This window comes from Urocitellus parryii, chromosome 6 (genome assembly GCF_045843805.1).
Source record: "Urocitellus parryii isolate mUroPar1 chromosome 6, mUroPar1.hap1, whole genome shotgun sequence".
In the NCBI taxonomy this organism is placed as follows: Eukaryota; Metazoa; Chordata; class Mammalia; order Rodentia; family Sciuridae; genus Urocitellus; species Urocitellus parryii.
The window spans coordinates 191,242,193-191,314,281 of NC_135536.1; positions in this window are offsets into that span (position 1 = coordinate 191,242,193).

Genomic DNA, 72,089 nt, shown 5'->3' on the forward strand with positions numbered 1-72,089 from the left:
GCCCCCCTTGCCCATGTGCAGTTTTCAGCATTCACCTGGCGTTTCCTGTAAGTCACACACAAGCAAATGCAAAATCCACGCTGTGCTCCCGCTGCTCCCTGATGTATAGGTCACAGCCCAAAGTCAGTCCCTCAGTGGTGTGTGCAATGCCCTGGGCTCCTTCCCCAGCACCACCACTCCCAGAATAAGTAAATCCCTGTGGAGTATCTACTGCCTGCCTTCAACATGCATGATAGGATTTCATCTTTCCCAAGACCTGAGAGGAGAAGCCTGAGACTCACAGAGGTTAAGGGGTTTGCCTAAAGTCACAGAGTTGTGAAGTTCCAGGGCTGAGATTCAAGCCCACATCCTCCCTGAATCAAGATCACACTCTTACTCTAGCCAGTAACCTCAGCGGCTCAGGAAGCTGAGGCAGGAAGATCACAAATTCAAGGCTGGCCTGGGAAACTCAGTGAGACTCTCTGTCTCAAAATTTTAAAAAAAAATTTAAATTTCAAAAAATTTAAAAATTTTAAATTAAAAATAAATAAATAAATAAAAAAGGGCTGGGGATGTAGCTCAGGAGTGGAGAGCCCCTAAGTTCAATACCCATGACCCCCAAAAATAATTAAATCACTCAACTAAAACATAGTGGGGGTTGGGATTGTAACATGGCACAGTTTTGAAAGCACACAAACGCTTCACCATGAGCACCAACTTCATGACTTCTGTTTGTTATGTATCCTCTCTCCCTCCAGCTCAAACGTGGAAGACATTGAAGACAGGGGATTTTGTTTTATTCACCACTGTAGCTTGGCCCATAGAACTAGGCCTGGCACGTAGTAGGTGCTCAAGGAGTATTTATTAAATTCAGTAATTGAATGAGTAACTGAATGAATGAATGAATGGCTTCTTCTTTACCCACAGGATTCTAGGCTGAACTCAAGTCAATTTTACTGTGGTAGAAAGTTCTAGTTACTTTCCAGATCCTGTCAGTCTCTTCCACCTAACAGACCACTCAGCAGGGCTCATTTACAGCCTGGAGGAAAAGCCTACCTTTCAATGTCCCCTGGGCTCAGCGAAGGTCCTGTGACTCAGTCTTGGTCACAGCGCGTCAATGGAAGTGTCTGGCATCAGGTGGGGACCCTTGGCTCCATCCTTTGTCCCTGCTTCCTTCTTGCTGCCTGGAACCTGAGCTTTGCCCTTTGGGGCCAGGGTTGGGGCCAGGGTTGGGGCGGTCTGCAAAGCAGAGGTCCAGAGGAGAAGCTGGGGTCCAAGGAGCTTCCCATCAGCCTGGACCACCTACGTAGCTTTTAATCAAAAGCAAATAAACTTTTATCTTGTTTAAGGCACTGTCTGGGGGGTTTTCGGTGTCCCCCTCAGCTGAATGTATATAATTCACTTTTCTTAGCCAGGAATAAAAATTAAGTTAAGCTTCTGTTTAACTTCAGAGTGCGGTTGGCAAGTCTTTCCCAGCCCCCACCCAGCGGCTGTGCCCTCTCCAGCTGCCTATGGCCGAGCCACCAATCTGTGTCTCCTCTCTGGAATCTGGGTAGTGTGTATTCCCTGTGCTACCGCACATGATGCGTTATTATGACTTCAGACGAGGAAATATTTTTCCCCTGGACATATTGGTTTCTAGATTGTCAGAAAGAGCCAAGAATGCCGGCTAGGATCGTGTCATCTCATCTGTCCCGGGACTGGCTTCAAATCAGATCAACTCGATGGAGACGGGATCTGCGTCTTGCTTTCATTAGTTTCTGCATTTCTTCTCAGAAGGAATCAGTTTGCAAGACGGAGGAAGGAAGTAAATACTATTTGCTTGGTTCTACTACCGAAGCGATTTACAGAGCAGCAAAATGACAACCTGGGAATCCAGGGAGCAGTTAAAAAGTTAAAGAACAAGACAAAACTTTCTTGTTAAGCAATAGCAGAAAGAGTGGGAAATGTTGGGTAAAAGCCACAGAAAATTTAAAAACTTATTAATCTCATTTGCCTGGGGCGGGAGTGGGACCTACATTCTTTGTCCCTAAAATTGAAATAGAGGAAAATTTTCACAGAGAGCAAATTCAATCCTAATAGCCTCAAAGAAGAGAAACAGATAAGGAAGGAACCCCAAAACTTATAGAAATAGGTGCAAGTAACCAACCCATCTTGGCCTAGTGATGGATGTGAGTTCTCCTAAACAAAGCAAAATGTCAATTAGGATTATCCCATTTTTTCCTTAAAAACAACCCTGTTTCTCTTCTCTTAGACACACTCAGGGAGCTTTTTCTGCTCTCCCATTTGCTCCCAGACTGTATTTCAATTTTAGGTAACAATTTTAAGTAACAAATTTTGGTTCAAAAGCAAGATTTCTCTTCATTCAATAGATAAAAACAGAAGAAGCCAGGCGCAGTGGCACTCGCCTGTAATCCCAGCCTCAGGAGGCTGAAGCAGGAGGATGGCGAGTTCAAAGCCAGCCTCAGCCATTTAGGGAGGCCCTAAGCAACTCAGCAAGACCCTGTCTCAAAATGAAATATTAAAAAAAAAAAAAAAAAGGCTGGGGATGTGGCTCAGTGGTTAAGCGCCCCTGGGTTCAATTCCCGGTACCAAAAAATAAGAAAAATAAAATAAAATAAGAATAGAAGGAATTCTCCAGTTAGGAGATCACTCAGAAAATGGGTTGAGAGCAGCAGTAACAACGTCAGATTTCCCCAAGCCAGGACCAGGTTCAGAGTGTGCCCCGAAGAGAACTTTCATTTATCAACTAGAACGCGTAGGTGGCACAGGGGCAGGGCATTCCACCATGCCCCGGAGGCTTCCCTTGCATCTTTCGATCACATTAAGGAGAAAGGCTCTGTCTGGTGACAACAGCTGGTTTGTATTGGGTACTGGAGATTGAACCCAGGGCTGCCTACCACTGAGCTACATCTCCAACCTTTTCTTTCTTTCTTCCCCCTCCCCCCAAGAACGGTTCACTAAGTTGCCCAGACTGGTCTCTAATCTGTGATCCTCCTGCCTCAGCCTCCAGCCATGGCCAAAGCACCTGCTGATACAGGTCCTTAACACTGCAACACACTTGCTAATTACCCCAGTTTGACAAAGCACTCACAGGCCTCCAGGCCTCCCTTGTAGAGCTCTGGGCAGGGTAGGATGCCTAACTAGAGGGGTTTAAAATTTTATTTAATTGGCATTAGAATTGAAATAGAGGCATAGTTGTCTTCTGTTTATAATACTGAGCTCTCAATTGGTGATAGTAATGTGTAAAATTTCCTTTTAAAAATAAATTTATGTAAGATAACGATACGTTAGGAGGTTTCAGAGATATTACATACTTAGCAAAACTTGTGCAGGTGGAGCAGGAGACCCCAGGAAACGCAAGTGGTACATCCGTCTGTGCTGTCCTCTCCATCCATCTTCAGGAGAAGATTCTAGAAGGCTGGACGGTGGACTGGGTCCCAGCACCTGCCCTGAGGACTTATGAGGTGACAATGGTGTTTACATTTTTTAAATGATGGGGGAGGGGTAGATCAAAAGTAGAATAGTATTTTGCCACATGAGAAAATATGAAATCAAGACTTCGGTGTTTCTAAAAAATAGATTCTTCTTGGCATGCGGCCACGCCCACTGTTTATGCTTTGGAGTCTCAGGATAGTGCAGGTGGAGACCCAGAGGACGGAAGTGACTGGCTGGTGGGCACGTGTCCAGTTGCTGGCAGAGCCATGGTTGGCCACACCTCTTGGGATTCACCCAGGGATTCACCACTTAGGCCTATAAATACTATTTGCACCTTTTGGGGGGAAGATGTTGAACTTGAAGAATGCTTTTCGAGTTTCTGAGCTCATGTATGCACCGCATAGACCAGGGGGGTCTCACAACCCGGCCTGCGGGAAGGGAGGATTCCGACCTGATTGACAGGAGTCACTGAATGAATCCAAGGATATGTTACTTAAGCTTATTTTAGTGTCATTTACTTTATTATAAACATAGCACAAGCCCATAGAAGAACATTAGAAAGACATTTTTAAAAAAAAGCAAAAAGGAAAAATTGCCGTAGACAGCACCACCCAGCAATAACAGATACTACATTTTACACCTGGCCTGGTGTCACACGCCAGTAATCCCATCGACTCTGGAGGCTGAGGCAGGAGGATCACAAGTTCAAGGCCAGCCTGGGCAACTTATTGTGATCATGTCTCAAAATAAAAAATAAAACCCAGGTAAAGGACCGCAGGACCAAAATAAATAAATAATAAGTTATTTTCTGGTTTAATTCAGCTGGATGCGGAAGTCCTATGTCATGTCTGATAACTCAACCAGATTTCAACTCTAATGTCACCTGGTTGGTGACCTGCATGCACGCATAGAAAGAGAATGTTATTTTGCTTGGATTAATTAGTCAGACTTTTGTATCCTGACATAATATTTAAGTTTTACTTTTATTAGCACAATTAAAAGATTACTGGGAAGCTGGAAAAACAGGTTGGATTCCATTTAGAAGTGTAGAAAATGAACACTAAGAAAACATCCTTCTCTTTCCAGTATTGGGTAATATTTGTCAAACGAGAAGCCCACGATAGCTTGATATTGCTGTTTTGTTAATATGCAGTCAGTAAATTGATCATATTTCAGTAAGAAGAAAGGCACTATTAGAAAATGTGCCAAGCCAGGTGGTGCCCACCTGAAATCCCAGTCACTCCAAAGGCAGGAGGATCACAGGTTTAAGGCCAGCATTGCCAACCTAAGGGGACCCTGTTTCAAAGTAAAAAATATAAAGGATAGCTCAATGGTGGATCACCCAGAACCACAATAAAATAATTAAGAATTTAACTAGCCAGGCACAGTGGTGGGTGCAAGCCTGTAATCCCAGCAGCTCTTCGGAGACTGAGGCAGGAAGATTGCGAGTTCAAAGAACCTCAGTAATTTAGTAAAACCCTGAGCAACTTGTCAAAACCCTGTCTCTAGATAAAATATTTTAAAAGGGCTGGCAATATAACTCAGTGGGAAAGTGCCCCTGGGTTCACTCCCACTACCTAATAATAATAATAATGGGCTGGGGTTCTGGCTCAGTGGTAGAGCGCTCTACTAGCAGGAGCCAGCCCTGGGTTCCACCCTCAGCACCACATAAAAATAAATAAATGAATTAAAGGTATTGTGTTCAACTACAACTAAAAAATTTAATAAATAATACTAATTAAATAATGTGGAGGTTGTAGAAGGTAAGCATGACTTTCAAATTTCTATTTGCTATATTGTCTTAAATAAGCTTTTCTATGTTTAAAATATATAGGCTCATCATTTTAAAAATAAACAAATCCAGGGCTGGGATTGTGGCTCAGGAGTAGAGCACTTGCCTAGCACATGTGAGGCACTGGGTTCGATCCTCAGCACCATGTAAAAATAAATAAAATAAAGGTATTGTGTTCAACTACAACTAAAAAATAAATATTTACATAAGTAAATAAGGGGCTGGGGATGTGGCTCAAGCGGTAGCGCGCTCGCCTGGCATGCGTGCGGCCCGGGTTCGATCCTCAACACCACAGACCAACAAAGATGTTGTGTCCGCCGAAAACTAAAAAAAATAAATATTTTTAAAAAAATTCTCTCTCTCTCTGTCTCTCACTCTCTCTTTATAAATAAATAAATAAATAAATAAACAAGTCAAGGATTAAGTAACAATAGAATTTTGTATTTAAACAACATGGCCTATTTGATTTCACTATATAAAAGCCAATTCTGGTTGTGTGTATTTTATTTTACATGTATGTATGTATGTATGTATGTACTTAGTGGTCCTGGGGATGGAACCCTGGGCCCCGTGCATGCTAGGAAGTGCTCAGCCACTGAGCCACATCCCCAGTGCCTACAGCCATTTCTTCTTAAATATGTTTTTCTCAACAAAGATCACAGAATTCTACAATTATTTTTCTGGCATTTTCCTTTCATGTGTCTTCCTGATATAAAAACATATTATGCTCAATACCAAAACAAAACAAAACTGAAAAATATGGAAATCTACAACAAAGAAAATTTACATTACCCCTGGGTTCAGAGATAACCTATCAATATTTTTATGGCTCATTCAGCCTATGGTTAACCCATAGTGACCATCTCTAAAACCTAGATCGAAAGTGTAATATGAATTATAATGTATTCTGCTGTCATACATGACAAATTAAATTTTAAAAATCTAAAAAATATAAATGAATAAATAAATAATAAAAACCTAGATCACATTTGTTCAATTATCATGCCATTGTGACCCCTCTTCCGACTGACCATCTCTCATTTGCAGAAACTTAAGATTTTGTTGATGTTGAGTGCACTCAAACTCACTGAATTTCTGACCCAAGGTGGACATTGCGGTTTCCATTTAAATGTCAACAGCCTTTAAAAAAATTGAAAAGACAATAGAAATGCTCATGTGTAGGGCTGGGACATAGCTTAGTTGCTAGAGTGCTTTCCTCGCATGTACAAGGCCCTGGGTTCAATCTCCAGCACCACAAAACAGAAAAGAAATGCTCTTGTATAGCAAGAGGGAAAATATAGACTTTTTTTTCAGACCTGATGGTGCAGCCCAGCACGTGCAAGCCCAGGATTCAACACCAGCCTGGGCAACATAGTGAGACCCGGTTCAAAAATAAAAATTATACAAGTACGTGTGTGTGTGGTGTGTGTGTGTGTGTAGTGTGATCTAGGTGATAAGAACTCATAGCTCAGGGAAATCAGAAATAATGGACTTTGAGGGTATATTTACTCCTTATAAATTTTTTTTTTTTTTTTTTTTTTGGTACTGGGGGATTGATCCCAGGGATACTTTACCACTGAGTCACATCCCAGCCCTTTTTATTTTTTATTTTAAGACAGGGTCTAACTAAGTTACTTGCTGAGGCTGGCCTTGAATTTGTAATCCTCCTGCCTCTGCCTCCCAAGTCACTGGGATTACAGGCATGCGCCACTTCCCCCAGCTTCCTATTAGGTTTTTATTTAATAAATGTTACCTTATATCTGTGGAGTTTTGAATCACCCAGTGCATAAAAGCTTGCTCTTGCTGATCGCTCTTGCACACGCCTGTAATCCCATAGCTCTGGACGTGGAAGCAGGAGGATGGTGAGTTCAAAACCAGCCTCAGCAATTATTGAGGCACTGAGCAACTCAGTGAGACCCTGTCTCTGAATGAAATACAAAAGAGGGCTGGGGATGTGGGTCAGTGGTCGAGGGCCCTTGAGTTCAATCCCCGGTACACCCTCCCCCCAAAATTTGCTCTTCTCCCTCCAAAGAAAAACAAATCCTTCCAAGTTTCACTGTAATTTTAAACACTAGCTTCTATTTATATCAGACATGTCAAATAATGTGGCCTTCTTTGTGTTGCTGTTTATAATAACAGTTATTGAGTACTGGTATAGAATTTATATTTGTCATCTAATCCAAGAATCAGCAAACTTGGCAAAGGGTCAAAGGGTCCACATCTTGGGTTTTGCAGGCCACGAACTCTCTGTGGGAGTCTCTCGACTGCCTTTGAGCAGGAAGCCACCAAAGGCAATTAGTTATGACTCGGTGCCAATGAGTCTTCTTGGACGCCGAAATTTGACTTTCATGAACTTTCATGTGTTACAAGATAGTCTCCCTCTTTTGATTTTTTCAAACCATTTAAAAACTTGAAACCCATTCTTGGCTCACAGACCTGCCAAAACAGATGGTAGGGCTTGTTTATCTGTTCTAATAGTCCTGCTCTGATTCGGCTTCTCTGTAAACCTGCGAAGTAGGTTTCTGTATCACTCTGTGGTTAGGAAGCTGAGCCTCCGTGAGTTTAAATAACTTGCTCACGTTCACAGGGACAGAAAGGAAAATGACAGCTGCAGAACTTGAACCCAGCTCCCTGGTGGTGCAGCCCATGCACCTTCAGCACTGTGTGGTTAGATGCAATCACATGACCTCTCTCGACCTCAGTCTTCTCGCCTGTACAATGGGTACTGTGAAAACATCTCCATCAGGCTGCTGGGAGATCTGATATCATGAACCAAGCTCTTGGCAACACTGAGAGGTCAGAACTGCCAGCATAATCCTCTTCTGTGTTTTAACTCCTCCTGGACTGAGGTGGTTGAGCGCACCAGCTAAAATCACGGACTCTGGAATTAGAAGGTTGGGGGTTAAATTCTGCTTCTACTAGGACCTGGGTGCTTGGATGGAAGACCTTGCACCTTGATCTGTGAAACAGGTGATATGGTCAGCCATCCCTCAATTAAAAGCTGAAGAGAGGGGGAGCAAAATGGTGATAACCATGGTCCTTACCTCACAGGTTGTTAAGAGAACAGATGAGTAAATACACGTAAAGTGCTAAGAGGACCTGACCCCTTATAAATTTCAACTTTGTCATTGTTTTCTTTTTTCTTTTTTTTAAAGAGAGAGAGTGGGGGGGGAGAGAGAGAGAGAGAGAATTTTTAATATTTATTTTTTAGTTTTCGGCAGACACAACATCTTTGTTGGTATGTGGTGCTGAGGATCGAACCCGGGCCGCACGCATGCCAGGCAATCGCGCTACCGCTTGAGCCACATCCCCAGCCCCTTTGTCATTGTTTTCCTGCACATAAGTGATTAGTCTGTGGTGACAGGATCTGAGTTGACAGCCCCAAACACAATATCAGACACACAACTGTGAGCTTCCTGAATAGCTGCTAGAAACATACAAACGAATGAATGAATGCACAAATATGTGCATAAACAGCAGTGGCCACCTGAGTGGGGGCGGGTGGCACACCTGTGCCTTGCCTGCAAGGGCCCCTGGGTACCATACCCAGCACAGAAGAGAAGAATGGGGTGGAGTCAACCCTTGGTGTCTGTATTACCCAGGCCATCTTACTGTCTTCCTATAATATACTCAGCGCCTCCTCCACGTAGCTAATAGTCACTGTCTGCATCCAACAAATACTTAAGAGTCCCTAGTGTCCTGAGGGTTTGATGGGGCCCGCCTGGTCCAGAAACATGCTCTCACCTTCCTGACCGTCCATTTTATTACCCGAGGATTTGCAGTTAAGTAAAACAACCACATCCCAAGGGAAACAGTGTCCCAAGATGCAAACCTAGGAGACCAACAGTTTGACTCTGTGTAGAGCCACAGACAAGATGGTCTCAGGATGAATTCCGTCCCAGAAGAACTGGCATTAGGTGTTCTGGGAGGTTCTGCCTGGGAGCAATTTACATACAAAGGATTTCATGGCCTTTTCTTTGTCAGGCTTGAGGCTCTTGGAATTTATCTGTTTTCATCTTTTGTAACCCCCAGGGGGCTGCTGGTTACCATGTACCATGCTAGTCTTGCTGTTCCACTGTCCCTGATTGGATGTTTTCACCAGGAGCGTTTTATCAGGAAGCCTCACACCTCACAGTTCAGCCACTCAGCTTTCTCAAGTCTGAAATGTGAGGGCAGCAGAGCCGGAGGCCACCCAGAGATTTCAAAGTGAACCGGAATTGCCCAGCTCCCCAGGTGGAGTGTCTGAGTTTGTAGCCTGCAGTCTTGTTCACCTATGCAATTGCCATTGCTTCTTTCTTCCTGGCGATGGAATTTTGAATTTTGGCTGGACACAATGGTGCATGCCCGTAATCCCGGTGACTTAGGAGGCTGTGACAGGAGGATCAGAAATTCAAGGGCAGCCTCTGCCACTTAATGAGATTCTGTCTCAAAATAAAAAGGGCTGGGGATGTAGGTCAGTGGTAAAGAGGGCCCCTTGGGGTTCATTTCCTAGCACCAAAAATAAATAAATAAATAAAGATGGATGCTCAAGTATAGACAACCCTTGTCCTCTCTGAATTTGCTATGGGATGATGTGATGGGGCTACAGCAGCCATCCTGGGACCATGAGGATACTCCCCTAGGAACCAAGCCAATATGACAAAGATGGGGTGGAAGGCTGCAGAGGGCTGGTTTACCAATGATACTGGCGATCCTTGAAGCCACCTTGAGCTCTGGATTTTGTTTTAATATTTATTTTTTAGTTATAGGTGGACACAATATCTTTATTTTATTTCATGTGGTGCTGAGGATCGAACCCAGTGCCTCACACATGCAAGGCAAGCGCTCTACCACTGAGCCATGACCCCAATCCCCTGACCTCTGGATTCTTGTGAAGTAAATGGTGGCCTCATGGTGCCAAATTTAGCCCATTTGTTGCTGGTACTCGCTCCCAAAAACATTCCGGTGAGAGAGATTCATGGCGTTTCCCTCCCCTGCCTCCCTGGACAGTAAGAAATGGAATCACCTTAAACTTTCAATGAGGCGTGTTACTGTGGAGCCTCCTGGGGCAGGAGCGCTTCACCTCTTCACACCTAGGCTTCTGAAGAGGATTTACTCTAAAACCATGCAACCTGTAACCTGGAGACACCTGGAGGGAGGGCTAGAACCAGGGCTTTCTTCCCTCCGGTTGTGGTCACTTCCTGTTGGGTGGCTCGGGCTGCTTAAGAGAACACCATTCTGGGCGCCTTAAACAACAGAGGTTCATTTCCCCACAGTTCCAGGTGCTGGAAGTCCAAGGTCAAGGTTGATTGCTGGAGATGTCTCCTTCTTTGGTGGACAGGTAGACGGCTCCCTGTCAGTGTCTTCACTTGCCTTTCTCTCTGCAAGGAGATGGACCTCTGGAGTCTCTTCCTGTTCTTACAAAGACTCAGTCCTGCTTGATCAGGGCCACCCTTAGGACCTCATTTAACCCTGGTACCTCCTCCAAGGCTCATCTGCAGATACAGTCACGCTAGGGGCGGGGCCTCAACCTATGAACGTGAAGACACAAATTCAGTCCATGATAGTTACCTATTTTCAAATTTCATCATTCTTTCCTTCAGATACATTGAAACGATTGCAATTGTTTCCTTCTCTTTTGTCCTGAGGGTTGAACCCAGGAGCACTTTATCACTGAACTACAGTCAGGTCCTTTTTTATTTTTTATTATTTTGAGACAGGGTCTCATTAGGAAGCTGAGGGTTTGCTGTTGCAGAGGCTGGCCTTGAACTTGGATCCTCCTGCCTTAGCCTTCAGAGCTGCTGGGAGGACAGGCGTGCACCACTGTGCCCAGTTTAAGACTTGTCTTTTTCAAAGCAAATGGGGAGATTAGATTGGATGCTTTGTGTAATGTTCCCAGAAGGGCAATATTGAAAAACTCATTTAAAAACAAACAGAAAAGATCTTTGCAGCCAACTTCACCAATTATTAGCTGTGCAACTTTGGGGAAAATTCCTTAACTTCTCCAAGCCTGTGTCTTCTCAGTCTGAGAGGTAAGAATGGTACCATACCCATCTTCATCCCACCCTAAGACATTGGGAGACATCAGGAAACTGATCTTTGTCGGGAATGCAACATAGTGATAGGCACATAGTATATTCTCTGTATGCACAAACAATTCTTTGACTTTTATTTCCTTTCCTTTAATTTTTTGGAACTAGGGATCAAACCACAGGGGACTCTACCACTTATCTACATCCCCAGTCCTTTTTATTTTAAATTTTGAGATAGAGTCTCACTAAATTGCTGAGGCTGGCCTCAAACTTGCCATCCTCCTGCCTCATCCTCCCTAGTCACTAGGAGTGTTGGTATGCATCGCCAGCCCCAGTGATTTTGGCTTTTAAACATGAATGCATCCAACTAGATGAAAATGAAGTCAATTTGTATTTTAGAAAGGAATTGCTCTGTCATAGAAAAATGAAAATAAAGAGCTTTGGAAGTAATAACTGACTCCCCATTGCCATCCCCAGTGCTGGGGATCAAACCCAGGGCCTCAGGCATGTTAGGTAAGTGGTCTACCACTGAGCTACATCTCCAGACTTGGTCTCACCAAGAGTCCAAAGCTAGCCTCAGACTAGTAATGATCCTTCTGCCTCAGCCTTCCCAGGGATTACAGGTGTGGGCCACCATGCCTGGCCTCATTATTGACTATTTAAGGTTTTTTCTTGGGAACACTAAAGGCAGATTGCTTTTATTATTCCCTTTACTACTGGTTTGAAACGAATCCAAGTTCTGAAAACATACCCTGAAATCACAACTAGCTAATTTCTGCAGAGACTGTAAACAGCTGTGTTTCCAAGGTCCCGGCAACATATTTTTCTTTTTTGGAAAACTTGAATTTAATTTATAGTTTAGCTTTGGGAGCTGTTATCTCAGAATCTCGAGGCATTATTCAAAAACCATCTTGTTTGTGCTACTGAAAAAACAAATTGTTGAGCTACTCAAGAGCTTCGGCAGCTCAATTGGGGAATCGTGGTGTCAGGGAAAACTGAGCTCCCTCTCACCTGGCCGATGTAGCCATTCAGGTTTGGTTAGCTTCAGACATTTAAAATGTCACTCATTGTCGCTTTTCCAAAGTTTGCCAAAATTCTTCCAGCTATTTGGGAAAAGTTGTATTTTTTTTTCTTACTTTTTGCTCTTTGGAGTTTAATTAACTGATTATAATTCATACCTTATGCATTTTCTCGTCCCTAGTGAGATCTAAAATAATGATGCAGTTGTCACCTGGAATGCTGACTTTGATCCTGGACACAGACATCTATGGCGTTGTCAATGTCCGCAGATGTCTTCGTTAATACCATCTTTCCTCCACCATCTCCCCCAGCCACTCCCTAAGTGTTTTGGTTTTTGGACCGTTCTCTTCCTTACTCAGGTTCGACTTGTCAAAGCCCCTCAGCAACTGAATTCTTCTGCACTAGTAATCTTCCTCCCCGGGGCCTCGCCAGCCCATTCGGATGGAAAGTGAATGGTAAGGAGAGAGGTACATTCGACATTCAGAACATTCAGAAGCCACCGCAGCCCTGGCCTCTTTGAAATAAGCCATGAAAATCCAGCTCAAGCAGGCTGGTGCACAAAAGGTGGCCAAACTAGGCTTAACAAGTGGTCTAAACATGGAAACAAACAAATCAGGAAATACCCACCTGCCAGCTCTGGTGAGACATGATCTCCAATGTCACCGTCACTGTCCAGTAAAGAGACACTCCGGTGTGGAGCCTGGGGACTTTTGTGATCCTCTTTCACTGGAATGTTAGATATTAAAAAAGGGGCCTCAATAGGAAAAGTGAAACAACAGGCAGGTGATAAACTAGCCCAACAGAGGACACCCGAGAGGCCTTGGGTTGATTGTCATTTACATCAGGTGAGTCACAGCTAACGAATGATTTTAATGACTTAGCTCTCGGAAAAGCAACTATATGGATTAAGTCCACGTGCATGTAATCCAGCAACCTCCCCTCCCTTCCCAAAGCCCCGTGTTCTGGAACAACGCTGTGAATGGGAAGGAGATATAAGCCATGCTGTGGCTGTGCACCTGTTTGCCAGCTACAGGGACTCAGGGAGGGGGAGGCAGGAGGACAGCAAGTTCTCAGCCATCCTGGGCAACTTAGCAGAGACCCTCCTCAAAAAAAGGGGGGAGAGCAGGGACTGGGGGTGCAGCTCACTGGTAGAGCACCCCAGGGTTCCATCCCCAGTACTGCAAGGAAAAAAAGAAAAAAGGGACTTTTGTGTCCCAGTGAGCCCTTGGCTTCCTCTCCTACCTGTGCAACTGGGAACCCTAGCCACAACGCCGCCTCTCTAGAGGGCTGCGGAGGTTCTGGAAACGCACTTTTAAAATGTCCGTCACCGCATCATTGACGCTATCAGCCAGGCCTTCTGGAAGGTCCAGACCAGCGCCACACACGAGGACAACGGGAGCCACTTGTCAGCGAGAAACTAGCCAGGAGCTGTTTTTAAAAAGGTAAAAAAAAAAAAAAAAATGGAATTGATTTTAATAATGTATCCTGTATTTTATCTGTAAAATATTTTACATGATATTTAAGAGAAAACATGACTTGACCAACATAAAAAAAAAATGATGCATTTGATATTTTACGTTCTTTCTTCATACTAAGTCTTTGACATCTGGTGTGTGTTTTGCATTTAGGACACAGCCCGGCCCCATCAGCCCCTTGTCATGTGCTCCGTGGCATGGGTCACTAGTGGCCACCATTTGGATGGCACAAGGTGAGAAAGAGCCTAGAAGACAGACCTCAGGCTCCCTCCCCTCCCATTTTTAAATTTTAAGAATTTGAAGACGGTAAATAGACATCACTACAAATTTTTAGCACACAGGGTCTGTTTCTGTCCTGAGCGCAGTAAACCTCGCCTCCCACTTACCTTCCACACAGTTTCCACCGCAGAACCCTGGTCAGTGGGGGCCCAGCCTCCCAGCCCCTCCAAAGACCCTCTGAAGAATTAAAACGTGCATGTCTAAACACACACATGTAATATGCATGTTATTTTTTACGCTCTTTCCTACACCAACATGAGCACGCCACGCACAGTTCGAAACCTGGATCTTCACTGGACACGAACCCTGCTGTGTACTAGGGGTGCAAGGCTAGGCCAGCTGCCGCACTATTCTGTGCCTCAGTTTCCCTGTCTATGGAGTGGAGGTGACAGTCCCCTGATTACTTCTTCCGAGAGCTGTTGAGGGATGAGTGGGACAGACGCACCCGCCTCGAGACATGCCCAGCACATGGAGTAAGGGCAGACCTTTGTTCATTAGCCAGAGTTTTGCCTTACTGGGCTCTGCCCTGATTGATTGACGGGTGCCCCCTTAATGCCCATTGGCTGTCTCCCCACGCCCCGCCCTCATTCTCCCTCTTAGAGGCTCTGGGACTGACTTCTTGTAGACGCTGTTTGAAACTCATGCAAGCGCCGGGGACTGGGTTTCTGGGTGACGGGGCGTACAAGGTCCCTGTGGTTTGCTTCACTGCTCAGTGACCCTCCCGGGAGACTGCGCCCCTCTGAAGTCCACAGTTGCACCTGCTGTGTGAGGAGTGTGCTCCAAGGTCCCCTTTTGTCCTCTTATACTCACAGGTCCCCTATGTCCCTCTCCCTGTCTAGTGCAGACGGCTGTCTTCTCCTATGCCTGGGGGCTGCTCGATTTCCTCTTCTCCAGTTTTGCTCTTGGATTGCTGGACTAAGCCTTCTTTAAGCGTCTCCTCTGAGGAGGATCCTGATCTTCCGGGACCACCTGGACACTTCCCCACATCCCTGGAGGCAGTAATCCAGACTTGGGAGCTGTAGTTTCTATCAAGTATTGTTAAGATTTCACAAGGACCGATGTCCTTGGTCAAACTATCAGTGCCCCCAGGGCAGGACATTTTGTCCTGAAAATACCTTTGGTAAATACTTCTCAAATTTATGCATTCTGCATTCTCTCTCTCTCTCTCTCTCTCTCTCTCTCTCTCTCTCTCTCTCTCTCTCTCTCTCTCTCTCTGAAAATTGAACCCAGGGGTGCTTAACCACTAAGCCACATCCCCAGCCCTTTTAATTTTTTTTTTTTTTTTTTTTTTTTTGAGACAGGATTTCCCTAAATTGCTTAGGACCTTGCTAAATTGCTGAGGCTGGCCTTTCGATCCAAACTTTCCATCCTCCTGCCTCAGCCTCCTGAGTCACTAGGATTACAGGCATGCTTTTAATTCTTCAAGCTCTTAAGACTTATCACATCCCTCAAATTATCAAATTATTAAATTATTAACACAACTATTAAAACTATTTGGGCTGGGCACAGTGGCACATGCCCATGATCCCAGCGGCTCGGGAGACTGACACAGGAAGATCCCGAGTTCAAAGCCAGCCTCAGCAAAAGCAAGACGCTAAGCAACTCAGTGAGACCCTGTCTCTAAATAAAATACAAAATAGGGCTGGGGATGCGGCTCAGTGGTCATGAGTGCCCCTATGTTCAATCCCTGGTACTGCCCACCCCTCCTCCCCCCCCCAAAAAAAAACTGATTATATTACTAAATTATTAAAATGCAACACCTTAGGAGAAACAGCTTCTTCACAAAGAAGATGATTTTAAAGTTAAACAATTTTTAAGATTTATAATTGGGCTGGGGATGTGGCTCAAGCCGTAACGCGCCTGGCATGCACTGGGCACTGGGTTCCATCCTCAGCCCCACATAAAATAAAATAAAGAGGGCTGGGGATGTGGCTCAAGCGGTAGCGTGCTTGCCTGGCATGCGTGCGGCCCGGGTTCGATCCTCAGCACCACATACCAACAAAGATGTTGTGTCCACCGAGAACTAAAAAATAAATATTAAAAATTCTCTCTCTCTCTCTCTCTCTCTCTCTCTCTCTCTCTCTCTCTCTCTCCTCTCTCACTCTCTCTTTAAAAAAGAAAAAAAAATTAAAAAAAAAATAAATAAAATAAAGATAGATGTTGTGTCCACAGAAAACTGAAAAATAAATATTTAAAAATATTCTCTCTCCCCTCTCCCTCCCTCCCTCCCTCTCTCTCTCTCTCTCTCTCTCTCCTCCCCTCTCTCTCTAAAAAAAAAAAAAAAAAAAAAGATTTATGATTATACAGATTACATATTTAAAAGGCTTTGTGATAGTTCAGCATAGCTGGGCTCAGTGGCATACACCTGTGATCCGGCTACTTTGGAGGCAAAGGCAGAAGGATTGCAAGTGTGAGGTCAGCCTGGGAAACTTGGACCCTGCCTCAAAATAAAGAGTAAAAAAGACAGATTGTAGCTCAATGGCCGAACACCGTTCAGTTCATTCCCCAGCACCACAAAATAAATAAATACCTAGGACATGAGGCCCTGGGTTCAATTCCCAGCACCACTAATAAATAAATAAGTAAATGGTGCAGCAACCTGTTCCTAGCACAGGCCTGTGTTGAGGGAATAAAAGGTGTGACTTCTGTTTAAAGAATGTGTCCAAATCAAAACCTGGGCCCCAGGGTGGCCGAGCGGCTCTTCAGGTGTGTGGCTCTGCCCCGGAAGCCAACCCGCCCCAGCCAGTCTTGGTTTTCAAAGGAGCCAGTTGGGCTGGAGGTATTGGGGCACACCTGTATTTCCAGCTTGTCGGGAGGCTGAGGCAGGAGGATCACAAACAAGTTCAAGACCAGTCCCTGCAGTTTAGTGAGACCCTGTGTCAAAATGAGAAGAAAAAATTAAAGAGTTGAGGGGTGGAGCTCAGTGGTAGAGCATCCTGGTTCAATCCTCATAGGGGGATGGATGGTTGGGGACAGGGAGGGATAAGTAAGTTAATTTGTTTACTTATTTATTATCAGCAGTACTAGGGATTGAACCCAGGGCTCTGGACCACTGAGCTAGATCCCCAGCCTTTTTGGTTTTTCATTTTCTTTTTTTTCTTTTTTTTTTTTTAAAGAGAGAGTGAGAGAGAGAGAGAGAGAGAGAGAGAGAGAGAGAGAGAGAGAGAGAGAGAGAGAGAGAGAAAATTTTTTAATATTTATTTTTTAGTTCTCGGTGGACACAACATCTTTGTTGGTATGTGGTGCTGAGGATCGAACCCGGGCCGCACGCATGCCAGGCGAGTGCGCTATCGCTGAGCCACATCTCCAGCCCTTTTGGTTTTTCATTTTGAGACAGGTTCTCACTAAGTTGCTGAGTCTAGCCTCAAACTTGTGATCCTCCTGCCTCAGCCTCCTAGCCACTGGGATTGCAGGCAAGGTCACTATACCCAAATCCAGGCCCTCTTCAAGGCCCCAAGAAAAACCATCATGAATGAAACCATCAAAGACTTTGCCTTCATAAACATGAGGGTGAAGATGCACCATAAATAAATAAAAAGCCCAGCGCTCGCTGTGTGCTTAATGTAAAAAGTAAGTTTGGGACCTCACTTTTGTATGAGAGGAGATGGAGCCCCAGAGCCACCATCATTTGCCGAGGGAGGGCCAATGAGTCAGGGGAAGAACAACTCGCCCAAGAACTTGCCCCTGGACTCCGCTCCGGTGCAGGCCAGCTCCTCTGCGGGCGTCTGTGGGGGACAGACACGGGTGCACTTTTCTGTGCTGGGCCCACGGCCAGGCTTGCAAGTCGTGCCACAGTTTTGAGATGGGAGTGGGGAGAGGGGGGATTGGCCATGTACCCAGAACTAGATGAGGAGTGGGGGGGACAGGGGTGCAGCTGGTGGTGGAGCCCTTGCCTGGCATGCGCTGGCCCCTGGGTCCATCCCAGAACTACCTGCCCAGGTCTGGGAGTAGGATCCCTGCAGGAGGGTGTCCTTGGTCCAGCTCCCTTGCTGGGACCTTCCCTGAGTGCTGGACACACCTTCCAGCTTCCACCTGGGCCTGAGCCCCTCCTTGTTGGTCTCTGAACACTAGACACCACGCTCTGGCAAAGGCCTCTGTAGGGGGGCACAGGGAAGCAAGCCAAGGCAGGCAGAGCGGAACCAAAATGAGGGGTGCCCAGGGTAACGCCCGTCCTCCGTGGCTGAGGACGCCTGGCTTGGGGTGGGCTGGCCATCAAGGATGAGGAGAGCTCCAGCCTCAGTCCACCTCTGGGCCAGGCCTCCTGCTCCTGGGGACAGAATGACCTTCACAGGGACACTGCTGAATCCATCTCTTGATATATGCTTTTGTAATAGGAAAGTAAAAAAAAAAAAAAAAAAAAAACACACAGAAAGGCTAAAAAGTGGGGAATGGTCCTCCCTGTGTGCTCTACTTGTGTTGAACAACTGTGAACATTTTCAGTTAGCTTTCAGACTTTTTCTACTTAAGATTTTTCAGACGGAGTTATTTCCTTTTATTTTCATTCTTCTCTGCATTTAACCCTGCTTTTCCTCTTACTGGATTCCTAAGTTATTTATTTTCAATCCTTTTTCCTAAGAATACATTCAAGGGCCAAACATAGTGGCACACACCCTGTAATCCCAGTGGTTTGGGAGGCTGAGGCAGGAGGATCACAAGTTCGAGGCTAACCTCAGCAATTTAACAAGACCCCGTCTGAAAATAAAAAATAAAAAGAGCTGAGGATGTGGCTCTGTGGCAAGACATTCCTGGGTTCATTCCACAGTACCAAAAGAAAAGGGGGGTGGGGTAGAGAAGGCTCCATCTTTCAGGGAGCTGATCGGGAGATGCAGATAATAAACACACCCATGTGACATGGATTCCACTTGTGGAAAAGGGCAAGGATTTGCAGGATGGTGATGAAGGTTTCCCAGGTGACATTCACAGAGATGTTGCTTGAATCAATAATCAAATATGAAACTGTTTCCTGGGTATGGGTGATTTCATAATTTTGAACTTATACATAGTTCTATGGGTTGAGAGTTCTTTCTGGTCTTTGAGGACGTTTTGCGGTGAGTCTGATTTCTAGATCTTTGGAGCCTGGTCCATTGAATCTGGAAGCAAATCTCCACTTTGTGAAACTCACCAGGTGACCCTGGGTTTGGAACTGAATTAGTGAGAGGATCATCAGGAAGCAGGTTGGAGCCCCAGACATCAAGGATAAGGAGAGTGGGGAAGGCAGGTGAGGATGTGCATGGAAAAGGCTCACTGGGGGTACTCTCTCTCCTTGCAAAAATCTTCAACTACAAAGAGAGAAATCTCACAGGAGTCCCTCACCCCATCCCCAGGAAACATCCCAGGACAACTTCTCCCACTTGACTTATTTGATATGCAACAAATAAGGAAAGAGCAGAGGTGGGCTGCCAGGGAACCAGCCGGATGAAAAATCTAGAATTGCAAATGTGAAACTCCTGCCCTCCGACGGAGGAAAAGGCTGGCGGAACTGAAAGCAGAGAACAGAAGCAGAGATGATTGGATTCTGGAATATCCATGAAGCCAGGGGCCAAGTTGCACCGGCCACCCCCACCCCTCATTATAATTCTGGGAATAATAACACTTCCCTCAAAGAGCTTTTCTGAGGATTAAAAATTAGATCATTTTCATGTAGAGGGCTGAGCAGTGTCTCCATGTAAGTTAGGGCTTAACCCACTTGGGTCTTGTTCCCTTCCCCCAAGCAAATTCCTCCCCAAGTGTCCCTAGTCCTCCAGAAATCCCTGCAGTCTCTGGGCACATCATGGGGTATTCAGTTAACAGGCTTCTCCAGGCGGCATATTGGCATATTGTAGCTTCACGCCAACAATTTGGAAAATCAAACAGCAGTTCTAACCCTATGCGTTTCTCGGGCTCAGCATCCCCTCCGTTATGATTTGTAATTACTAAAACTCAAAGTGGCTCCAAACTGCACACGTGGGTCTGTCCTAAAGGTTCTCTGTCTATCACCACACCTTAAAATGCTAACTTTGCTAATGACCCATGTAAATTACATAAATGTTCTTTCTTTTGTTTGCATTTATCTCATCTTTCTCTTATCGAAGAGCTTAATCTCAGCCTTACTGGAAATTTTAATTTTATGCATATAGGGATATCCCAATCTTTTTTGTTGTTGTTGTTTTTAACAGCTGTTTCAAGGTTGTTTTGTAAAAACAACCCAAGATGGTACCGGGTTTGTTCTGTTTACACCACTGTGAGGTGGGAAGCAAATACATTTGAAAGTCACTTCATTTAAATTAAAAAAAGTAAAATCATAAACTGGTGATGATAGCACACTCCTGTACTCCCAGGTGGCTGAGGCAGGAGGATTGCTAGTTCACAGCCAGCCTCAGCAACTTAGCAAGGCTCTAAGCAACTCAGTGAGACCCTGTATCAAAATAAAGAATAAAAAAGGGCTGGCAATGTGGCTCAGTGGTTAAGGGCCCCTGGGTTCAATCCCTTTTACCAAAAAAATTATATAAATATGAGCTTCAGGAGATTAAAATTCTCCTAAAGACTGATTTCTGTAGCCCCACCAAAATGCTTATTTTTGCTGGTTATGAGAGTGGTAAATATAAGCTCTTTATTTAAAAAAAGAAAGAAAGAAAATAAAGGGCTGGGATTGTGGCTCAGCAGTAGTACATGTGAGGCCCTGGGTTCGATCCTCAGCACCACATAAAAATAAATAAGTAAAATAAAGATATGTGTCCAACTACCACTTAAACAAAAGTTAGAAAACCACCGTGGAAAGAAGGAAATGAGCCCAGCGTGGTAGCACACCCCTGTGATCAGCAATTCAGGGGAGGCTGAGGCAGAAGGATCACAAGTTCGAGGCCAGAGACCAGCCTCAGCAATTTGGGGAACCCTGTCTTGGAATTGTTATTTTTTTTTAATATTTATTTCTTAGTTTTAGGTGGACATGATATCTTTATTTTTATGCGGTGCTGAGGATCGAAAGCAGGTCCTCATGCATGCTAGGCAAGCCCTCTACCACTGGGCCACAACCGCAGCCCTTTGAAAGCACATTTTAAAAAGAGCTAGGGATGTAGCTCAGGGGCAGAGCACTCCTGGGTCCCATCCCCAGGACTACTGAGGGGGAAAAAAAAAAAAAAAAAGAAGGAAAGGCCAACCTCACCGAGCCGGCCACTCCTGAGTCACCAGTGCCTGGCCCCTGGGGGGGGTGGGCTGTTCCCCTCTCAGCCTTTCTCTCCTGGATGTGCAATGGCCATTTTAAACCTTCAGCCTCTGCCTGTGTTTACCAAAGGTCCTTGCACCCTCCGCTGGTCTTCTGTCCCCTTCACAAGTCCCTGCCGGGTTGGAAAAATCCGAAAGGTTTTTGAAGGAAGGTTGGGGGTGGTCATTTCAGAAAAGAGCTTCGTTCGCGCTTCGAAACTGGTAGCTGGGCCCTTGCTCCCTGCCCCCCCCCCAACATCCTCCCCCCACGCCACCCTGCCACCCTCCCGGGGCCCTTCACACTTTTTTATACCTGGGATGAAATGGGAGGGGCACTTTCAGTCCCCGGGGAGGTGTTGGGGTCCCCGAGGAGCGGGCGGTGGGCGCAGCCGGGCTGCACAATCCCCGGGCAGCGGCGCCTGCATCCCTGCATCGTGATAATACAATTTTGTATGTTAAACAACAGATGTCAACCCGAAGAAAGGACGGGGCTTGGCTTTTCTTCTCCTGTGGCCCTGGTCCGCAAAGCAGCCATTTTTTCAGTTGCCATGACAGTGGTAACAGGAGTTTGTCATTTTCCCATGCCTGCTGCATGTTAATGGGGACTCGGTTCACCCACGTTATCGGGTCGGGCTGCAAGGGACCCAACCCGCGACCTGGGACTGCGCTGGGGACCGGGCTGCAGCCCCTGCTCTGCCCTCCCCCACAGCCCTCCCCCACAGCCCTCCCTCCCGTTGGCCGCAGTTCGCGGAGTTTGGTTGCTGTTAACAGATGAGCCAGAGCCGCTGCTTTTCCTGCACGAGTTTACAAGCAGGTTGCGTTGTTTTCTTTTGAAAAGAGGAAAGATGGCCGAGAGGGACCTCGGACACCACAGCTAGGGACCATGTCTGCATTTTATCTGTGCCAAAGGGACCCCTCCTTCCTTGACACTCACCCAGCTTTGGAAACATCAGGCTCATGGACAGCCTGAGTAGAGGAAGAGGGCTCCTCTGAGAACTGCTCAAACTGAGAAAATCATGATATTTTTATAAGAACACTTTCAAATGAACAAAGGTGATGCAGAGATCAAGGGGGGAGAAAAGTCCCTTTGGAGGGACTCAGGATGAAGGAAATGTATTCTTTAAAAATGAGTGGGAAGAAACCTGAGCAAATTTTCTGTGTATTTGAAATATTTTACAATTCAAAAAAAAAAAAAAAAAGGCTTTTTAGTTTGCCTTGAATTTACTGTGTTTAAGTCACAGCCAAATGAAGAAAAGGATTTTTTTGTTTTGTTTTTAGGACAGACAAATAAGCAACATAACGGGACAGAAGCAAAATTAAACCTCAAAGTGATCTACAGCATACTTGGGTTTATTTCCCTCTTAATTTCTAACAGAATGCGGCAGAGGCTGTCCGCTGATGTCTGCTTTTTTTTTTCTTCCTAATCCCTTAAAAAAAAAAATCTTGCATCAATTGACCACTAAAATGATGACTTCAATTGTTGGTGGGGTTTATTCTTCAGAATAGTAAAACCAGTTGCTTTCATTTGCATTGTCCTTATTTTTTAGGCATCTGGCACATTTTATTCCTTTTTTGTTATTTTGAGTTGTTCTTTTATCATTATCTGCAGGAAGGCAGCATTAGCATGCTGCAGATAAGACCTCGGATCCAGATGTGCATATCAAAGGACGAACAGCTACTTATTAAGAAAAACTTTTCTTTTTAAGCCCAGCTTCTGTTCAAAGGAATAATAAAGCCTATGGCGTTAGTGACAAACTGGTAATTCAATGCCTTGTCACCGCATTGGAATGGAAAAAAAAAAAAAAAAAAAAAAAGGAGGTCAAAGAAATTGGTAAGGTCCTCATTTTAGAAAGCCGAAAAGGCAGAACTAGTGTAAAAGTTCATCTTCTCCAGGCGCATGCGTTTACACCCCGCTGGGTTGATTCACTGTTTTCTTGAGGGGAGAGGTCAATGAGCCCCAATGGGCTAGCTGCTATGATTAAGGATGAAGTTTGAATTATCAAATTTATTTTTAGAAGGATGAAATATATTTCCGTTGAGAGCATACCATTTCAATGCCAGCAACCCGCCTTTCTTCCAACGTTCAAAAATATACTTAACTAACACACAAGACGCATGTTCATAGAAAAGATTCCAGCTCTGGAATAATGTGCCCAGGAAATCTAGAAGTTCTTTTAACTGTTCACTCTGCCCTAATGTTTGATTCCTCCTTCCTCCCTGAGATGCGGGCTTCTCTTGCTGGGATTTACATGCCTACATGTGCGCAGCTACATGTTTATATTGCTGTGGTTTTAGAAATTAATCCTGTCATTCGACAGAGTGTTTCCTTTATCTCACTTAACAGATTTGCTCATCTTTCCAACCGGGCACACAGAAATCTGCCTCATTCTTTTTTATTTATCCGTCATGGAGACAAATAAATATGCTGTGATACAGATAACCACGGTGGCTTCCAGTTTTTTGCTATTGGAAGGAATGACGCAATAAATGCCTTCATGTGTGCATTTCTGTGGCCAGTCTTCTACTCTTATTATCTAGTACTTTTTTTTTTTTTTCTCTAATACCCAAACAGAGTTGTTTTAGTAACTGGGAAAAAATTATGCCTCTATATGCTTCAGCCTAAAATAAATTAGACTTAGAGAAATAAATTAGTTTCTTACATCTACCTTACACTCAACACTTCAGAGAAGTGTGATTTCCAAGCACTGTCCTAGGGAAATCAATTCTGAAGGCATTTGACTCCACTTTTGTTCTTGGGGGTCCTCAACTGAGCTCTGATGTTAACTGAAAAATGATCTTGAGTGAGGTGATTTTTACACGGATTCTTTTTTATTATTATTCTAATTTGTTATATATGACAGCAGAATGCATTACAATTCATATTATACATATTGAGCACAGTTTTTCATATCTCTGGTTGTGCACCCTGGATTCTTTTTTAAATTAGCTCTCTGAGTCTTGAAGCTGCCTGTGAGGCTATCATTAGTTTTCTAGTTTGTTTTTTGTTGTTGTTCTTGTTTTTAAATATTATCAGCCCTCTTGTTTGCAAAGTAAAGCAAACAATGAAGTAAAGTAACTGGGCAGGGCACAGACCTGCACAATTAACTTTATCATAACAAATGATAGTGGCATAAATCTTACCAACGTTCACATAGAGATCTATACCAGGGCATTACTGAGAGTAACAGAATGGAAATGTTAATATTTACCATGAGCAGCTTCTCTTAAAAATTATGGCATAACAAAAAATAAAATACCACTAAAACGAATGAGAAGATATTCTGACAGGGAAAGTGTTGTGCTCCTTTAAAAGAAAAACTGTAAATCCACATGAGTTGTGAGATCCAACGTAGACAGTCTGTGGATGGGAGATTTTTAATTTTGGTTCATACTTGTTAGTTTTGTGTGTGTGCTGGGTACAGTGCCTCATTGCAGGCTAAACACACTCCCTACCACCCCAGCCCCACATTCTGATTGTTGAACTTTCATGAGTATATATCTATATGATTCAAAAGTCAAAAACTAGAAAATTAGTTGTTTTGAACCAGGTGTGGTGGCGCACACTAGTAATCCCAGCAACTCAGGAGGCTGAGGCAGGAGGATGGCAAATTCAAAGCCAGCCTCAACAACTAAGTGAAGCCCTAAGCAACTTAGCAAGACACGGTCTCTAAATAAAAAATAGAAAATAGGTTGTTTTGATTTCTGTCTTAATTCTGTCTCCAATTAGGTTTCCCTCCCAGAGTTGCTGTAAAAAAATTTTTTTTTCAGTACTGGAGATTGAACCCAGGATTGCTGTACTCTATTGAGTTATATCCTCAGCTCTTTATTTTTTATTTTGAGACAGGGTCCTGTTAAGTTACCCAGGTTAGCCTTGAACTTGCAACCCTCCTGACTCAGCCTCCTGAGTAGCTGGATTACAGGCGTGCCAACACACCCAGCTGCTATCATTTTTATAGACCCTTTCCTTTCTGGACAGATTTTAAGCATGTTTAATGCTGTGTGTGTGTGTGTGTGTGTGTGTGTGTGTGTGTGTGTGTGTGTGGAGTGTGTACACGTACATGGGTCCACATTGGTGTCGGGCGCCCAGGACTGAGGGGTCTCCCATCTCCCCAAAGGAACTAAGGGACTGGTATCAGTCATAGGAACCTAGAGGAGCCCTCCTCGGGGGCAGGTCTTACCACGCACAGATGTTCTGTGGAGCCCGTTTGCCCCCCGTGCAACCTGGACAGCTGGACAGCTCCTCTCTGGAGTGATTCGGTGGCCCCACGGCCCTGCTGAGCTCAGCTCACCCAGGGACATTCTCCTCGTGCCTCTGTAGACAGCACGTGCCCCCTCTGGCTCCCCTCTCCACTTTCACCCCCAGAGCCAGGCCAGCCTCTCCTCACCCATCACCCGCACTCTGTGGCCACGGAGGGAAGGCCGTGGGCAGGGAGTGACAGGATCTGACTAGGAGCAGTGGGGGTGGGTGGAGAGTAGGATTGTGGGAAAAGGAAGTGGGGAAGGAGTTTGGAGGCCGTGGAGCCTCTAGGTCCCTGTCTAGGGTGGCAGCCTAAGGAGGTGGCCATGGAGTCTGAATCCAGGGGCTGAATTCTCGGGGTTTAGGGAGCACCCGCCAAGCTGTCGTGAGTCCAGTGCCTGCCTGGAGTGTGGGGACCACGTGGTGCTTCACTGGTACCCGCCCAGCTGGGCCCTCCAGCCAGCTCTCCAGCAGAGACCCGTAACCTTTGGGATGCCTTTCTTCTCAGCATCTATCCCCACACTGTCCCCAGAGAAGAGGGACCTGGATGTGAGGATGCCTGGGGGTAGGGACAGGCCAGGCCAAGGTCTCAGTTCCCCACTAAAGTAATTGTGCTGGTGGTAAAATGACGACCCTCATATTCGTGAATCAGTAAGTAGGGTTGATTTTTTTTATTCAAATATGATACAAAATTCAAAAAGTACAAAAGGAGAGACTCTTGTGTCAGTCATCTTTCTGTTGATGTGACAAAATACCTGAGATAATCAACTTATAAAGAGGAAAGTTTCATTGTGGCCACCGGTTCAGAGGTTTCAGTCCATGGTCACTTTGCCCTGTTGCTCTGAGCCTGCATCGGGCTGCATACCATGGCAAGGGTGCATGGCAGATAAGGCCTGTTCACCTCCTGCTGGCCAGGAAGCAGGAAAGAAGGGCTGGGATCCCTTTCAAGTGCACCCTAGAGGCCTAACTTCCTTCCAGCAGGCTCCGCCTCCTGAGAGTTCTGCCACCTTCTAATAGCCCCACGGGTTGGGGACAGGCCTATAACACCAGGTCTTTTGGGGACATTCAAGATTCAAACTATAGCTGTATAGCTTTACCAAAGTCTGCTCTGTAGGATAAGCACCTTGACGATATTTGCAAAAATTAACCTTGCATATCTGACCTTTCATCCAGCTATTCTATTCCTAGGAATTGATCCAGCAGATACTCTCGCTGGGGTGAAAAATCAACTTGTGTGACAGTTTGTGTTTTGCCGTAATATTTATTATGTGACCCCAGGGTGAGTTTTTCAGCAGCCCAAGACAACAGAGAAAGATTTTTTCCAGTGATGAAGAAGAGAATAGCACAGTGTTTAAGCAAGAAATTTCCAAAATGTTCCAGATTTGAACGCCAGCCTTTGGGCTTCCTTTATAACCTACTTCTCTCTCTTCGACTCAGTTGGTTCATCCACAGAAGGGACACAATGGTCGAGCCCCTACAGTTCTATTGGAAGCTAAATATTAAGCTCTGGATAAATAGTAGCAGCTGTTGTGCTCGCTGGCATCAGGAGCACCTTTACTTTGACTCTGCTTTTATCTGTGTTTCTGGACGAAGCACTATCTGGTAGGGTCTCTGATCCCGGACAGAGTCAGAATCCTACAAGGAGGAGAAGAGTCTTCCTCAGCTTCCTGGGGCATTGACATCCCCCCCATTTCCTCTAAAAATATGAGAGCGTGCAGCACGCATCCCGCATCCCGTGTTAACAGGCTCCGGGGTTTTTGAGTGGGGATGTCTACCTCCTCGTTTCCTAAGAGGTCAAATGACCTCCAGATTTCATTTAAGTTTTCTATTATTCGCTTCTGAAAGGAACAATGGAGCTCTTGTTTGAACAGCTTTGGTGAGCCCAAAGGAAAAATTGGTCATTATGGGACACACAAAAGATTCGCTTTCCATACATTAGGTTGTCAATTGCTTTCTTAATGCAAAGTTGGGTATGGGAGGATAGACCGTGGGGGAGGAAAAAAAGATTATTTTGTGTCCTCAGCGAGATGTCAATCATTGACAGAAATAAATGGGATTTCATCTCACGTCTTAGCAGAGATAAAGATTGTGCAAGAGGAAGCCCCACTAAGGCTCCCATCGTCCCTTCCCGCTGGCCTTTCACCACTACCACCACCACCAAGCTGTGTTTGTTGGATCAACAGAAAGGGAGAATGCAAGAAGCAATGTGAGGAGCCGACTGGCGGAATGTCAGCTACTCCTGTCCCCTCGAAACCAAACCCATGCGACAAGAATCGAAGCCACTCAGCTGACAGCTGGAGCGCCCAGCCTGCCGGCTGGTTTCAAAATAGGCACCAGGGAAGAGTTTGGGGCTTTATCAAGTTTTATACCAAAAAGAGCTATACATCAACAATTGTGGCGCTGTCGTTTTATTTAAGGGGGAAAAAAAAGTGATCGATTTCTGTCTCCACGGCAGAACAATTGTTCAAGTTGATCCACTTTGAATAGGGACTAAAATTCAAGTGAGGGTGGAAATGTTTGATTGGAGCTTTATCTTAAAAATAAAAAAAGCCACCAAGATGAGCTTGCTTTCTGCGGCTTTTAATCAAACGAAGGTGGCGGTGGAGGCTTCGCATTAATTTGGAGGATGCTGTGGAGAATGAAAGGGTTTGTTCCTTTGTGTTGGGGGTGGGCCCATTTTCTTCACAAAACCATTGGCGGGTTTAGGATGCTCCTGGCTTTACAGTCAGCTTTGTGCTGGGTCGCAGATGAAGTCAGTTTCGCAAAAAAAAAAAAAAAAAAAAAAAAATTACAAAATCATGTTTAAAAAAGATGCAGTCTCAGTTTTCCCCGGGGCTGTTGTAATCCTTTCCTACTGAAACTGTTTTCATTCTCTCTCTCTCTCTCTCTCTCTCTCTCTCTCTCTTTTTTTTACTATATCATGGAATTTTCAAACACATCCAAGTGCAGACACAGGCCTTCACTTCAACAATCACTGACTCATGCCACTGTTTTATAAGACTTTAAAATGTAATATAAAGTATTGAAATAATAGCTTGTGAAGCCTACAGGTTTTTATTGTTTTGTTACTATATTAGCATTTGAACCCAGGGGTGCTCTACCACTGAGCTACATCCCCAGTCCTTTTTATTTTATTATTATTATTTTTTAAAATTTTGAGACGCAGTCTTGCTCAATTGCTGAGGGCCTCCCTAATTTGCTGAGGCTGGCCTCAAACTTGTGATCCTCCTGTTCCATCCTCCGGAATTGCTGGGATTACAGGTGTGGGCCACTATACCGACCCTTTTATCTTTCACTTTGAGACAGGGTTTTACTAATTGCTGAGGGTATGGGATTGCACAGATGAGCCACCACATGTGGCTTTAAATTTAAAAAAAAAAATTATCAGTAAAACAAAAATTCGATGGTGGGCTGGTAAGCCTGGGGGTGTAGCTCAGCGGTGGAACATGGCATTAGCAAGCACACAGCCCTGGATTTGATCCCAGCATAAATAACTAAATTAAAATCCAAAAACTAAAAACTAATCAATTAGTTTGGAATTAGTGTAAAGGAGAGGAACTTCTCAAGGAAAGGAAAGCAAATACAAATAAGTATCTGAGGCGGCATTAAAAGAAATGTTTTCTTCATTTTATTTTTTACATTACATACGCTATGCACACGGATCTTGTTTCATCTCCTACCCCAACACTCCACCCCACTTCACTGATGAGCTACATTCCCCCATTCCTTTTTTTTTTTTTTTTCCTCTATTTTCTTTATTTTGAGGCAGGGTCTAAGTTGCTGAGGCTGGCCTTTAGGTCTTGAACGGGCGGTTCTTCTGCCTTAGCCTCCCAAGTTGCTGGACTTATAGCCATGCACCCTGCTCCTGCCCCATTCCTCTGTTTCTTGAAACAAACCCCAGTCAATTTCTTCCGGACTCTTTGCAGCCCTCACTCCCCAGACGGCTCCTTAATAAACTCCTCTGAGCAAATCTCCATCTCAAAGTCTCTTTCTGGAAAACCCTCCTTACTCCCTCCCAACCATGCAAAGACACTGGAAGAAAAGATACCAAAGCACTCCTTGTCATTATATCCGGAAGGTAACTCTTGGAGTGTTTTATCTTCCTCCTTGTTGATGACAGACATTCAAATAATTGTGAGGGGCCAGCTCATTGGACTTTTGATTTGCATTTTCCTGTTAGTGATCTGAAACACCCTTTCATATATCTGTTAGTTGGTTATTTGTATTTGTTTGTCTTGTTTGGAAAAATGACTGCTGTGGTATTTTGCCCATGTTTTTTGCTTACTGAACCTAGCAGTGCTTTACCACTCAAGCTGCACCCCAACTCTTTTTATACTTTTCCTTTGTGATGGGGTCTCACTGACTTGCCGAGGCTGGCCTCAAACTTGTGATCCTCCTGCCATAGTCTCCCAGGCTGATACGAGTGTGTGCAAGTGTTCCTGGCCTTTGTCAATTTCTTAATCAAAGATTTTTTTCTATTGAATTGTTTGCGTTTATGTATTTTGGATATTCACCCTTTATCAGATGTACAATATTTTCTGCCTCTGTGTTGGTTGGCATTTTATTTCATTGACAGTTTCCTTGGCTGTGTAGAAATTTTTTATTTTAATGTTGTGCGTTTGTGGTTGGTGTTTGTTTGTTTTTGGTACTGGGCATTGAACCCATGAGCCTTAACCAGCCCTTTTTTATATTTTCTTTAGAGACAGGGTCTCGCTAAATTGCTTAGGGCCTCACTAAGTTGCTGAGGCTGGCTTTGAACTCTAATCCTGCCTCAGCCTCCCAAGCCGCTGGGATTACAGGTTGTATGCTGCTATACTGAGCTGGTTTGTGGTTTCTATGAATTTAAGGATTGTTTTTTCTAGCTCTTGGAATTAATTTTTTTTTAACATTTAAAAAGGGGTTGGGGATGTGGCTCAAGTGGTAGTGTGCTCATCTGGCATGCGTGCGGCCCGGGTTCGATCCTCAGCACCACATACAAACAAAGATGTTGTGTCCACCGAACACTAAGAAATAAAAATATTAAAATTTAAAAAAAAATTTTTTTAGTTGTAAATGGACACAATATCTTTTATTTGTTTTTATGTGGTGCCAGGGATTGAACCCAGTGCCTCACACATGCTGGGCAAGCACTCTACACTGAACCACAACCCTGGTCCCTAGCTTTTGGAATTTTGATAAAGGTTATATTGATTAGATTACTTGGGTAGCATGGACATTTGGCAATAATTGTTCCCCTGATCCAAGAACTCGGGATACCTCTCCATTTCTTTGTGTTTTCAATAATTTCCTCCTCCTCCTCTCCTCCTCCATCTTCTTCGTTTTGTTTTTATAATTTTTCTTAAAATTTTTAGATTTTTCTATTTGGGGCACAGATTTTTTTGTTGGTTTTTTGTTATTACTGTTACTCTAGACCTTTATTTTATTTTATTTTATTTTATTTTTATATGGTGCTGAGGATGGAATCCAGGGCCTCACACAAGCTAGGCAAGTGCTCCACCACTGAGCCTTGGCCCCGCCTCTTCAACCATTTCTTTCATCAATGTTTTTCAGTGTATGGATCTTTCACCTCATTGGTTAAAATTATTCCTAAGAATTTTATGCTTTTTAATATTATTATAGAGGAAGGGAAATTTTTTTTTTTTTAAAGAGAGAGTGAGAGAGGAGAGAGAGAGAGAGAGAATTTTTAATATTTATTTTTTAGTTCTCGGCGGACACAACATCTTTGTTGGTATGTGGTGCTGAGGATCGAACCCGGGCCGCACGCATGCCAGGCGAGCGCGCTACCGCTTGAGCCACATCCCCAGCTCCGGGAAATTTTTTTTAAGTGCTATTATAAATGGGATTGCTTTCTTAATTTTTTTCTTTTCTTTTTCTTTTTTTTTTGATAGCTTATTGCTTATATACAGAAACACAGAGGATTATTGTGTGTTGATTTTGTATCTTGCCACATTAGTGAATCCTTTTATTCATTCTAAACATCTTTTGGTGGAATCTTCAGGGTTTTTAGTGTATAAGGTTATGTCACCTACGGAGATGATTCTACTTTTTTTTTTTTTCTAATTTGATTGACTTTTATTCCATTTTCTTATAATTGTTCTGGCTAGGATTTTCAGTACTATGTTGAGTATAATTGATGAGAGTGTGAATTCTTATCTTATTCCTGATTTTAGATTTTAAAAAAGAAAAATCTGCCAGGCATGGTGGCACGTGCCTGTGATCTCAGCAACTCAGAGGGCTGAGGCAGGAGGATTGCAAGTTCAAAGCCAGCCTCAGTGATTTACTGAGGCTCTGAGCAACTTAGCAAGACCCTGTCTCAAAATAAAACATAAAAAGGGCTGGGGATGTGGTTTACTGGTTAAGCATCCCTGGGCTCAATCTCCAACCTAAAAAATAAAAAAAAGCTTTCAGCTCTTTATTGTTGAGTGGGACATTAGCTGTGTGCTTGTCATAGGTGGCCTGTAAGATCCCAAGATACTCTCTCTCTCTGGGCCCAATTTGTGAAGAGTTTTTATTTTGAAAAGATGTTGAATGTTGTAACTTACTTTTTCTTCATCTACTCGAAAGGCCATACGACTTTAATACATCCCGTTAATAGAATTACTTTTATTAGCTTGTGTATGTTGAATCATCCTTACATCTGAAGGATGATTCCTGCTTGGTCATGACCTATAATTCTTTTTTATGTGCTATTGAATCCAATTTGCTAGTATTCTTGTTGGGGATATTTCCATCTATGATCATCTGGGATATTAGCCTATACTTTTCTTATCATCTCTTTGGCTTTGATGTCAGGGTAATGCCAGTCTTATATAAGGCATTTGAAAGAGTTCCCTCTTCTTTAATTTTTTAAAAATAATCTGAGCTGGGCTGGGGTTGAGGCTCATGGCGGAGTGCTTGCCTGGTACGTGTGAGGCCCTGGTTTGATCCCCAACGAAAATAAAGAAATAAAAAAAAGGTATTATGTCCAACTACAATTGAAAAATAAATATTAAAAAAATTAGTTTGAATTGGGCCGTGGTGGTGCATGCCTGTAATACCAGTAGCTTGGGAGGCCGAGATTAAGAGGGTTGGGAGTTCAAAGCCAGCCTCAGCAAAAAGCGAGGCACTGAATAACTCAGTGTAGACCCTGTCTCTAAATAAAATACAAAAAAATTGGGCCGGGGATGTGGCTCAGTGGTCAAGTGTCCCTGAGTTCAATCTCCAGTACCCCCCAAAAAATAGTTTAAAAGGATTGGTAGTAATTCCTCTTTAAGTGTTTAGTAGAATTTACCAGCCCAGCCCTTGGCCCTGGGCTTGTTCTTGGGAGGTTGTGTGGGTGTGTGTGGGTGTGTGTGGGTGGGCATGGGGGTGTACCTGTGCATGCATGTGCTAGAAACTGAATTCAGAGCCTTGCTCACGTTAAGCACATGCTCTACCACTGAGCTGCATCCCCAGCCTCTTGGAGGATTTTTTATTTTAGGGCCTTGCTACGTTTCTCAGGCTGACCTTGAACTTGAGATGCTCTGGGCTCAGCCCCCCAGGTAGCTGGGATGCACCTCTGAGCTCAGGTAGGTTAATCTAGGAATCCACCCGGGTCTTCGACATTACCCAACGAGTTGGTGTAAATGCTCCTGTGGCCTCGTACAACACTTTAGATTTCTGTGGCACCTCCTTTTTTGCCTCCATTTTTATGTATGTCAGTCTCCCCTCTTCTTAGTCAATTTTGTTGATTGTTTCAAAACAACAACTCTTCCTGTGCTGATCTTCTCTGTTGCTTTTCGAGTCTCCTTTTCACGGATTTCTGCTCGGTCTTGGTTGTTTCCTTCTCCTGCTAACTCTGGTCTTGGTTCGCTTTGCTCCCTGGGTCTCTGATGTGAAACGTTATTTTGCTCGAGATCCTCTTTCTCCTTCAGCAGGCATCCGTCCGCCTCTGCCAACCTCCCTCTGAACACTGCTTCTGCTGTATCCCAGAGGTCAGGGAGGCTATGCCTCCGTTTTATTTGCCTCCAAAGTGTTTACATTTACTCTTCTTCCTTGACCTACGGATTCAGGAGTGTGCTATTTAATTTCCCCATAGGTGTGAATTTTCCAGTTTTCCTCCTGTTATTAATATCTGCTTTCATACCATTGAGTTAAAAAAAAAAAGTTAATATTATTTCAATCTCCATAAATATTTTAATGTTTTATGGCCTTTCATATGAGGTGTGTGTGTGTGTGTGTGTGATTGATAGTACTGGAGTTTGAACCCAGGGCTGTTCACCACTGAGCCACATCACCACCATTTTTCTTTTTTTATTTTGAGACAGAGTCTCACTAAATTTCTGAGGCTGGCCTTGAACTTGGATCCTCCTGCCTCAGCCTCCTCCCACGATGCTGGATGACAGGTGGTGTTTACCATTGCACCAGCTACGGATGTGTATTTTTCTGATGTTCTATGGAATGTTCTGTATGTATCTGTGGGTTTCATTTAAAGTGCAGTTCAAGTCCAATGTTTCTTTACTGATATTTTTGTCTGAATCAGCTATCCTTTGTTGAAAGTGGGGCATTGAAGTTCCTCACTATTATTGTATTGGTATTTTTCCTTTTAGATTTGTCAATATTTCCTTCATATATTTAGCTGCTCCGTGTTGAGTGCACATAGACTTACAACTGTCCTACCCTGTTAGTGAATCAAACCCTTCATCATTATATAATGGCCTCCTTCTTCTCTTGAGAGAGTTTTTTATTCAAAGTCTATTTTTCTGGATGGTGGTACTCATCCCATAATCCCAGTGACTCGGGAGTTTGAGACAGGAGGGTTGTAAGTTCAAGACCAGCCTCAGCAATTTAATAAGCCCCTGTCTCAAAAAAAAAAAAGGGGGGGGGCTGGGGATGTGGCTTACTGGGAGAGATCCTCTGGGCTCACAACCCAGTACAAAATAAATAAATAAATAATAAAATAGTTAGATTCTATTTTGTCTGATATAATTTATAAAGAGGAAAGGCTTATTTAAAAGAATTTTTTTTCAAGACCATTATTTAAATTGCTTTATTTCAGCCACAAATAACCTTTATTTGATGTAAAGTACTAAAACAGTTTCAAATTCCACAACCCATTTTTTGACCATAATCAATCATTTAAGTTATGGATATAAGCATCCACCGTGACTTTAGCAGATCTGCAGCTCAGGAATTGGTAAAGCTTTGTCTGAGGGGATCATGCCCACCGCCCCTGGCAGGAAGGGCAGCCCTTCCCTGTCTGTTCAGAAGCAATGTGACAACAGTCACAAGAAGTCCATAGTCTACCCTGGAGTCCCACGTGACCCTGGGAGAGGACGGCTTCCTCGGGACGGTTTGCTTTGACTCTTAATCCTGGATGGAGGTTTCAGACCATGACTAAGGGGCCCTGTGACATTGGCCTTGTCCCCCACATCACAGCAGGAGCACATAGTAGAGCAGATGCCACCTCTCGCGGCTGGGAAGAAAGCAGAGAGAGAAAGGGTAGGGTCCCACAGCCCCCTGGAGGGCAAGCCCAGGACCAGCAGAGTCCCCGAGGCCAGCCTCTCAGTCTGTGACCCTCCAGATAGCCCCACAGGTGGGGACCACACCTCTAACACAGGATCCTGGGGGGCACTCAGATTCAGACCACAGCAGCCTCTAAGCCACCCCTCAAGCCATGACTCGATTGGTCACAGTGACATCAGATGAAGTGTACGAGCCGGCTGGCCCACGGTGATGACCAATGGCCAGTGCTTTATGCACATCACTCTACAGACAAGCCAAGATGGCCAAGGACAGACTCCTGTGGGCATGTGGATCAATTGTTTTAAATAGGTAAAACATTCACCTGGCTCAGAATCGGAAGGGACACAGGTATGGAGGAGAGTGAAGCTTCCCTGTCAGCCATGCCCCAGCAGTGCCTGTGTGTGTGAGGTGCGTGTGTGCGTGTGTGCGTGTGTGTGTGTGTGTGTGTGTGTGTTTAGTGCTGGGGATGGAATCCGGCTCACCCATGCTAAGCAAGCCTCCATCACTGACCCTCCTTTGTGCTTGCAGAGAGATCTTATTCCTGTACCCTCCAACAGACAGGTATGGCTTCCTCTTTTTAGAAAGATCTAGATGGTAGCTTATGGTGTAATTTCTAAACACATAAACAAGACATCTTGGAGCCTATTTCCTATGAGTACAAAAGGTCTCCTCATTCTTGCACAGACGGCCAGGATGTGTGGGCTGGTCCCCTACCCAGGGATGCCCACGTTGGGTCCCGTCTGTCGTTCCTGTGAGTTATGCCGGGCACTGTTCCCCCGGGAGATAAGCTACTGGCCCGGGTGACCAGGCCCGTGTGGTGATTCCTAGAAGCAGAGCGGCAGGTTCAGAGGGCACATGTGTTTGTAAACTTGACAGATGACATGAGGGTGACTGTTGTACCACACTCTTGCCCACACAGCCTGCTATCAAGTTGTCGGATCATTTGCCATTCAGTGGCTGAAAACAGCACAGCATCTCAGTACCGTTTATTTTACATCACGGCTCCTATGTTTAAAAGCCATTGTGACTTCTTTTCTTCCTTTCTTTTCTTTTCTTTTCTTTTCTTTTCTTCCTTCCTTCCTTTTTTCCTTCCTTCCTTCCTTCCTTCCTTCCTTCCTTCCTTCCTTCCTTCCTTCCTTCCTTCCTTCCTTCCTTCCTTTCGTACTGGGGATTAAACCCAGGGATACTCTACCACTGAGCTACCTCCCCACCCCTTACTTATTTACTTATTTTATTTTATTTTGAGACAGGTTGAAGCTGGCCTTGAACTTCCAATCCTCTTGCCTGAGCCTCCCAAGTCACTGAGATTAGAGGCCTGGGTCACCACACTCAGCTTTTCTTTCCTTTTCTGTGAACTATCAGTATTCTTTTTGTTTTGTTTTGTTGTTTTGTTTTGTCAGACTCTTGACCTTTTTTCTAATTGATTTGAAGAAACTTTTTGTGTGAAAAAGTTTAGGGAAATTAGTACTTTGTTATATAATTTTCAGGGTTTTTTCCCAGTGTCATATATTTTGATTTTGCTTCTGATAGTTTTACCATGCAGGTATATTTATTTTGTTATTTCTGTGTCAGAAAAAAAAATAAAACTCAATTTCGGGATTATTTTATTATTTTCTGATAGTTTCTTTTAGTATTTTTTTAGTTGTTGATGGGCCTTTATTTGTTTATATGTGGTGCTGAGATTTGAACCCAGGGCCTCACACATGCTAGGCAAGTGTTCTGCCACTGAGCTACAACTCCAGCCCCTCTTTTAATGTTTTTATAATTTTTTTTCTTGCTTTTGAGTTTATCCTTTGGTATGATTTGAAATACAGCTCCATCTTCCTTTTTTTTTTTCTAGACAGCCACTGTTTTCAATATCATTGATTATAGAATTTATCTAACTTTTACTGATTTAAAAGGTGATTTTTATCATAGACTGTTTCCAAATTACTTGAATTTATTACAGATGATTTTTAAAATGATTGTCTTACAGATTAATATGGTCAAGTAGGCGTGCGTGCATGTGCCCTCTGATGCTCACAATTTAAAACTGCAAAAGGAAACAGTGACCTCTCACCGAAAATGCACTAGAACAAAGCATTTGGGTGGGGTGGGGAGTGCTGCGAATCAAACCCAGGGCCTTGTGCACGTGAGGCAAGCACTCTACCAACGGAGCTCTGTCCCCAGCCCTGGGATAGTGCATCTCTTAAGTTCAGTGGCCTGTGCTCGCCATGCCCTGCAGATTGAGCCCACTGTGGTCACCTCATTTCTCTCACTGCCTAACTGTTGCAATTTTGACCAAGAAGATGAGAAGGGAAGCAGCAGAGAGGGCTTCAGGAAGGGTTTCCTTCACCCTTCATTAGGAACATTGCTATCTCCCTGTGACTTCTAGAGCCCTGCAGCCATTTTGGGGCCATGAAGTGAGGAAGCCTGAGCCAATGGGCAGAGAGCGGGAGACTGGGGATAATGAGAAGGCGGACTCCCAGGCAGCCAGTCAATCCCGGGAGCTGGAGACACCCTACCCAGATGCCCGGGAGATGGTTAACGGGTGACCTCAGGGGTCCTCAGCTGAGGGTTATTTTCAGTTAAGTACCTTCATATACCAGCTTCCCTGAAATACAGAAAGATCTAGAAGTTTCTCTCTTTCTGTGTAGAGTTGAGTTGCCCCTGCCTTCTCTTTGAAGTTGCTAAGCATTGAACAAGGTAAAAGGGAACTTCATTAAATTCAGTGAAATCATAACAACGGAGTGTGCCAGTGGTATTCTACAACCCAACTATGTATCAGTACCTGTGGTTTCTCAAAGAAAAAACTGTTTCTTTATAACAAATGATATTTCCCTGATGCTAACGTGTGATAGTATTACTTTTTTCTCATTAAAGATGGTTTATTTAGAAAATACATTCGGAATCATTCTAAGTGCCTTGGAATATGTTGCAGAGGTAGGAAATTGCTCTATTGATTATAGAAAGTTAAAGTTAAAAGGAACCTTCCATCTGCAAGCAATGGCACAGTCCTGGGATCCCAGCGACTCAGGAGACTGAGGCAGGAGGATTGCAAGTTCAAGGCCAGCCTCAGCAACTCAGCAATACCCTAAGCAACTTAGTGAGAACCTATCTCAAAATAAAAAATAAAGGGCTGGGGACATAGCTCAGGAGTGGAATGCCCGGTGTTCAATCCCAGTTCCAAAAAAAAGCAAAACAAGGAACTTTCTAGAAGCTCTAGAGAATTCCTTTTTCACCCCTGCTGTACTTTGGGGTCAGCTGGAGAATTAAAAAATTATGACAAACCAAGTGACTGTGTTCTACCCTGAGGGATTCTGCTTCTACTGTTCCAGAATGTGGCCTGAGCACTGGAGGTTTTCTTAAAGCTCCCCGGGTACACCTCGTTTTACTTTTCTAACACTTTCCCTGAAGTTTTTATTTAGGAAAACTTTAAGGTGCAGGAATAGAAAAGTGAACTGTGTGTCCTTCACCTAGATTCGCGGATGGATATTTGGACACATTTGTTTTAGATAATTTAAAGTTATTATTCATTGTAGTAACTATTTCTTCCCTTTTTAATATATTCAACACAATACAAGCGGATCACCAGCTGGGGCGTGGCTCGGGTAGAGCCTGCCTGGGCTCCATCTGAGCACTGCAAAGAGAAAAAAAAAAAAAAGAATCAGTGCAGATACATTAAAACCATGTCTTATATCCTTTACGCCTCCCCCCAAACCATTTTTTAAAAGTAATATAATCATATCTTTCAAAATTGAAAAGCAGTCCAGGGAGGGTACAGGGAGACCCTCCTCCCTTTCTGGTTTTGGCAGGATGGTCCCCCAGGAGGAGCCAGGCTTACCCACTTCCTGAGCCTCATTTGGAGAAATGTTATGCTCTGTGCCTCGGCTCTGGAACTAAGTTCAGTTAAATATCGTGTGCTTCCCTAACAGGAGCGACCTATTGTCGTTGCTATCCTCCAAAAGTAAAATTTCTTTTTCTACTTTTTTTGGGGGGTGGGGGGTAGTGCTGGGGTTGAACCCAGGGCTTTATCCGGACTAGGCAGGCACTCTGCCCCTGAGCTATAGCCCCAACTCTATTTTCACTTCATTTTGAAACAGGGTCTTACAGAGTTGCCCAAGTTGGTCTCTAACTTGCAGTCCTCTTGTCTCAGCCTTCCCAGTCACTGAGATTACAGGTGCAACAGGCTCCAGGCCAAAAGTAGTCCTTCCTCCCTTCTCCCTCCTCCTCCCTGTCCTTCCTCCCTTCCCGTCCCTCCCTCCCTCCCTCCCTTTCTTCCTTCCTTCCTTCCTTTTCCTTTTTTTCTCCTACCAGAGAAGATGAGGACTCTTCTCTTCCTCCATCTGTTACCTCCTTGTCTTTCTTCTCCCTGAGAAAGAAATGTATCATTAATTTTTTTGTTTGGTCCAAAAGTACTTTTTTTTTTTTTTAAGTTCCAAACACACAGTTACAAGATAAGATAGCCATTTAGGGGCTGAGGATGAGTGGTGTGTTGGGTGTTCACAAGTTTGTCTACCCCGAGGCCTTGGAGAACCAGATTGGCTCTTCTGAAGCTTAAATGGTCCAGATCAATGTCTTGAATCTGGCTGTGCCGTGGTAGTGCCGCACCGGACCTCCGCAGAGCCCTCCTTCCCTGGGCGTGTGGACCCTCTTGAGTTACCACTGAGTGGGAGTGTCCTTCATGGAATCTCTCATTCTTCCAGGTCTCAGCCCTGCAGATCCAAGGCCTCCAACCATACCCCCATCCATTCATTCAACCAGCATCAGAAACGGAGGAGATTGTGATTCCAGGATAAGGATGATTTGGGAGTGAGGAGAATGTTCTGGAACTAGATAGTGGTGGTGGTGGTTGCACAACACAGAGAATACACAAAGTGCCACTTGAATTCTTTACTTTGCAATGGCTCATTTTTATCTTGGGTAAATTTCTTCCTAATTAAAAATAGAAGTGGAGAAGGGCTCTGTTGACACCTAGGTTGGCGGAATGTTCTGTTGTGTTCCCTCTCTGACACCTGCATACCGTGTCTGTCATATCAAAGCATCTGAAAGTCCTGCAGCACAGTTCTCCAACTGCCTCTAACCCGGATTTCCAAGATAACCTCGTTCTACAGCTTCTTGTGACAACTGTTAACATTCTTTGGAAACCACTTTGGGAAATACTTTTACGGAAACTAGCTTGTTGACATGGGAAGATGTTCGTGATGATTTAGTACACCAGAAGGTCACACGATGGCTTGTGCAATCTGGGTGAGGTGGCGCCCCCGCCATCCCCGCTGCTCAGGAGGCTGAAGCGGGAGGATCCTAAGTTCGAGGCCAGCCTCAGCAACTTAGTGAAACCCTGTCTCAAAATAAAAAATATAAAGGACTGGGAATGTGGCTCAGTGATAGAGTACCTCTGGGTTCAATCCCCAGTATTGCAAAAGAAAACAAATTTTAGGGCTGGGGATGTGGCTCAAGCGGTAGTGCGCTCGCCTGGCATGCGTGCGGCCCGGGTTCGATCCTCAGCACCACAAACAAACAAAGATGTTGTGTCCGCCAAGAACTAAAAATAAATAAATATTAAAAAAAAAAAACAAATTTTAAAAGAGGCACAAGAAAGCAATAAAAATTAATTTATAAGGAACTCTCACATTTTCTCCTAATGAAAAACAATTAAAAAAGGGATGAATTTAAAACCAAGAGTTCTATTATTTTTTTCTCTGCAGTACTAGGGATTGAACCCCTGGTCTCGTACATGTTAGGCAAGTGCTCTACTACTGAGCTATAGTGCCAGCCCTTTTATTCTATATTGAGATAAGATCTCACTAAATTGCACAGGAGAGCCTCAAACTTGCACTCCTAACTCAGCCTCCTGAGTTGCTGGGATTCCAGGTGAGCACCACCATGCCCAGTGAGGTTAGGGACATAGCTCAGTAGAGTGCTTGCCTAGCATGTGCAAAGCCCTGGGCTCCATCCCCAGCACCTGAATAAACGAATGAATGAATGAATGAATGTCTTCTTTTCCTTCTCTCCCTCGCTCACCCACAGATCCTGTCATAGTTTCCCATCACTGCTGTAACCAATGGCCACCACTTGGTGGTTTAGACAACACACATTTCCTCCATGACAGTTCTGGAGGCCAGAAGTCCAAAATGAGTCTCAGGAGGAAAATCCAGGTGTTTGCAGCTAGTTCCTTCTGAAGCCTCTGATACGGAATCCATTTCCTTTGCCTGTTCTGGCTTCTGAAGGTGCCAGCCACCCTGGGCTGGTGAGCCCCTCCCCTCCTTTGGCCTCCTGCCCTGCTCTTTGGAGGAGCTCTGGGACTAGCCGGCATCCACCTGGGTCATCTCCCTGCTCTCAAGGTCCTCGAAGTAGACACATCTTCAGAGTTCCTTTGGCACAGGTTTGGGGCAGGGGGTTGGAGACACCGCAGGGCCCCTGTTCAGCCAGGTGTACCCCTGGTAACTTCCCCAGAGCCTCTTGCTCTACCAACCCCTGGAAGCTTCTTCCCCACCCCCTGTTTTTCTTTCCTCCCAAACTTATTCGCTGAGAATTTGGCTCTTGCCCATTTGTGTTCTGCATCCAGAAAATGGGGCAAAGCACAGCCCAACTGTGGAGCAGCACAGCAAGATGTGGCTTAGACCTGCTGGCCCTGCGATGGGCAGCTGTCCTTGGCCCGCCTGACTTCAAGCCCCACTCTTCCTGCCACAGCGAGTCTTGTGGGACTCCAGCCCCTCAACATGTGCTAGAGAGGAGACGAGGTTGAGCCTTAGAGGCATGACTTAATTGATCCTCAGCTATTTAGGAGCATCCATTCTTGAGCCGATTCTTCCAGAGAGATCTTTGGCAATACAGGAATAAATACCACGAAAAACAAGCATCTATTTTCCAAAAATGACCCAGGTAGAATTGATACCTTAGTGCCTTTTTGCATATTCTTAAGTCACTTAAAAATGCATTCAATAGTTCATTTCTACGTCTTAGCACCAAAAAAAAAAAAAGCATTAATTAGTTTATATTAAATAGAAAACTTGATGAAAGAAAACTTGTATAAGGATTATTCTGCCATAGCAAAGAAAGAAAGAAAAGAAAAAGGAAAAGGGCTTGGGTGGAGCTCAGTGGTAAAGAGCTTGTCTTGCATGCCTGAAGCCCTGCACCAGAACAGAAAGATTTAAAAAGAAGATGAAGGAGAAGAAAATAAAGAACCTGGGTATCCATCTGGTGGGCAATGGGTACATTAAGTGCCATATAGACCCCCTGGGCACTAGCCAGCTGTTAGGGGGAATGAACCAGAACAGAGAGTGACCAGCTGCCAGCCCAAGCTGACCAGTGCCTGACTCTACAGGCCACAGGTTAAGAGTGGCTTTGATGTTTTTAAATTTTATCTCATTGTTTGTTTGTTTGGTACCCGGGGATTGAACTCAGGGGCACTTGACCACTGAGCCACATCCCAGCCCTATTTTGTATTTTATTTAGAGACAGGGTCTCACTGAGTTGCTTAGTGCCTTGCTATTGCTGAGGCTGGCTTTGAACTTGCGATCCTCCTGCCTCAGCCTCCTGAGCCACTGGGATTACAGGCATGCGCCATTGTACCTGGCTCTTACTCATTTTTGAGACAGGGTCTCACTGTACTGCCTGGGCTGGACTCCAACTCCTGGCTTCCCTGATCCTCCCACATCCTCAGCAGCTTTCTCCCCACCCCTGACAGCTGGGACTACAGGAACGCCTCTTGTGCCTTTTACTTTTTTTTTTTTTTTTTTTTTTTTTTGCAGTGCTGGGGGTTGAATTAGGGTCTCGTGCATCCGAGGCATGGGCTTTACCAGCAAACTACATCCCCAGCCTGGTGTTTACATTTTTGAAAGGTTGAAAAAACAAACAAACGAAAGAATATTCATGATATGTTAAAAAAATCATGAAAATCAAGCTTCAGTGTCATAATGTATGATTGGAGCAAAGCCACGGGTATCCATTTACACATCGCTGACTTTTCATCTCCGACCCCCTCCGTGGGGAGGCTTGGGAACTGTACTCTCTGGCCCTTTATAGGAAAAGACCAACAGGCTCTGGAAACACTGGCAGGAGCAGCCCACTGGCGGAGCGCTTGCCTAGCGCTCAGAAGACCCTGGGTTCCATCCCCAACATCGGCAAAAAAAAAAAAAAATTTAAATCATAATGGCAAATTTCAAAAGCCAGGTGAAGAAAGATACGTGAAAAGGGATACTAGTCATGCAATTAAAAAACAAAACAAAACACTGTGAATTGGTTTGGGATGCTTATGTGCATGATAAAATATAATAAATAAGCCAGACGTGATGGCCCACACCTGAAATTCCAGCCTTTTGGGAGGCTGAGGTAGGAGGATTGCAAGTCTGAAACCAGCCTCTGCAACTTAGGGAGGCCCTCAGCAAATTAGTGAGATCCTGTCTCAAAATAAAAAATAAAAAGGGCTGGGATGTGGCTCAGGGATAGAGCACCCCTGGGTACAATACAACACACACACACACACACACACACACCAAAACAAGGCAGTATAGAAACAAAAATGCTGAACAGTCAAAGCCACTGTGAAGTCTGGGGTATTTTCCGGAGGTTATTTTCTCTTTGTGGATGGTAACCATTTAACAACAACAACAACCAGAAAAGATCTTTAATCTGGATAATATTTTTAAATTTTCTTTACAAAAACAATGTGAACATTTACACATGTCCGAGCAAACTGGGATCTACCGCCGGCCGAGCTCTTCAGGATAAGATGCGGGCCTGCAGCCGCTGGCTTCCCTTGCAAGCGCTACCCCAGCGAGGGCCAGGGTCTGCAGCCCTGCGTGGGCAAGCTGGGCCCCGATGGTCACACGTCAGGAGCCCCAGCCTTGGCATTTCTCACTCTGTGTGCCTGAGCCTGCTCTGTGCCCTTCCCTGGGCACAAAGGGGAGGAACAGACAGGTCCCCTGCTCCCCTGGCGGCTGCCCTGGTGTCTGCTCCCACACCTGCGGGGCCTGGAGTACTGCTCCCGTTTACAGACACCTTTATGAGGACATCCACCTCAATGACGTCACAGCAAAATTAGAGTGGGGGGGGGGGACTCCGGCTTCCCTTCCCCCACTCCGCCCACTGTGAATGTGAAGGTTCCATTTCTGCTTTTATGCATTTGGCGTGAACATTTCTTGTGGCCCATAGACACCTTGGCCACTTTACCAGTGCCATGAAAGATGTTTATGACCCAGATAGGAAGAGTTGGTGAGAGTCAGCGCTTGGGCAAACAGGCCATGTTGTTGGGGGAAGGAGTGTCTTCCAAACACCACCCAGAGCACCCAGGGCCGTGCGTGCAGATGGGTCCGTGCTGGGCACACCATGCTCCCAACCCTGGGGACCGTCCAGGAGGCGGGCTCTTTACTGTGGCTCAGTCACAGGGTGGCCCTGTGGTCTTCAATGGTCACCAGCTTCCTGTTTGGGTGTTTTTATAGCATTATTGTGTTGCAGAGTGAATGAGGCAGAATAAAATCCGAAAAGATCTCGGGCCACAGGTTAATAAAGATCCATTTTGTCACTCCGCCGCCTGCCCCAGGGCGGCTTCCTTTCCAGGGCCCGCAGTCTCTTTGTATTGACAGATACCATTTGCTCCTTTACGATGTGATAATAAAAACCTTCAGCCTTGCTCAGGGTTGGGCTTCCCCTCCCCTGACAGGAGGGAGCCAAATGGCTTCTAGTGCCCTCAGCAGGCAGCTTTTCATTAAAGATGATAACTGCCCACGAATGGCATCCGAAGCACATTCGAGGGAAACAGCAGATTCAACCAGGGAAGGGGACAACTGTGGCCGCGTGCACAGGGCTCAGATAGACGCGGCAATGGTTGCATTTGTAAAACGACTCAGATTTTATGCCATTAAAAATATCTGACGAGCGTGAAGGAATGCTTCAACAAGTCGAGACGGAAGAGCAAAATACAAACAGCACCGAAAGCAAACATCTAACTAACGTGAGGCTCCCTCATTACTCCATGGTTATGTGTATACAGGAAGAGGTTTAAGCAGTAGTTGCCTAATGTCGCCTTTAATCCACTGTATAGTGTGTGATAACCCAAATGTTTTCTTTGATTTTCTGTCGTTAATTTGTACCTGGCATTTGACTCTGCAGATAATTTAAAACAGGGCATGGCGGCCCTCATCTGCAATCCCCGGGACTCAGGAGGATGAAGCAGGAGGATCATGAGTTTGAGGCCAGCCTCAGCAACTTTAGCAAGGCCCTAAGCAACTTAGCGAGACCCTGTCGCAAAATAAAAAATAAAAAAAAAAAGGACTGGGGGTGTGGCTCAGTGGTTAAGCACCCCTGGTTCAACCCCTCCCCAGTACAAATAAATAAATAAAAGAGAAGGGAAAAAACAACCTCTGGAGGTTACATGTGAGAGAGCTTTTATTTACCTACTTTGCAGCACAGGGGACCCAACTCAGGAACTCAAGCATGTCAAGCAAGCACTCTCCCACTGAGCCACGTGTCTGCACCTTAAATTTATCCTGAGACAGGCTCTCCCTAAGTTGTCTAGGCTGGTCTCAAACTTCGGATCTTCTTGCCTCAGCCTCCCAGGTGCTGGGATTAGGGTGTGTGCACTGTGCTCAGCCTCTAAAGTCTTAGGACATCAGTCATTTTCAAAAGCAAAGGTTTCTAGCCAGCAAAGCCATGTGACTCTTAAAACATCTATTACTGGAGCATTTTATTGCCTCATTCAAATCCCAGATTCATTATACCTGCGAGTGGCAAACAAGGCCATATTAGTTGTGACTCAAATTGTACTTCCTACACCAAGTGAGCAGTGATGGTAACAACAGATGTTTTTAAAAGGACAGACAGATTGCCGGGTCCTCACATTAACTCCCTGACACCTAGACCAATGTTTTCACTGAGCACTACTGCCAGGATCCTCTCTGAAATGTCTGGGTTTTATGTTGTTGTTGTTGTCTTCACTCTTGTGGCAGTACTGGGGATTGAACCCAGGACGCTCTACCACTGAGCTCCATCCCCTGCCCTTTTTACTTTTATTTATTTGTTTATTTATTTATTTATTTAGCGGTGCTGGGGATTGAACCCACGACCTTGTGCATGCAAGGCAAGCACTCTCCCAACTGAGCTATTGTTTGTTTATTTTTTGAGACAGGGTCTCAGTGAGTTTCCCAGGCTGGTTTCAAACTTGCAATTCCCCTGCCTCAGTCTCCCGCGTAGGTGGATTACAGGTGTGCGCCACTCCATCCTGAAATGCTGTACATACAAATGAACCTACATATGAAACACAAGGCACATTTTTGGTTGAAAAGCACAGATGTGATCAAACACATTTGACAATTCTGTCAATGGTTGGCTTTTCTTTTTTTAACCATAAAGATAAACATTTCAGTGTATATAGATCAGCTTTAGTCTTTTTTTAAAAAAAATATGCTGATTTCTGATGTTTGGTTATAATAAGGGCTGAGCTTACTGAGAAACTACTGTGTTTAGCCTGATCCTAAACCGTGTCTGAGCATCACGTCATTGGTTGTCACCATTGGCCAATCAGTCTTCTGTGTCCTTGTTCTACAGAAGCTGAGGAACTAAGAAGGTAAGTGGCAGAGAAATAATTCATGCCCACTCCATTAATGGACGGGCTGTTTCCAGTTTTTCCATCACAGTCCATGTGTAGTCGTGAGCATCCTTGCCCATCTATTTTTCTAAATGTTTTATCTTTTTAAAAAATTGTTTGGTTGTAGATGGACACAACACATTTATCTTATTTATTTTATGTGGTGCTGAGGACTGAACCCAGGGCCTCACACATGCAAGGCAAGTGCTCTGCTACTGAGCCCCAGCCCAGCCCCTTGCTCATCCATTTTTATACTCCATTCCTGTGGGTTAAATTCTAGGTGCAGTCAGATTGAGAATTCTGTCTCTTTTTAATGTAGCCAGGGAGTGGAAGAGACTGTTCTGCACATGTCTCACCCTGGTTGGGACCCACAGACTTTGGAGTCCCACAGATTTGGACTCCATGCTAGGCCCTAACTCAATAGCTGTGTGATCCTGGGAAAAATCACTCTACCTCTCTGAGCCTCAAGCAAAATGGACAAAGTGTCATATTACATATTTTATGGTTCTTACAGAATTCGATAAAAGGATATTTGTCAAGAGTCTGCATCCTATTGATACACCGGCACATCTTTCTCTAGATCATCAGAATGGGAGATGACCTATCCTGATGGCGGGGGAGAGGAAGAATTGTGACCCCAAAAGATGTGCACATCCTACCTCTGGAGCCTGTGAACATGTCACACCTCGTGGCAAAGGGGAATTAAATGAGATGGAATTAAATTCTGCTGGTTAAATGGCCTTGAAACAGGGAGATCACCCCGGATGTCAGTGTGGGCCCAAGTCACCACCATGGTGCTTGTGACTGAGAAGGGAGCAGGAGATAAATTGTTGTTTGTTTGTTTTCTCTGCTGATCACCAGGACCTAGAGCCCTGCATGGCACATAGTTGGTGCTCAATAAATATCTGTTGCAAGGCAACTGGATGCATGCATGACAGGGTCCCATGACAACGGGCCTCTGAGTCACCTCTGATGAGCTTGACCTTCTGAGACCCCACCCTGTGTAGAGCCCCTGCACTGAACAGGGGAGATCTGTGTGACAGTAGGTATCCTCGGGAATGACAAGGTGTGGATTATCTATTTCCTGGTGTTACAAACCCTAGGAGATCAAAATAAGATGAAGAGCCAGGCCCAGGGATACAGTCCTGTATTCCTAGCCACTTGGGAGGCTGAGGCAGGAGGAGCCCAAGTTTGAGACCAACCTGGGTGACTTAGCAAGACCCTGTCTCAAAATTTAAAATTAATTAATTAAAAAGCCAGGTGTGTAGCTCAGTGGTAAAGAGCTTCCCTAGCAAGCCTGAGGGCCGGGGTTCAATCCCAGTACCCAGCGCCCCCCCCCCCAGAAAAGATGGAGAACTTTCAGAACTCTCTAGAACTATCTATATTAATTCTAATAGCCACCTTGTCGTCACACTGACATTTCCTGAACCCTTGCCCTGGGCCACACAAATAATCAAGCAAGTCTTCCTGTTTTAAGGCCAGCTGATCAGCAGCCTTGATTCTGTCACCGTAACCATATAACAGCCTGCCTTTTAACGACACCTCCACTGTTCTGGGCACTAGGACTTAGATATCTTTGGGGGGTTACCATCATTGTGCCCATTTGATGGATGGAGAAACTAAGGCCAGAGACATTCAGTCGCTCACTCTCCATCAGGGGGCTTATTCAAGCAGCAGAGCTGGGGTTCACCTGGCTCCAAATCTGCCCCTGCATGATGCCACATCTCAGATGGATAAATGGCTGGATCACAGGGGACAGAGGACAGGGAGGATAATTTTGGTTGTCTTCCCCAACAGTTTAAATAGCAAGCGGCAATCCTGTAAGTAGGCAGGGTCAGAATTTCCATCATCTCCACAAGGATGCCCTGGGCCCCCAGGGAGTCTTCCTGCTCTTGAGTGTTTTCTTTGAACACAGAGAAAAGTGCTGAGGAGGACTGGGAGGGTGAGGAGAGCACTGACCTCCCCGCGCCACCCTGACCACCCTGACCACCCTGGAGGGCGTTTGCATCCTCAGTCTCCATTCCACGCATCTGTCTACGGGCTTCCCCCTCACACAGGGGTCATCATCTATGGGATCGTGTAGGAAGGAGAGCTACCCAGGCAGCAAAAACAAGCAGAAGGTTACTCCTCATCCTGCACAGGGACAGCCCCAGCAGCTTGATGGCAGATCTTTGCTGGGGACAGAAGGGTTTGCAGGGGTGCTCTGCCCCTGGGCTGCAGTCTTTCCCAGTTTCCATCCTGCCTGGGCAATCTTAGCACATCAAATTAATGCAGAGACTGGGGACAGCCGGCCCTGCATGATCTGTCACCTTCCCAGAACCACAACACCAGGCGGACATGGGAGCAGCCCCTTCTGCAGAGGTCAGCTAAATGCACATTCCACATCTGTTCATTTCTGATGGTTTATGTACCAAACAAGAAATAACAATCATATAAATTTATTTTTTGAGAATTGCTGACCTCCAGGGACAGGATAAGGGTGATTCCTGTCCCATCCTACATTCATAATCACCAGGGGATGTCATAGCTCCACCATTTCCTGGCTGTGGGTCTTTGAACAAGTTACTCCCCTTCTCTGTGCCTCAGTCCCTTCACCTTTAAAATGGACATGATTTAAGTTCTCTTCCCGTAGAGGGTGTGGACTTGGATGAATTTACATATTCAAAGCACCTACAGCAGAGCCAGGCACACCCAAACAGTACATTTAGCTCTTAACCTTCTCATTTTCCCCAGGTAAGATGTGGAAAGCCTGAGACTTAAGCATCTGAAGTGCCGGGCTCAGGGTCACACGGTGGAACAGCTCTGTGTCCCCAGTCCCGTCCTGCCTCGCTCCAGCATTCATGGCATTGACCAAGAGGAGTCAGTGTGCCCTTCTTCTTAAAGGACCTGATAATAAATACGCGAGGCTGTGCCGATGAGATGGCCTTGGTTAAAATTCCTCAACTCTGCAAACACCGACAATAGTAAAGGAGTGAGCTTGGCTGTTTTCCAATAAAACTTTATTTACAAAGGAGGCAGAGGGCCAGATCTGGCCCGTGGCTTCTGTCTGCCGGTCTCTGATGTCCACTACTGCACAACAGGTGCCTGCAGTGTTCACACCCTCCCCAGGGTTGAAGCTGTGCTGAGACAACAGCTCTGCGGCAAGGATTTCCTCCAGCTCCCGCTGTGTCAGAATTGTACATTAACAGAGTGAAGGTTTCATGAGTGCTCGGGGGATGGAATATTGGGTCAGTAACTATTAGCTTCACTTGTTTCCCTTAGAAAAACATATTCATTGCAGTTTATTTTCTTATTCTGCAGGGAAATGTGTACACATTCATTCTGTGGATTTTCATTAAAGAGTGTGTTTCAAATAGCTGGGCATGGTGCACACTGCAATCCCAGCCGGGAGGATTGCAAGTTCAGGGCCAGCCTGTGCAATTTAGCAAGACCTTGTCTCAAAATTAAAAAAAAAAAAAAAAAAATTAAAAGGGCTGGGGATGCAGCTCAGTAGTAGACTATCTCTGGGCTCAATGCCCAGTACCACCTCTGGAAAAAAAAAAAAAAAGAGTTCTGTGTCAAGTCACACTATTTTGATTGACAGGGCTTCCTCTCCACACTACTGAAGCCGGATAAACACATATCGTGGGCATTTAGGCCTTTACTCAATGTGGCCTCATTTTGGCAATGGTTCCTTGAGAATTTTCTTAAAAATTGAGAGCCACAAACTTCTTTGTCATGCTTAGTCTTGCATTCTTTTATTTATTTATTTTTTAATGATCGTTTCATTCCTTTGTTTTTATGCAATGCTAAGGATCGACCCCAGTGCCTCGCCCTGATCTTGCATTTTTGTTTGCAGGGACGAATGTGGGCGAGTAGGAGAACAGGGCCCATCTTGGGAGCTTTTTGAAATTTTTCGGTGTCTCGAGATACGAAGTTTGCATTGTGAAATCTGAGTCAGTTCCAGATAACTACAAATCCCAGAGCTGCCTGCCAATCGGCAGAGTTTGATTCTACTTAAGATATTTCACTGTGAGGCCTGGAGAAGGTAGTCTCCGTGGACTTTGGCTCTTGAGAAATTCCTTCCTCAAAGATGAAATTAATTGGGCCTCAGTTATCGTGTACCCTGTGCGCTGGGGGGGGGAGGGGGGCACTGTCTTCCCGGCTTCTGGAGAGGCATGGGGACCCCGGAAGAAAGGTGGGGGGCGGGGTCAGGGCCAGGACTGAGGGGACCCTTTTAGTCTCTCAGTTCATTTCTCTATGGCTCCACCTGGAAAGTTAACTATTCACATTACAGATAATACAGTGAAATTCAATCTCCTGAGCTAACAGAAATGGTTTAACTGGCTAATCAGCTTCCTCCCTTATCGCCAGCCTTCCCTCTCCCATTTTGGAAAATAAACAGAGGATTTATGAGGACCTGGGTGGGTCAGGGTGGTGGAATATGTGTGTTCTGACAGATATGTTACCTTGAGAAGGTAAAATGAGGGAAGAAAAGGACAATAGACACAGGCCGTGTCCCAGGAAGATCAAGGAAGCCGTTTGGCCCTGCCTTCAATTCAGGGCCTAAAATGTGGATTTTTGACATTGTCTTCGGATGAGGTCACACAGAGAGTCAGAGAAAAACACGGGGAAAAGGAAAGGAAGATTGATATTCCACAGACAGTTTTCCCTCAAAATACTCCCGTGTTGGTATTCCTGTTTGCTTTTAAAATTTTTTGGTCCTGGGCATTGAACCCAGGGGCGCTTTACCCCTTGAGCTACATGCGCAGCCCTTTTTGTTTTGTGATAAGATCTTGCTAAATAACTGAGGCTGGCCTCTAACTGGCGATCCTCCTGCCTTAGCCTCCTGAGTCGCTGGGATTGCAGGTGTGTGCCACCTGTAATGTATATTATTTTTCAATATACATCGAGTCAAATACAAAATGAATGTAACTGAGCTTCTCTTGACCCCAACATCTACTGATGATAAACTCAAAAAGTAACTGCAGGTAGCTGGGCAAGGTGACACACTCCGGTAATCCCAGATACTCTGGAGGCTGAGACAGGAGGATTGCAAATTTGAGGTCAGCCTCAGCCACTTAACAAGACTAGGTCTCAAAATTTTAAAAGAAAAAAAGGTAGGGTATGCTGAGGGTGTGACTCAGCTACATCCCTAAAACTCTTGGGTTCCATTCCAGTACCTAAAAAAAAAAAGAAAAAAAAAGAAAAGAAAAGAAAAAAAGAAAGTGGCTGTGAGCTCGCCCCATTCTGTGGTTCTTGCCTCACTCTGATGTCCAGATCAGTTATTCATCCGACTCCCAGATCAGTTATTCATTCCCAGGCACATCACTGGTCCTGAGGGCCTCCGGGGCAGCCCGGGGGCATGTCACATGCCTCTGCCTGGCAGGCAGCCTGCCTGTCTCAGCCCTATCTGTGCATCTTCCTAACCTGTGACAATCACTTCCTGGAGATTAAACTGAGTTATTTGGCCAGTGACTCATGAATCCTTTTCTCCCTTGTCTCCTTAATTTCATGCCCCGCTTTCTGGGAATGGTGGGGTTCTCCTCCTCCAATACGGAAGCTCCCTGCTTGCTGGTGATTTAGATTCTAATCTGTGTCAACGGGGAGGATTATTTGGAGGAGACCGTGGAGCTGCCTCCACTGGAGGCCCCGCAGGCCAGGCTGCAGGACCCCCGGCTGCAGGACCCCCCCTCCCGACCCCCGTGCGCACGCGCTGCAGCAGTGGAGGGTGAATCCAGCCGTGACGTGTTGCTTGGTTTCTTCTTATTGCTGCAAGCAGAGCTGGTTTTGGGAAATGGCAAATCAACTGCTCACATCTAAACCTCAGGCACCCTGTAGGTATGCAGGTTGCTGGTCCTTTTGACAAACAGAGGTCTGACCACTGGGCTGGCTGTCCCAGGTGGCTGCAGTGCCCTGGGGAGGCAGCACTGGGCTATCTAGGTGGCCACAGCCTGCTTCTCATGCTGAGGCCCTGGGAGGGTCCTGTGGCCACCCAGCCAAGTGCACTGAGCACCTGCTGTGTACCGGATGTGCAGGAAGGCCCAACAGATGCAGCCCTGCCTTGAATACCTATCTGTCAGGGAGACAGATACATTCACTCAGCAAGCCACCACTGAGCCGCCTCGGTGCCAGACACCGCTCCAGATAGGAGGCCCAGACCCTGATCTCCTGGTGGTCGCCGTGGGGGGTGAGGGGAAGGAGACCAACAATAAACAAAATAATCTAAGTAACATCTACAACCTGCCGGAGAGCAGTTAGTGCCAAGGGTTTTAAAGGGGGGGTGGGCACAGCGGTGAAGCCTGTAACTCCAGCAACTCAGGAGGCTGAGGCAGGAGGATTGCAAGTTCGAGGCAAGCTGCAGCAATTTAGCAAGACCAGTTCTCAAAATAAAAAAAAGGGGGGGAGGGCTGGGGATGTAGCTCAATCAAGAGCCCTCCTGGGCTCACTCTCTAGTCCTGCAAAAATAAAATTAATAAAGGAGGTCCGGACTGGGGCATCCGGATGGGCAGGGATTGCCATTTTCTATCCAGGGTGAGAGCAAGGCATGGCATATGGAGAAGAGTGTCCCAGAGACTCTCAAGTGTATGAGCCACAGTCCCCTGTATTTTCTTTCCTTCTTTCTTTATTTTATTTATTTGGTATTGATCCCAGGTGCACTTTACCACTGAGACACATCCCCAGCCCTCTTTATTTTTTTATTTTAAGACAGAGTCTCACTAAATTGCTTAGGGCCTCACGAAATTACTGAGGCTGGCCTTGAACTTGTGATCCTCCTGCCTCAGCCTCCTGAGTCCCTGGGATTACAGGCCTGCGCCACCATGCCTTGCTCACATTTATTGTGGCACCTGATGTGATTGATTTGATACGTACTTCCTCAATTGATTTTTATTCCTATTTATTTTGTATATATATATATATTTCCTCGATTGAGATAATTTCACACCCCATAATATTCACCCTTTTGAAGTATATACTTCTGAGGTCTCAGAAGATGGTACAGTTATCCCCAGTATCTAATTCGGGTCCCTGTGGTCTTCTGTGACCTCGTCTCAGAAGTCACACCCCTTCCTTCCTGCGTGTCTGTGGGATCAGGGCTCAGCCCCACCTGGTGTGTGGAAGGTGATCAGGGACCCTCCTGGAGACCAGTTACCCCAGTGCTCAATACGTGACGGATGCGTGATTTTGTTAATTGAGGGGGCGGAAGGCAGAGGGGCTAGAAGACGCTGCCCCTCTCCCACCTGCACACCTGGGTGAGTCACTGTCAATTCTCAAGGGTCATCTTCCTTACCCAAGAGCAGCACTGGACATCGTTCATCTCCTGAGCTTCTAGAACTTCACATCTGCTTGCTTTTCCTCCCAGTGCACACGCCCCTCTGCCCTCTGAACACAGCTCCCTCTGCCCTCTGAGCCAGGTCTGGGGACTTCCTCTCCTGTCACACTCCCCGGGGTTCCTGCCCTCACTCAGCATCTGTGCCTTTCCCACCCACCATCCACTCCCTGTGCTCCAGGTCCGGCCACCCCTGGCTCCTGGCCTCCTCCACCCACGGGGGCCTGGACAGACTTCAAATGCATCCTGCACCAGGCTGAGCACCTTCAGCTCAAACCTGCTGCTTCTCAGGGTTCTCCATCTCAGCCCTGGGAACGCTCCTGTCTCCACGAGTCCCTTTCTCTGATGCACCCCGCCGTCTTCCCCTTAAAATCTTCAGGGTGAGCTGTGGTGGTGCATGCCTGTAATCCCAGCAGTTATGGAGGCCGAGGCAGGAGGATTCCAAGTTCAAGGCCAACCTCCTTCACTTAGCAAGACCCTATCTCAAAATAAAAAAAATTAAAAAATAAAGGCTTGGGGGTGTGGCTCAGGGCACCCTGGGTTCAATCCCCAGTGCAAAAAGAAAAATAAAAACAAAACACAGCAGTGCCATCTCTGACCCCTTGCTCTGGGCAGAGCTGGTGCCATGTTATGAGGGTCCTCAAGTCGCCCTTTGGAAGGCCCAGGTGCCAGGAGCACAGGCCTCCCGCAGCCACAGGATTCATCATCTCAGAAGTGGCCCTCCCGGCCCGGCTTGGTGTCAGATGACAGCATCTGGCGACATCTTGACTGCCACTTATGACAGATTTCAATCCAGAACCATCTGACTAAGCCGCTCCCACATTCCTGACCCTGGAAACTGTGAGATAGTGGAAGCTTGTTGTCTCAAGACAGTGAGGTCTTGGGCAATTTGTCACCTAGCGATGGAGACAGGAGGGCCCACCGAGGCCGAGTGACACAGGCAGATCACCGGCGGGTACCTGGAACCCAGCCCTCTCCACTGCCGTCCTCACAGCGCCCTCCTGCAGGTCGCTGCCAGGCCCCTGCAGATGGGGAGATGGAGACCTGGCCAGGCCCCGATGGCCACTTCCATACGGGCCACAGCCCCAGGCTGTACAGTTCCAGAGGAACTGTCTCTGTTTGGAGCTGGGGAGGCCCAACCCAAGCTCCTCCAGAGACGGCAAGGGCCTTGACAGCCAATGGTTGGTTGGGGACCGCAGGGGACACCGTGACCTGAGAGTGCTTCATTGCATGTGACGTGATCAGTCCCGATGTTCCTGTCCTCTGTCAAGTGCAACCTTTTGAGTGGAACCTCATTCCAAATACTCCCATAATCCATTCAAAACATTGATTGAGCACCTACTATATGCCGGGTTTATGCAAGGAGACAGGTATGTCCCTCAGATCCTCCAAGGTCACTCTCAAGCCCTTCTTCCTTCCTTCCTATTACAGAGGCTGGGGGTCTAAAACACTTATCTTCAGAGACTCTCCTGCAGCGTGTAGTCGCCACATGACCCTACAAGGGCCAACAATGGGCAGAAGTTCCTAGGAAAGGCAGTGTTTTTAAATTTTAAAAACAAAAACAAGTCTCTTATCTCTCCCTCCTCCTTCCACCCTGGGACTCAGATTCAGTGGTAAGATACACCGGGGCTCGGTCCCCAGGAATGGCGGGGGGCCTTCCTAAGAAAGGAATACCCTAAGATACTCAGCCACAGAACCCTGTCTCCTGAGGAGCATTTCCCTGGGTGTTTCCCAGAACCCACTGGAGCCAGGTGGACGGGAGGCCCAGGCCGGTCTCCAGAGGAGCAGGAGCAGCTTGGGAGCGGGTTTCCCAGCTAGCGGATGCCCCCCACCCCCAGCTCTCCAGCCCGTGCTCTTCTCTGTGTGGACAGAGGCTAGACCTCGGTGTTCTAGGGCAAGGCTCCAGCCTGGGACGCAGGCCAGAGAGGGCAGAGCCAGGGAGAGGAGACCCGCAGACCCCCCTTCCCACCCTGGCTTCCTCTCTGGGGTCCTCCAGGGACCTCCAGATCATCTCCCCTGAAATACAGAGCAGCCCTGCCCCACAGGCACCCTGAACTCAGGATGAGGAGGGGATGGGGCAACCGGCCTCCTCCTGAAGGCCACCTGCTGCCGGGAGCTCTGGAGGGAGGCCAGTGTCCCTGTGCCCAGCAGACAGCAGTGCCCCCCGCCCCCAGTGCATGTTGTCCGGCAGCCCTGCACACTCTGCCTAGTGCTGTCCGTCCAGGGCACCCAGGTCAGGTCGAGGTCCATCTGTGCTGCTGGCTAGCCGGGGCCCCCAGGGGGACCAGTGGGGAGGTCATGGTTAAAACACATGCTTTTCTTTTATTGCTTACCTCCCCATAGTCATCAGGAAGGGAGTCAGACCATCAGAGGGTGAGCCAGGCAGAGGGACCCGAACTACCAGCCTGGGCCACGTCAGCCTCCGGAGAGGCCAGGGTTGAGCCTGGGCCTCCAGGCCTCCTTCCCTCTCCTCTCCAACTGCCACCTCCTTCCTCTGTGTCCCTTGTCCACCCTGTTCCTTTCCAGGGCCAAGCCACCTCTGGGAAAGACAGGAATCAAGCTCAGCCTCACAAGCCTCGGGACAATAGAACACTAAAGCCAGCAGAACTCTGCTTATGGAGACTCCCCCTGGGGGGTTCTACACATGCTATTGCGTGTCCAGTGTGGACATATGTCAGTGGACATAGGAAGCAGACACTGCTGCTAGCCAGCCCCCTCCTTATTCATTCATTCATTCATTCATTCTCTTGCTCTACTGAGGATTGAACCCAGGACCTCAGCATGCTGGAGAAGTTGCTCTAGCCCCTGAGCTTCATCCCCCACCTATTAGCCCCATTTTGTAAAGGAGGAAGTGAGTACAGAGAGGTTAAGAAACTTGGCCAAGTCAGGTGTCACACATGCCTGTAATTCTAGCAACGAGGGAGGCTGAGGCAAGAGGACGGCAAGTTCAAGGCCAGCCTCAGCAACTTAGGGAGACTCTGTCTCAAAATTTTAAAAAACGATCCCGAGACGTGGCTCAGGGGTCAAACGCTTGCTTAGCAGGTGAGAGACCCTGGGTTCCACCCCAGTGTGGCCAAGGAAGAAAGGAACTTGCCTAAGACCAAGGTGGAGGGCTGGGTTTAGACCCCGACAATTCCAGATGGCGTCTGCTTAACCACCCTCCAACTCCCTGGAAAGATTGTAAGCAGTGGAGGGGTGTCCTCAGAGAGCTCTTTAAGCAAACGCACAACTGATTTGAAATGTTTATGCATCTGGGAATATCTCAAATTCTCAAATCACACATCCTTCTGATTTCGTGTTTCTAAAACACCCAAACATTGCACCAACAAAAACATGAGCATGGCAGTTCTTAAAAAGAGCACCGCGTGCAAAGAGCTCAACATCTCAAAAAGTAATTGCTAATTACGAATAAAACCTAAAAGGAAGCGAGGGGGCTGTTGGAGGAAATACAGTCCTAGAGTGGGGTGTGTCGCGTCCAAGGCAGGAATTCCACAGGCGTCTTTTCAGCGCGGCTGTCCAAGAAAAGGAGCCCTTGGCCTGCTGCAGGATGTTTGATCCTGTCCCCGTGTTAATAAAGTCTTGGCACTCTCATTGGGCCAGCGCCTGGCTGTGCTGTAAAAGGCATTGTCCCCAGAACGTATTTAAATTTCAAATGCATGCCTAATAAAACCGAGCCCAGTGCTGGTTAAATTCTCCGCATAACTCAAGGGGTTATTTCATTTCATTCCACTTCTTTGGAGTTCTGCGATTGAGTTTTGTGCTCTGCTCCCTGCCCCCAAGCTGGTCTTTCTCCCTGCAATCTGCTTGTGGCAATTAGCCTAAAAGATATACCTTTGTGTTCTGGTTTGGTTTAAAAAGGCATTCATCTTGGTTACAGGGAATCGTCCATGCTAATGTGTGTTTTATTTTCAGCGAGTCTCATTGATCTACACTTTGTATTTCTCCCTGCACAACTTTTAAAGGGTCAGATTTCAAAGAGCTATAGCCTCTCCTTGGGGAAGTGCTCCCCCCATGTTTCTGGAAAGGCAAGTGGAATTTCCAACCCCTGAACAAAACACGCATGGGTTTGTGCGCAGGCGTTTTGAGGGTGCTCAGTCTTGAGGCTAAGGGAAGGAGAATTTCTGAAGGTCACACCACTGAACTTTTTTTTTTCTTTTTTCTTTATTTTTTTTGTAGTGGGGGAGCACGCTAGGCAAATTTACCACGGAACTGCACCCGTAGCCCTTTTTATTTTTATGTTGAGGCAGGATCTTGATAAGTTGCCTGGGCAGTGATCCTCCTGCCTCAGCCTCCCAAATTGCTGGGATTACAGACATGTCCACCATGCCCGGCAGTTATGTATACATTGAAATGGCTTTTAGAAAAATATACAAGTCAATAAGACGGTTTCCTGAGTATTATTTCTAAGGATAAGGGTAAATGTAAAAAAAAAAAAAAAGTGAATCAACATAAAGGTGGCTTAAACGAAAAGAGGAAATAATTATATACAGGTGATTCCCAGATATGGGAGACACAAAGAGGGTGGTAGGACAGGTGAATAGGGAAACAGTGATCTCTTTCAAATCCTCCCCACACACATGAAGAAACTGAGGCGCAGGAGGAAGTGGCTGGTCCCCCCAGCTGGGTCTCCCTGTCCTTCCTGGGTGGTGCCGTCTCGTGGAGGCCTGGCCCTTCTGCAGCTCAGCGCTGGGCCTGGGCATTCGACCAGGTGAGGGATAGTTCCTGGCAAGAGCAAATCTGTCAAGGGGCCTCTGGGAATGTCTTCCACCATCTTAACAAGGGACAAACATCCATAGGGTCAGGGCTAATAAAATGGCACCTCCACACGGAGGGCGCCGAGGTAGAGACAGGAGGGAGGGATCTGTGTCTGGGTCCCAGTGCCCAGGGGCTGCCCGACCAGGCTGCTGGGTGGGCAAAGCTAGGAAAAGAGCATGGGCCATCGACTCCCCAACTAAGGAAGGGCAGGGAGATGTGCAGATGCGTGTCTGCCTGCCTTCAAAAATGAATAATGGAAAGGTGACCCAGAAACGTTCAAAACCAGTTGTCCACAGGGGAAGGAAGGAAAAAGAACAGCGAGGTCGGGCCAGAACTTTCTCTAAAAACTACTCCATACATTTGACATTGTACATTTGACATCGCATAAGTATTTTTCATAACCGAAAACTTGATTCAATTTTAAAAAAGAAATCTATAAAATTTGAATACAAAATGAGCTTCGTGATATCTGTACTCGGGAGCCTCACTCCAGAGGGGAGTGAGTGCTCAATGCTTATAGCTTCACAACTGGGCAGGTTTGCTGGGTGGGGCTCGCCCACCTTGGGGCTGAGGCTCTGCAAAGCATCTTGAGCTACATCAGCCACCGTACTGCGGGTGGTTCTGCTGTCCTCAGATGGTTATTGGTGATTGCGGAATAAAGCAAACATTTATCTCCTAGGTAAGAAATTACTTTTTTAAAGCCTTTTAAATCTCATTGCAGGTTAATACATATTTATTCTATAAGAAGTTGAGCAAGGTAAGTAAACTTCACAAAAATCACCCATAATTTTATCATTCAAAGAAAACCAATATTATCTTTCTATCCAATTTTCTGTATATAAGACATGACTTTACAAAATTGACATCATTCTTTTTTTTTCTTTCTTTTTTTTTTTTTTTTTGTACTAGAGGATTGAACCCAGGAGCACTTAACCACTGAGCCACAACCCCAGCCCTTTTTATTTTGAGATAGGACCTCACTAAGTATTGAGATTGGACTTAAACTTATGATCCTCCTGTCTCAGCCTCCTGAGTTGCTGGGATTATAGACATACATCACCATGCCCACCTTGGCATAATTCTTAATACATATTTGATAACTTGTTTCTTATTGTAGCAATATGTTTATGTGTGTATGTGTGTATGTGTACACATATATATATTTGCTACAATAAAAATATATATACAATATATATACACACATATATAACATAAAATTAGTCATTTTAGCTATTTTTCAGTATATGGCTCAGTAGCACTAATACATTTCTCTTGGTAACTGTTTTTTAAATTAGTGCATTAAATTCGTCATAGCCCTAAGTTGTCCTGCACCTGCTAGATTGTAAGCTCCCTGAGGACAGGGCTTTTCAAAAGTATTTTTCCAACTTGATTCCATACCACCACACATATGTAACACCTATGTGCCCTGTCAATTATTTACTTAATATTTTCCCTTAAAGCAACTCACATTTTTACTTAGCTTAACAGTATGCAATTATCCTCTTGAAACTATAGGCTTGGCAAACTGGTTATATATCCTTCTAATATGAGCTGAAATAGATACACAACTTGTAGGATCCCAGTGTTCATCCCCGTGGTTTACATCATCCTGTGAGCAGCCGGCTGTGTGGACCACCTTTTGGGAAAGCTCTAGCCCATCACAGTGACGGCGAAGCAGGTTTTAAGGTTTCTTCATGATTGCCCTTGTATTTGAGTGTACAGTCTCTGAGTTTCAATGAACTTTGAGAACTGTGTGGCCACCCCACAGTCAGAACCCAGAACAATTCCCTCGGCCCCTGAGATGATTCCCTCGTCTATGTCCTGGCTGGTCTCCTGCGGCTGGGGCAAGCTGTTTCCTACTTTCTGTTGGACAGCTAACCCCGTTCCTCTCCGTACTGTGTGTGTGAACCCTGTGCCAGCTCCAAACCAGCCTGGGATTTCCCAGAACTAAGGTGAACACCCGGACAGGTAAAACCTCTCTGATCTTTCTTGTATTTTAATTTTCTGTCTCCCCAAGGTTTTATGCATTTTTGAATTTTTTTTTTTTAGTTATAGATGGACACAACATGTTTATTTATTTATTTATTTACTACTTACTTATTTATATGTGGTGCTGAGGATTGAACCCAGAGCCTCACACTTGCTAGGCAAGAGCTCTGCCACTGAGCCCCATCCCTGTATTTTTATCAAAAAAAAAAAAAAGAAAGTCATGGCTTTTGTCATATCTGAGCACAACTAAATAAAGACAAATGATACGATCATTTCAAAGGTGGAGTATCTCAGATCTCATAGCCGATACATGTGGGGCCTGATTGGGGTCTGGACATCTCCGTCACCATCCAGGAGGCCACCCAGCCCTGATGGCAACACTCCAGCCCATGGACCACCTCCCCACTCACTGGTGTCCAGGACAGGCGTCGCTATCCAGCATTGTACTCTTCAACTGCACTTTGTGAACAGGTGTGAACCCTGTTCCTTCCAGGCCATTGCTTGGCTCTGGTGGGCGAGATGACGTGGCCTGCTGTTCTGATTCAGTCCTCGGTTGAAGTCGGACCAGGTCTCTCCTGGCCTCCTGGATCTTCACCCACAAGTTTTCCATTCTCAAGGCCTGAATTTGCTTTCCTCTGGGTAGACCCAGCTCCAACTCTTCACTTAGGGGCAAAGGAAGGTGTGGCCACCACAGGACCCAGGGAGCCGTTCTCTTCTGGAGCCTGGTTGTGTTGGTGGCTATGCTAGTCCACGCATGTGATCACGAGCATCAGACTGCAGACGGCCAAAGTCGATTCAAGAAGCTTTAACACCAGTGAGGGCGGTGATGCTATCACAGAGTCAACCTTCAACTAACAAACAGCAGCGAACCAGTTTCCAACTCACCAGACAGGTGGCTTCCTGTGTCCTGTAAGTTGGTCTATCTATGTCAGGAGCCTCCTAGGGTTAGAAGGCGTTGGCAAGTGCCAGGCGTAGTGGCATGTGACTGTAATCCCAGCAGATACGTAGGCTGAGCCAAGAGGATCACAAGTTCCAGGCCAGCCTCAGCAACTTATCAAAGCCCTAAGCAACTTAGCACCCTGTCTCAAAATTTAAATAAATAAATAGAAGAACTGGGGATGTGGCTCAGTGGTTAAGCACCCTTGTGTTCAACTAAAAAAAAAAAAAAAAAAACATGCTGGCAAGAGCAAAAAGACCTGTTTGATTTTGAATGTCTCTATCAGGACTCTTCAAAAGCGGGGTAGTTAACTACTCTGAGGACCTACGCACACACTTCCTGCCTCCCTTGTTGCTCCCTAGATTCTAGCTCAAGCACAAAGGCCTGTTCGTCACCCCTTCGTTGCCCCTGGAACTTTGGCCAGAGTGCCCTGGAGTGGTCACCTTGCCTGCTTCCTCTGGCTTCTGGTCAGACTCCTGCTCAACCTCCTAGGGCCCCTCCCCGGTCAACCCCAGTGAAGAGGTGGCTGCAGGCGGTCTCCTCAGCCCCTTTCCTGATCTGGGCAGGGAAAGCCTTCCTGAAAGCAGACCACTAGTCCAGGCCCCACAGATGCCATCTCCTGTGGTCAAGGACAGGGCACACTGACGCTCATTGACGGGAGCTCTTCTAACCATGATCTAAAGCCCTGGTCCCCTCCAGCATCGTCTGAAAACCTGTTGGGAATACAAACTCTGGGCTGGGGGTGTGGCTCAGTGCTGGAGCACTTGCTTAGCATGCACAAGGCCCTAGGTTTGATCCCCAGCACTGCAAAGAATTTTTTGAAAAGAAAAATACAAATTCTCAGGCCCAACTCAAGACCTACTGAACTAGAAAATCTGGGGGTGGAGATCAGTGATCTGTTTTTGCACAAATCATCTAAGCAATCGATTTGAAAGCCATGGACCTGGAGTAGGGGCTCTGGTCCTGACTGCCCATCGCCCACCATCAGATTTCAGCAGGTGGGAAACAACAGTGTTGGCCAAAGGTTATGGCAACCTGGGGTTTACCTAAGGGCAGAACAAACAGAGTCCACTGGAAGGGCCAGGTGTGGTGGTGCCCACCTGCAATCCCAGCCACTCAGGGGGCGTAGGTAGTTAGGAGAACCCCAGGTTCGAGGCCAGCCTCAGCAACTTAGCATGACCCTGTCTTAAAAATAAATAAATAAAAAGGACTGGGATGTGGCTCAGTGGTAGGACACCCCCCAAGTTCAATCCCCACTACCAAAAAGGAAAAGGAGAAGGATAATTCACTGGAAGGGTTAGATGAAAATCCAAAGATTAGGGTCACCTGGGACCTTTTAAACCACAGAGACCACCCCAGGCTGGGGCGTGGGTAGGCTTCTTTGTGTGTATGTTGCCAAGGATGGCACCCAGGGGTTCTTTTCCACTGAGCAACAGCCCCACCCTTTTTTATTTTGTATTTTGAAGCAGTATCTCACTAGGTTTCCGCAGCTGAACATAAACTTGCGGTCCTCCTGCCTCAGCCTCCTGAGTTGCTGGGATCCCAGGCCTGAATCGCCGGGCCCAGCTTGGTAAGTCTCTTTAAGAGCTGACCAGGTGCTTCAAACCTGCAACCAGAGCTGAGAGCCAACCTAGATGGGCGTTCCTCAGGGTTCAGCGCATGGGGAACACCTGGGGGTCCCGCTGACCTTCAGGAGGTGGGGTGGGGCCCGTCTTCTTTCCCAGCAAGTTCCTAGAGGACAGGGGGTCGCCGGTACGGCTGCTCCGCGACCCCACTTCCAGTCAAGGCTCCTCAACTCTGCAGACTGGACCCCAGAACGTAAGTCCGTGGCCTCCCCTTGACTTCGCCCAGGTTCCAGCCCCGCCCACCTCCCCACGCTGGCCCTCCTCACCGTCCAGCTCCCCTGGACACCTGCCGTGGCCTCCGAGCTGGCATATCCTGCTTCCCTGAGCACCGGTTCTCCGTGTCCGGGGATGACCACCTTGAACTTGGTCCCGGATCCTAGGGCCACATTCCCGGCTCAGGTCCCCTCGGTGAACCCCACAGTCTGCAGCCTCCCCGCCCCCCCGCTTTCTGAGCTCACCTCTTACCTTGATGTCCCCGCCACGTCACTGCGGCCACACTGGCCGTGTTCTGTTCACTGGACACAGGCACTCGGCCCACGCAGCTCACGGGAGAGGACTCAGACCTCGCCCCTGGAGGGAAGCGAGGGGGAGTTCGAGGGCGGTTTAGTCTGCATCCCCTCGCTCCCCTCACCCTGCTTCGCTGTTCAGGAGCTCGGTGGCCTCCTGCGTGGTCTGTGTCTCTCTGTGACTGTGCCGCGTGCCTTTGCATCAGCCTCAGCCCGGCCAACAGGTGTCTTCCTGGACTTCCTCCGCGTCCCTTGGCCACACTGTGATGCCGTGTGGGTGCTCGCTGGGTGTTTTGGATGGGCCGATTACCATGTGAAGAACCTGTGTTCTTGATTTTGAAAATAACCAACTGTTTGCTGGGAGTCCAAAGAATTTAAATGAGGGAAAGATGGACTGTTCTGAAATAGGAGACCGGAGAAGAGAATAAAGCTCTGTATGGGACAGCGGTCCCTTGCAACAGTGAGACCCCCCCCCCAAAACGGAGGGTGTAGGATTCACACAGAACCTCCCCACATCCTGCGCCTACTTGAAACCATCCCCAGGTGACTGTCAATGGCGGTGACACTGTATTGTTGGGGGAATAGTAATGAGGTGAAAGTCTGTGCATGTTCAGCGCCGACATAGCAGCTGAAAAATATTTTCGGGGTCTAGGAATGTGCAGATAGGGCCCGCCTGACTGTATCGGAGAACAAACAGTGGTGGCCTTCCCAGCCGGCCTCGCTGTCACAAACCCTACCCCTCTTCCAGGAGCCGGGTGGCTCCTGGAAGAATGTGTGAGCAGAAACCCCTCGAAATTGTTTCTGGTCCAATCAAGTAGCAGCACTCGCCTTGTCCTTGTCCCCAAACAGGAGGAACTGCATGGCATGTTCTTGGTGTTGCTCGTACCACACAACATATGAAAAACTCAGTGGCTGCCCAACCAAGAGACACCCGGCATGGCAGGAGAGTGGCTACGGGTCATTGAGGGTGTGTTGGGTTCCAGGGACTGTGTTAAACCTTTGATGGGTATCGCCTCCTAATCTATGTTAGAGATGAAGATGCTAAGACTCAGAAAGGTAAAGACAATGGTCTAGCCAGGCATGGTGGTGCATGCCTGTAATTCCAGCAACTCAGGAGACGGAGGCAGGAGGATCATAAATTTGAGGCCAGCCTCAGCAATTTAGTGAGACCCTATCTCAAGATAAAAAATAAAAAGGGCTGGGATAGTGGGCTGGGGTTGTAGCTTAGTGGTTGAGTGCTTGCCTCACATGCATGAGGTACTGGGTTTGATCCTATTTATTAAAAAATAAATAAATAAAATAAAGATATTGTGTCCATCTACAACTAAAAAAAATAATTTAAAAAGGCAGGGGCTGGGATATAGCTCAGTGGTAGAGAACCCCCGCCCCCACAGACACACACAATTACCATTGGTAGCCAGGTACAGTAATGCAGACTTGTTTTCCCAGTGATTTGGGAGGCTGAGGCAGGAGGATTGCAAGTTTGAGGCCAGCCTCAGCAATTTAGTGAGACTCTGTCCCAAAATAGAAAGGGTTGGGGATATATGTAGCTCAGCAATAGAGTGCACCTGGGTTCAATCCCCAGTACTATTAAAAAAAAAAAAATACTACTGGATGTAGTATTCAGGTTTCTCCAGAGAAACAGAACCAGTAGCTGTATGAATAGATTTATAAATATGTATTTTAAGAAATTGGCTCCCATGGTTATGGAGACAGTGAAGCCCAAGCTCTACAAGGTGACAGCAGGCTGGAGACCAGGGAAGAGCCAGTGTTGTAGTTCAAGTCCAGTGGGAATCTGCAGCTTCAGTCTTCATCCTTGTGATTGCTCACAGTGCCCAGTTACATTATGCAGAACGATGGGCTTTACTTAAAATCCACGGGTTTAAATGTTAATCTCATCGAAAAACATTTCTACAGAATGGGTTTTTTAAAAATATTTATTTTTTAGTTGTGGTTGGACACAATACCTTTATTTTATTTATTTTTTTAATGTGGTGCTGAGGATCGAACCCAGGTGAGGCTCTACTGCTGAGCCACAACCCCAGCCCCTCTACAGAATGCTTGACCAAGTATCTGGGCAGTGTGGCCCAGCCAAGTTCACCTAGAAAATCAACCATTCCACTAGCTTTCCTTATACCAAATGAAGTGAGAATAAGAAAGATCTAAGTGACTTCCACAGCCTTCGATCACTCTTGGGGGCTCATCCACACAGTCTGAGCTGGGAATCTCAAGAGCATGGGGGCAGTTGTGTTAGATGCTTGCCCCCTCTCAAGGGCAGGGGAAGGGGGAGACCAGCAGTGACTTAGGAAGGTCACCCCACTCACATTTGGAACAGTGACCACTGTAGTCCAGCACTTCATGGCTTCCAAAGTCCTTTCCCAGCCCCTCAGCCGGCATTTGGAAGGAGGGTGGACACAGCTTCTGTCAACTCCAGCTCTCCGGGGAAGGGTCTGAAGTCGGGGACCTGCAGGGGCATATGACGGTGGAGAGTAGAGATCAGACAGGGGGTTGCAGGGAGGTCCTGGGCCCTGGCAAATGAACGAACAGGGCACCTCCTGAGCACCAGGTGGGCGGGAGGAGGGAGACGGCACTGCTGGGCAGGGGGGTGAGTTGAGAGGTGCTTGCGTCAGCCTCCCGATTTCTCTAACTAAAGAATGTGGTTCTTGGGAATTGGGGCAAACTAGTCATCAGTTTCTGCAGTTTGGGTTTGGAAAACGGACATGAGCTCAGAAACCCGTAAAGATGTCCTCTGTAGTGGGGAAATCTAACAAATACTGTCCCCTCAGGTGCTCCAAGCTCACGTCAGCTGTGGGGAGACATGTCAATGGTGTGTCCCCTTGATAGGATGTGGCAAGAACAACTTTACCAGGGTTCTTCCTCCTCCAGACACAGGTCATCGACTGAATCCCAGTTGAGGGGCACCCTTCAGAACCCCTGACCAGGACTCCTCAGAGCTGTCAAGGTCAAAGACAAAGACAGTCTCCGAGCAGAGACAGCCAAGAGGAACCTGGAGAGACATGGCATTGAAAACCAGGGTGGTAGTGTATACAGGATCCAGGCTCAGAAGAAGAAAGAAGAGTAGGTGAAAAGCCAGAAAACCTGAATGAAGTGTGAATTTTGATTGATAACCACGTATCAATTTAGTTCTTCATTGTAACAAATTGTAAGATGTTAATGGAAACCTGGTTACAGAATACATGGTAACTCTCATTCAGTACAGTGTTTGTAATTTTTCTGTAAACCTAAAACTGTTCCTAAATTAGGAGTCTCTTTATTAAAAAACATAATTGGCTGGCTGGATGCGATGGTACCTGCCAGTGATGGTAGCGACTCAGGAGGCTGAGGCAGGAGGATCACACAAGTTTGAGGACAGCCTCAGCCATTTAGGAAGACCCTGTCTCAAAACAAAAAGAAAAAGCCTGAGGATGTGGCTCAGTGATGGTGTCCCTGAGTTTAATTCATAACACTAAAGGGAAAAAAGAAGAATCGACTGTTTTGGTAAAAATACCAAAGCTTGTTAGGGCTCATAACATAAGTAGTAAAATTGAATACAAATATACTGCAAAAGACAGGAGCAGGGCTGGCAGTGGGTCTCTGCAGGGTTTGGCATTATACGTGGAGTTACAGTATTGTCTGATGGTAGACTGTGGTGGGTTAAAGATGCTGACTGTAAACCCTGGTGCAACTACTAAGAAAAAAAAAAGAGGGACTGGGGATAGAGTGTGTGCTTGGAGTACTCAAAGCCCTGGGTGCCACCTCAGGAAGAATGAATGACAGGTATGGTAGGAACACAAACCAATAGTGGAGATAAGTGAATCCTTAAAAAAAAAAAAAAAAAAAAAAAAAAGTCCAAAGGAAGCCAGGAAAAGGGGTTGGGGAGGGATAAAAACTGATTGGACAATAGGAAACAGCAAGTTGGTAGACAAATCCAACCGCATCAAAAAGTACAATAAGTGTAAATGATCTAAACATTCCAGGTAAAAATCAGAGATGTCAGGTTGTTTGAAAAAACAAGACCCAGTGATATGCTATCTCCAGGAAACCCACTTTTAAATATCAGGACTTGGAGAGATGAGAAGAATAGAAAAAGACACCCACACAAACACTGAGCTGTACTCCGGTGGCGGTGCTAATTCCAGACAAAGTCGAGGATAATTTGAGAAATATTACCAGGAATGAAATGTGACATTTCAAAATGATAATGGGGTCAGTTCACTAAATGACATAATCCTAAATGTGAATATTTTTTAATGGATTTTTAAAAAATTAGTTGTTGATGGAACTTCATTTTATTTGTGTGTGGTGCTGCGAATTGAACCCAGTGCCTCATACATGCTAGGCACGCGCTCTACTGCTGAGCCACAACCCCAGCCTCCTTAAATGTGTACATCTTAATAACACACACACAAAAAAAAATAATGAATACTCTATGGAATTAAAAACAACACGATTTCTGTCTGACATAAGGAGAGGAGATTTATCTATGGGATAAAATCCTATACATTGAATTGCTGAGTCAAAGTGTGTGTGTGTGTGTGTATAAAATGTGGAAAGGAATGTATGTATATATACATATATACATTTTACTGGTAAAAATATATGTTGATTTTAAAGTTTGACACTAACTTGCTCTAATTTGCAAATGAAGTTATACCAATTCACACTTCTCCAATAATGGGAGTGGCCCAGGAACAGTCACTGTTAACCTTAACCACAGATAAGAAGAGCAACTAAAGTTTTTTGAGCATCTGTTTTAAGAAGCCAGAGTAGGATAAAAGTGCCATTTATTAACATTTTACTACTAAGAGAGGACTGAGCTTCTTTTCCATCTTGCAGAAGGGTGCCCAGGTAGAGGATTATGAAAAAAGGATTGTGAATGTAGACAGGGAGACACTCCAAGTTATGGTCATTGCAAGTTCTGGGCACCTCACTTCTATTCATACACATTTACAAGTTTTCTCATGCTGTTGGGTGACTAAAAATGGGGCATGGAGTAGCCAATTCATCTCTTCTCTTCTCTTTCTCAGGATTTTTTGGCTTTGCTTTACTATTTTGGGTTCAGAGACTGGAAGCTACAGTACAATAAAACTTGCTTTTATGGTACCAGAGATTGAACCCAGGGGCACTTAACCACTGAGCCACATCTCAGCCCTTCTTTTTATTTTTTATTTTGAGATAGAGTCTCATTAAGTTGCTTAGGGCTTCGCTAAGTTGCTGAGGCTGGCTTTGACCTTGTGATCCTCCTGCCTCAGCCTCCCAAGATGTGGGATTATAAGCGTGCACCACTGTACCCAGTTCATATCATGATCTTAAGAATAATTTTAAAAAGCAGATGACAAGACATTTAGGAAGAATTTAACTCATTCAGTCCCAAGTTTTCAATGCTGCAACTATTTCAATGAAATTGGCACACATGCCCTAAAATAGGTTGGAAATAAAATCTGGAGTTTACTATATCATTTATTATCATTAGTGATGTTAATGGATATTATCACCAACCATTTACCTATTACTTTTCTCAAAATAATAGAACTCTAAAAAAACATATTTATTTAAAAGCCACCATACATGATATATTTGTTGCTCAATTTAAGGTTTTATAAAAGTCCCATGCATGGGACATAATGGGTTAATAGGATACACATGGACAGAGCCCAGGAGGGCTGGGGTGTGGCTCAGTGGTAGTATGGCTTACTCATGTGGCCCTGGGTTCCATCCGTGACCCTCCAAAAGAGCCCAGGAGCTTTCCCTTGGGGCTCTTGTGAGTAACTTGGGAAATCCTGACTCCGATTATAAGCAAGGACAAAAATGCGAGGATTCTTTCAATACATCCATCTTCCCTGGCCAAAGCATATCCTCCTCCTCTGGCCCCCACCTCCTGCAGGTCCATAAACAACATGGCTATCACTGAGCCCCTTGGTCAGCAAATAAAGGCGGAGGGCTAAGTAAATTTGCTTCCTGCACTTACTTTTGTGAGGTCACGGACTGGCGCATTAAAGAATCCACTGTAGAGGGGAGTGTCGGCAACTGCGTGGTGAGTGCTGTGACACCACAGCTCAGCCAGGCTTTTGCTTTTGTACCCACGGGAATCCTTGAGCAGAGGGCTTTGTCCCCAGAGGCACCTTTCCTGTGCATGCGCCTGTGTTAGGGCCAGTTCCCTCGGCGCCCTGCTTCCCAGAGGATGGCCATTTGGTCCCAGGGTCTGATTGTACACCTGCAAATTATCAGGATAATTATGATCTTGAGGAAATTAAGGAATGAAGAAAGGGAGAAAAGAAAGAGAGTGGGGGAGAGAGAGAGAGAGAGACAGACAGCAAGTCTTCGGTATCCAGAGCTGGTTTAGCAAACTCTGTGAAAGGGCAGATAGTATTTTCAGTTTTGCAGGCTGAATGCCTCTGCTGTGTGGCTTGAAAGCCACAGACCACTCTTCTACATAAGTGACCGTGGTGGCTGGATTCCACTACGTCTTCATTATGGACACTGAATTTGGAATTTCATGCAATTCTCACGTGCCATAATAGGTCACTCTTCATTTTCTTGTTTCTTATACAATTCAAAAACTGTGTCAAAGTTTTCTGAGTATTTCTGGGCAGGTTTTGTCCAAGATCTGTACGGTGAAGACTCTTGATCTGGAACGACTTGGCCCTGGAAATGGTCAGAGTGATGTGGACCCTACACTGGGTAGTAGTCACTGGCAGGTGTGGCCATGGGGAACACAACTGGGTGATGATTTTGGGAATTTAAAGATCCCATATATGTCACACATAAGTAAGTGAGAAATTCCAGGAACCTGGCGAGGTGCCTCACACACTGAAAGATCCTTATCAGGCTTTTAATTGCAAATTAACCCATCCAAATAAACCCTAAGGAATTTAGCATCCCAGCACACAGCAAACTGTCACTCTGTGTCTTCCTGTGATGCTTCTAAACCTAACACTACAGACATTTTGGGCAAGATAATTCTGTTGGCGGGGACCATCCTGGGCATCGGCCTCCACCCTCCAGATGCCAACATCCCCTAAGCTGCAACAACCAAAAATACCTCCCGGCATTGCCAGGTGGCCTTTAGGAAGCAAAACTCGGTCGAGAACCGAGGATCTAAATCAGCTGTCAGTGGAATTTCCATGATGATGGACACAGTCTTCCAGGTGCTCTCTACAGTGGGCCCCTGTGCCAACAGGACAGAGGAGCTGAATGTTTGGTTCTAACTTCAGTTACTTTAAAGTTCAAATAGCCACCTATGGGCCCACAACCCCAGCACGTAGGACTTGAGAGGAGCCAAGGTCCTGTGCTGAGAGAGAGGCCCAGGGGCCAGACGCCTATTCTGATGTTCATTCATTTATTCAGCCAACATGTAATTACTGAGCACCTACTATGTGCCTGGCACTGTGCAGAGGACACATAAATAAATGAGAGAAATAAAGTGCCTGTCCTTAAGGTACTTTCCATTCCAGTGGTGAGGACAGACCAAGATACAGATTGAAATAAAATAATTTTGAGTCATGGTCAGAGCTCTCTGCCACAGAAAAGGGTTGAAAAACGTTCTCCTCTAGATTATATATTCCAGAAATTCCTCTAGGAAGACTAGAGGGTGGCTTAAATTCAAATATTTATATTAAAATTGGAATGTGAATTGCTTGACAGTCACAATGTCTGCTCTTAAGAGATGCGGACTGTTCTTCCCTTTCCCTTAAAAGCCAACATTCCTTGACCTTTTCCAACTTTTCCTACTCACAGGAGGGACATTAACCTGCCCAACTTTGCATGGTTATCTGGGTGTGGTGGCGCACGCCTGTGATCCCAGAGGTTCAGGAGGCTGAGGCAGGAAGATTAAGTTCAAAGCCAGCCTCAGCAACTTGGTTAGGCCCTAAGGAACTCAGTGAGACCCTGTCTCTATACAAAAAATAGGGCTGGGATGTGGCTCAGTGGTTAAGTGCCCCGGGTTCCATCAGCAGAACCAAAAGCACCTCTGCAACAAAGATCCAACCACATAGGACCAAATAAGCAAGGGACTGTGACTCTGCATGATCAGGACATCCTCATGGCCCACCCCCTGCATAGGCCAAGGGTCCCTGGCCCTGACTTGCATCATCTTCAAGTGGTCACTCATTAACTCCCATCCCTGATACAGCACCATCTACCGAGGGCCCAGGCACTATTGGAGCAGCCTGAGGGGACCAAAGCGGACCAGTCCCGGCCCTCCTGGGCCTGGTAGAGAGGCGAATGTTTAAGGAGAACTTGGATTGGTTATGTAATGTGTAGTGTCCCAGGAACTCTTAGGAACAACGGTCAGGGAGAAGGCCGGTGTGGCTGTCACCTGAGCCGAGTGACATAGTAGGGTGCCCACGGATGAGGCTGCAGACGTGAAAGCTCAGGGCTAGTGGGTGGCCAAGAAAGGGACATCCCCATTTTCCTAGCAGCAGTGGAGGCCTGTGGAACGGGCCACCCCCGTCCCCCACCCAACCCGTACACCAACGCCAGCCCTTGGAGGTGCACAGCCCAGGGTTCC